Here is a 72089-nt window from a genome sequence, read left to right as displayed (position 1 = left end):
TCCACCATCTCAGATCCCTGTGTACTTTCTGGAGGCAATTGCTGGTGAATGTCTCCACGGAGGAATTGATTATAATTCATTTTGATGATCATCATCTTCTCCACATTTTCTGGAAGTAACCTCGTACGCCGATTGCTGACAAGGTGAGCGGCTGCACTAAACACTCTTTTGGAGTACACACTGGAGGGAGGGCAACTTAGGTAGAATAAAGCCAGTTTGTGCAAGGGCCTCCAAATTGCCTCTTTTTCCTGCCAGTATACATACGGACTGTCTGACGTGCCTACCTGGATGCGGTCACTCATATAATCCTCCACCATTCTTTCAAAGGTGACAGAATCATATGCAGTGACAGTAGACGACATGTCAGTAATCGTTGCCAGGTCCTTCAGTCCGGACCAGATGTCAGCACTCACTCCAGACTGCCCTGCATCACCGCCAGCGGGTGGGCTCGGAATTCTTAGCCTTTTCCTCGCACCCCCAGATGCAGGAGAATGTGAAGGAGGAGCTGTTGACGGGTCACGTTCCGCTTGACTTGACAATTTTCTCACCAGCAGGTCTTTGAACCTCTGCAGACTTGTGTCTGCTGGAAAGAGAGATACAATGTAGGTTTTAAATCTAGGATCGAGCACGGTGGCCAAAATTTATTGCTCTGATTTCAACAGATTGAATCCTGGTTAAGCGAATTAAGGGCTCCATCCACAAGTCCCACATGCCTAGCGGAATCGCTCTGTTTTAGCTCCTCCTTCAATGTCTCCAGCTTCTTCTGCAAAAGCCTGATGAGGGGAATGACCTGACTCAGGCTGGCTAGGAAGGATGTAACGTTAAAACATTACACCGTATATGGCGAAATTATATTTCTTGGTGTGAGGCCAGGAATGCTCCTACGGAAGAATTCCATCTGGGCCGTTTCCTTCACTTCCTACAAACTGGAGTGAATTTGGGCCTAAAATTAGGCTCTATTAAGGTCCAGATTTCGGCCTTATCCATTTTCTTTCAAAAAGAATTGGCTTCTCTTCCAGAAGTTCAGACTTTTGTAAAAGGAGTGCTGCATATTCAGCCTCCTTTTGTGCCTCCGGTGGCACCTTGGGACCTTAACGTGGTGTTAAGTTTTCTAAAATTACACTGGTTTGAACCACTTAAAACAGTGGAGTTAAAATATCTCACATGGAAGGTGGTCATGTTATTAGCCTTGGCTTCGGCTAGGCGAGTGTCGGAATTAGCGGCTTTGTCACATAAAAGCCCATATTTGGTATTCCATGTGGATAGAGCGGAATTGCAGACCCGTCCTCAATTCCTACCAAAAGTGGTCTCATCTTTTCATATGAACCAACCTATTGTGGTGCCTGTGGCTACGCGTGACTTGGAGGATTCCGAGTTACTTGATGTGGTTAGGGCTTTGAAAATTTACGTGGCCAGGACGGCTAGAGTCAGGAAAACTGAAGCGCTGTTTGTCCTGTATGCAACCAACAAGATTGGTGCCCCTGCTTCAAAGCAGGCTATTGCTCGCCGGATTTGTAACACGATTCAGCAAGCGCATTCTATGGCTGGATTGCAGTTACTGAAATCAGTCAAGGCCCATTCCACGAGGAAAGTGGGCTCTTCTTGGGCGGCTGCCCGAGGGGTCTCGGCACTACAGCTGTGTCAAGCTGCTACTTGGTCGGGTTCACACACCTTTGCAAAATACTATAAGTTTGATACCCTGGCTGAGGAGGAACTCATGTTTGCTCAATCGGTGCTGCAGAGTCATCCGCACTCTCCCGCCCGTTTTGGAGCATTGGTATAATCCCCATGGTCCTTACGGAGTCCCCAGCATCCTCTAGGACGTTAGAGAAAATAAGATTTTAAACCTACTGGTAAATCTTTTTCTCGTAGTCCGTAGAGGATGCTGGGCGCCCGTCCCAAGTGCGGACTACTTCTGCAATACTTGTATATAGTTATTGCTTCAATAAGGGTTATGTTATAGTTGCATCGGTCCTGCACTGATGCTATGTTGTTTTTTCATACTGATAACTGGGTAGTTTATCACAAGTTATACGGTGTGATTGGTGTGGCTGGTATGAATCTTGCCCTGGATTAACAAAATCCTTTCCTCATACTGTCCGTCTCCTCTGGGCACAGTTTCTCTAACTGTGGCATAGAGGGAGGAGCCAGTGCACACCCAGAACTAAAGTCTTTCTTAAAGTGCCCATGTCTCCTGTGGAGCCCGTCTATCCCCATGGTCCTTACGGAGTCCCCAGCATCCTCTACGGACTACGAGAAAAAGATTTACCGGTAGGTTTAAAATCTTATTTTCTACTTTATTCTTTTCTATCCTAGTTTATTACGACCAACTCTCATCCAAGGAGTTTGATATTCTACTACCTGCATGCAATTTAAATTGCTTAAATTGTTTATATGGTTGATTTGTCCTTCACAATCCATAATCTGCAACTTGGATGTACTTGTGTCATTGAAAATCTTATAATAAAAATGTATATACAGATACTCAACCTGTATATTGAAAAAAAAAAAAGTTATAAGACATATGCATTCAATATTTGAAGAAGCAAAATAAAATAAAGCTATCTATTGGGTTTCACTAACAAGCACATTGGAAGACTTGACTACTGTTAAAAGACATGCATTACATGGTATAGAGCCACAAACCACAATGTAGTAAAATAAAAACAAACTTACATGTGTATCAAACCTATGTGAGGCTTACATTGATAGTGCAAGATCAACACTCTATCAACTGTGCAAACTAGACTGCACATAAATGCCATAAAATTTATCTGAGATTTTAGTAAATAAGGCCCGTTGCTGTCCGGGTCACGCAACCGTCACGGCCCGCCCCCATACGGTCCGGTCATGTCTGCGTTGTCCTGACTGTGCCCCCAAAATGGCGGCACAACGCCGCTGGCCCGACTCCTCCTGCCCAGTGACCGCCTCTGCCTGTCAATCAGGCAGAGGCGCTCATTGGGCAGAGATGCTGATCGCATCTCTGGCATGTGCCGGTGCACTGCGGCACCAGCACACATGCACTTCAGACCTGATCTCCTGTTGTGTGAATATGCACAGCAGGGATCAGGTCTGAATTAGGCCCTATATACAGCTGTCAGTAAGGCAGGGATGTGCTGCTGCCAGTGAGGCAGGGATGTGCTGCTGGTAGTGAAGCAGTGATGTGCTGCTGTCAGCGAAGCAGTGCTGTGCTGCTGTCAGCGAGACAGGGATGTGCTGCTGTCAGCGAGGCAGGGATGTGCTGCTGTCAGCGAAGCAGGGATGTGCTGCTGTCAGCGAAGCAGGGATGTGCTGCTGTCAGCGAGGCAGGGATGTGCTGCTGTCAGCGAGGCAGGGATGTGCTGCTGTCAGCGAGGCAGGGATGTGCTGCTATAAGTGAGGTAGGGATGTGCTGCTGTCATTGAAGCAGGAATGTGCTGCTGCAGTGAGGCAGAGATATGCAGCCCACTATCTCCCTATCACCCCTGCCTGAGTCACACACTTTCCCTGTCACCCCTGCCTCAGTTACCCACTATCTCCCAGTCACCGCTGCCTCAGTCAACCACTATATCTGCGATCCCTGCCTCAGTCACCCACTATACCAGTCACCCCTGCTTTAGTCACCCACTGTCACCCTATCACCCCTGCTTCAGTCACCCACTATCCCTGTCAACCCTGCCTCAGTCACCCACTATCTCCCAGTCACCCCTGCCTCAGTCAGCCACTATCCCTGTCACCCCTGCCTCAGTCTCTTACTGTCCCTGTCACCCCTGCCACAGTCATCCACTATCTCCCTATCACCCCTGCCTTAGTCATTTATTATACCTGTCACCCACTTTCTTCCCATACTTACCCAACCCCTTCCTATCACCCCTCCCTCAGTAACCCACTATCTCCCTGTCACCCACTATCTCCCAGTCACCCCGGCCTCAGTCACCCACTATCTCCCACTCATACATGCTTCAGTCATCCACTATCTCCCAGTCATCCCTGCCTCAGTCACCTACTGACACCAGTGCTGACATTTCTGCTGCGGCCTCTCCACTCTCCAGCGTGAACGTCCTGACGACTGAGGAAATCCGCTTCCTAGTTGAGGACTCCGGGAATGAACACTGCCGATATTGCTGTCAGATGACTTTCTACCCAACGGAGGATTTTTGATACTTCCAGCTTTGCCATGCAGTTTCGAGTGCCGCCTTGATGATTTGTGTACACTACCGTGGTGGCGTTGTCAGATTGTACTTGAACAGGCCTGTTCTGTACTAGAGGCAGGGCCAGTGTCAATTAATTGAACACTGCCTGCAATTCCAGAATGTATATCAGGAGGAGAGATTCCTCCCTGGTCCACCGACCCTGGAGAAAGTGTTGCTCCAACACCATGGCCCAGCCCAAAAGACTGGCATCCATTGTCAGGAGGACACAGTTGGAGATCCAGAAGGGATGGCCCCTGCTCAACTGTTGGTCCTGTAGCCACCAGCTCAGTGTCAGACGAACCTCCGGAGTCAAGGAGATCATTTGAGACATCATCCGATGAGGCAGGCCGTCCCACTTGGAGAGGATTAACCTCTGCAGAGGGCGGTAATGAAATTGAGCGTACTCTACCATATCGAAAGCCGACACCATGAGGTCTAGTACTTCGCTGTGTGTATCAACACTCTTGGGCGAGAGAGGACGATACTGTCCTGAATTTTCAGGACTTTCTCTGGAGACAGAAACAATTGTTGGCTGTGTGTGTCCAGCAGTGCCCCTAGGTGCACAATGTTCCGAGCAGGGACCAGCGAGGACTTTTTTCAGTTGATGAGCCACCCGTGGACTTTTAGGAATTGGACTGCCAGTTCCAGATAACTGTGGAGAACCTCTTGGGAGTTCACCAGGATCAGCAAGTCGTCCAGATTTGGCAGGATCCTGATTCTCTGATGGTGAAGGGTCGTCATCACGGCCATGACCTTGGTGAATATCCGAGGTGCCGTGGCCAAACCAGAAGGCAGGACTTGAAATCCAAAAACAAACCAGGCACAACACTGCTTAGCTTCCATCATCAGATGAGATTGGACCAGTGGCGTAACTACTGCCTCCGCAGTCCTCGCGGTGGCTTGGGGGCGAGGGGCTGCGGGTGCGCCACTGATTTACAACAGACTGACATGCGGACGAGCGTCCGCATGTCAGTCTGCAGTCTCCTTCCCTCCGCCGCTTTTTGGAGGGACACGGAGGGCACACAGCGCGCCTCCCTGTGTCCCTCCTGCTGCATCATCTCCGGCGGCCGCGGGTCTAATAGGGGGAAGTGCCGTCCGTGAGCTCTAATTGGCTCACGAACCGGCACTTCCCCCTATTAGACCCGCGGCCGCCGGAGATGATGCAGCAGGAGGGACACAGGAGAGACGAGCTGTGCCCTCCGTGTCCCTCCAAAAAGCGACGGCGGGGGGGGGCGGTAAATATCTGTCACTGGGGGCATATATGGCACGGGGGGGAGGGAGGAATATCTGGCACTGGGGCATTTCTGGCACTGGGGGGAATATCTGGCACTGGGGGCATATCTGGCACTGGGGGGGATATCTGGCACTGGGGCATATATGGCACTGGGGGGGAATATCTGGCACTGGGGGCATATATGGCACTGGGGGGGGTATCTGGCACTGGGGGCATATATGGCATGGGGGGCATATATGGCACTGGGGGGAATATCTGGCACTGGGGGCATATATGGCACTGGGGGGGAATATCTGGCACTGGGGGCATATGTGTACCTGGCACATGGGGGGGGGGGACTATATTTGGCACTAAGGCATGTAAGTACCTGGCACCGTGGGGGAATATCTGGCACTGGGGACATATGTGGCACTGGGAGCACAGCCCTAGCAACAAGGACTACCTCCTAGCAACGAGCATGACACCCAGTGCATGAAACATCTGGCAACGAGCATGACACCCAGTGCATGAAACACCTGGCAACGAGCATGACACCCAGTGCATGAAATCCCTGGCAACGAGCATGACACCCTGAGCATGAAAACCCCTGGCACCGTGCATGGAACCAAGAGCATGAAACCCCTGGCAACGAGCATGACACCCAGTGCATGAAACCCCTGACAACGAGCAGGTAATTGAAAAGTAATTAGAAGCCTTACTGTAGGACTTAATGTGTAATGGGCATTACGGTGTGTGGCATAATGTATCACGGACATTGCGGTGTGTGTCATAATGTGTCGCAGGCATTACGGTGTATGGTATACTATATCGCGGGCATTGTGATATGTGGTATAATGTCTCAGGGTCATTGCAGTGTGTGGCATAATGTATCACGGACATTGCGGTGTGTGTCATAATGTGTCAGGCATTACGGTGTGTGGTATACTATATCACGGGCATTGTGGTATGTGGTATAATGTCTCAGGGTCATTGCAGTGTGGCATAATACATAACGGGCATTGCGATGTGTGGCATAGGGTATAACGGGCAGGGCATTGCGGTATGTGTCACAGGCATTACGGTGTATGGTATACTATATCACGGGCATTGTGGTATAATGTCTCAAGGTCATTGCAGTGTGTGGCATAATGTGTCACAGGCATTGTATGTGCTATAATGTATCGGGCATTGCAGTGTGTGGCATAATGTATCACGGACATTGCGGTGTGTGTCATAATGTGTCACAGACATTGTATGTGCTATAATGTATCAGGGGCATTGCAGTGTGTAGCATAATGTATAACGGGCATTGCGATTCCTGTCATAATGTGTCACAGGCATTACGGTGTGTGGCATAATGTGTCACAGACATTACGGTGTGTGGCATAATGTGTCGGGGGCATTACAGTGTGTGCATATTGTGTCGTGCATTATTGTGTGCGGCATAATGTCTAAGGGCCATTGCAGTATGTGGCATAATGTATACTGGGCATTACTATAAGGAGGAAAAATGACAAATAATGTAAGGGGCATGAATCAGGATTATTTTTCTTTCCTGTGGTGGCCAACGTATGGGCGTGCAGGTTGCAAAACTGGGGTATAAGGTAGTCTTTTCCTGCAATGCCACGCCCCTTTATGCGAAACCACGCCCACTCCAACAAAACCACGCCCCTTTTTTGACGCGCGCGCCTTGGGCGCGCGCATATTTATCCCTTTCTTGCTCCCAATTATGGAGCATGAAGGGGGGGGGGGGCGCCGAAGAATTTTTTGGCTTGGGGGAGAAAAATTTCTAGTTACGCCACTGGATTGGACATATCCAGTGTGATGCGGCTGTAGATGATTTTTGCTGTTTCTAACTTCTACATCAATGAATAAGTTTCAAAATAGAATGCATCAAGAGAACGGTGTTGGTAGTATAAAACTACCTACAGCACCTGGTATTCCCAGGTGGTCTCACATCCAAGAACAAACCAGGCCTAAGATCAGGTGATATTGGGCATATACAGTGTGGTGTGGCTGTAGATGAGTTTAGTGGTTTCTGTTAGAGTTCTTCTACTTCTAACTACTCGTACATAAATGAATAAGCGGACGATTTATTAAACCTGGTGAAATGATAATTTGCATGGTGATAAAGTACCAGCCAATCAGCTCCTAATTGCCATGTCACAGGCTGGGTTTGAAAAATGACAGTTAGGAGCTGACTGGCTGGTACTTTATCACCTTGCACTTTATCAGTTCACCAGGCTTAATAGATCTGCCCCAATGTTTCAAAATGGAATGCATCAAGAGAACGGTGTTGGTATTGTAAAAATACACACAGCTCCTGGTATTTCCTGGTGGTCTCCCATCCAAGTACTAAAACCAGGACCAACACTGCTCAGCTTCCATGATCAGGAGAGATTGGGCAAATCCAGTGTGCTGTGGCTGTAGATGAGCTCGTGGTTTCTGTTAGAGCTCTTCTACTTCTAACTTCTGGTACATAAAAGAATATGTGTAAAAATTAAATGTACAGTACCATGAAAAGGGTGTTGGTAGTTTAAAAACACCTAAAGAATCTGATAATACATGGATGGGAGACTGCTTGGTAGTAACAAAGTCCAATACTGCTTTGCTTCAAAGATCAAATGAGATTGGGCATATCCAGTGTGGTGTGGCTTTAGATAAGCTTTGTGGTTTCTGTTAGAGCTCTTCTACTTCTAACTACTGGTACATTAATGAATATGTATAAGGTTGTAGTTTATCCAATATCCCTTTACTACCTTACCTCCCCCCCCCCCTCCCCTCCCCTCCCCTCCTTATAGCTTCCTTTGTTCTCTCCTCCTCGTGTGTGCGTTATTTGTTTTCTCATACGTCCTAGAGGATGCTGGGATCACATTAAGAACCATGGGGTATAGACGGGATCCGCAGGAGACATGGGCACTTTAAGACTTTCAAAGGGTGTGAACTGTCTCCTCCCTCTATGCCCCTCCTCCAGACTCCAGTTTTAGAATTGTGCCCAGTGAGACTGGATGCACTACAGGGGAGCTCTACTGAGTTTCTCTGAAAAGACTTATGTTAGTTTTTCTTATTTTCAGGGAGGCTGCTGGCAACAGTCTCCCTGCTTCGTGGAACTTAGGGGAGAGAAGTATGACCAACTTCTAGTGAGTTCAATGGCTCTGCTTCTGGCTGACAGGACACCATTAGCTCCTGAGGGTGCTGATCGCTGGGTACGCCTAGATGCCCACTCCCGTAGCCTGCCATCACCCCCTTACAGAGCCAGAAGTCAGAAGACAGGCGAGTAGCAGAAGAACAGAAGACTTCTTCTCCAGTGACGGCATTCTGAGGTACCACGCAGCGAGCGGAATGCTGTGCGCCATGCTTCCACACAAACACAGGCACTGCAGGGTGCACTGCAGGCGACGTCAGATGCCAATTTGGGTCGACATAGGAATCAGTATCCGAGTCAGTATCAGTGTGTAGTAACATTTTTGCGGGCCTGAGGGAAAAGAAGCATAGCCATGAACATCACATCTATTCTCTACGTCTGTGTCTGGGACACAGATTTATCCAACCTCACTCTGATATTATTGAAACTTTCACCCAGTCAGTTATTGGTGGTGCCAACAGGGCCACCATCATATGTCTGCATTCCTAATATAGTTTCCTCTTGGGAAAAACATTCAGCCACCGACATGTTGACACACATGTACCAAGTACCCACAGACACATCGGCTTATGGGGGATAGACCTACAGTAAATCTGTCAGAGGGACAGAGAGGATTTTTCAGCTCACAACCCAGCGCCAAAAGTACACAGTCTGGGAAATAATAAACTCTATAGTGATAGACTTGTAACGCTCTATAGATGTGCTGGTGAGGTGAGGAAGAAGCCCCGCCGCTGTAATGGCACGCTTCTGTCCCGCTCAGAAACAAATAATTAATTACGCTGGCGGGGTAAGGACAGTGCCCAGGCACTAATGTCCACTTTTGCCAGCCTTTTGTGAGGAATTTATGCTGCCCAGGGTGCCCCCCCCCCCCACCCACCCACATGCCCTGCACCCTGCAGTGCCTGTGTTTGTGTGGAAGCATGGCGCACAGCATTCCGCTCGCTGCGTGGTACCTCAGAATGCCGTCACTGGAGAAGAAGTCTTCTGTTCTTCTGCTACTCGCCTGTCTTCTGACTTCTGGCTCTGTAAGGGGGTGATGGCAGGCTACGGGAGTGGGCATCTAGGCGTACCCAGCGATCAGCACCCTCAGGAGCTAATGGTGTCCTGTCAGCCAGAAGCAGAGCCATTGAACTCACTAGAAGTTGGTCATACTTCTCTCCCCTAAGTTCCACGAAGCAGGGAGACTGTTGCCAGCAGCCTCCCTGAAAATAAGAAAAACTAACATAAGTCTTTTCAGAGAAACTCAGTAGAGCTCCCCTGTAGTGCATCCAGTCTCACTGGGCACAATTCTAAAACTGGAGTCTGGAGGAGGGGCATAGAGGGAGGAGACAGTTCACACCCTTTGAAAGTCTTAAAGTGCCCATGTCTCCTGCGGATCCCGTCTATACCCCATGGTTCTTAATGTGATCCCAGCATCCTCTAGGACGTATGAGAAAACAAATAACGCACACACGAGGAGGAGAGAACAAAGGAAGCTATAAGGAGGGGAGGGGAGGGGAGGGGGGGGGAGGTAAGGTAGTAAAGGGATATTGGATAAACTACAACCTTATACATATTCATTAATGTACCAGTAGTTAGAAGTAGAAGAGCTCTAACAGAAACCACAAAGCTTATCTAAAGCCACACCACACTGGATATGCCCAATCTCATTTGATCTTTGAAGCAAAGCAGTATTGGACTTTGTTACTACCAAGCAGTCTCTCATCCATGTATTATCAGATTCTTTAGGTGTTTTTAAACTACCAACACCCTTTTCTTGGTACTGTACATTTCATTTTTACACATATTCTTTTATGTACCAGAAGTTAGAAGTAGAAGAGCTCTAACAGAAACCACGAGCTCATCTACAGCCACAGCACACTGGATTTGCCCAATCTCTCCTGATCATGGAAGCTGAGCAGTGTTGGTCCTGGTTTTAGTACTTGGATGGGAGACCACCAGGAAATACCAGGAGCTGTGTGTATTTTTACAATACCAACACCGTTCTCTTGATGCATTCCATTTTGAAACATTGGGGCAGATCTATTAAGCCTGGTGAACTGATAAAGTGCAAGGTGATAAAGTACCAGCCAGTCAGCTCCTAACTGTCATTTTTCAAACCCAGCCTGTGACATGGCAATTAGGAGCTGATTGGCTGGTACTTTATCACCATGCAAATTATCATTTCACCAGGTTTAATAAATCGTCCGCTTATTCATTTATGTACGAGTAGTTAGAAGTAGAAGAACTCTAACAGAAACCACTAAACTCATCTACAGCCACACCACACTGTATATGCCCAATATCACCTGATCTTAGGCCTGGTTTGTTCTTGGATGTGAGACCACCTGGGAATACCCGGTGCTGTAGGTAGTTTTATACTACCAACACCGTTCTCTTGATGCATTCTATTTTGAAACTTATTCATTGATGTAGAAGTTAGAAACAGCAAAAATCATCTACAGCCGCATCACACTGGATATGTCCAATCCAGTGGCGTAACTAGAAATTTTTCTCCCCCAAGCCAAAAAATTCTTCGGCGCCCCCCCCCCCCCCCTTCATGCTCCATAATTGGGAGCAAGAAAGGGATAAATATGCGCGCGCCCAAGGCGCGCGCGTCAAAAAAGGGGCGTGGTTTTGTTGGAGTGGGCGTGGTTTCACATAAAGGGGCGTGGCATTGCAGGAAAAGACTACCTTATACCCCAGTTTTGCAACCTGCACGCCCATACGTTGGCCACCACAGGAAAGAAAAATAATCCTGATTCATGCCCCTTATTTGTCATTTTTCCTCCTTATAGTAATGCCCAGTATACATTATGCCACATACTGCAATGGCCCTTAGACATTATGCCGCACACAATAATGCACGACACAATATGCACACACTGTAATGCCCCCGACACATTATGCCACACACCGTAATGTCTGTGACACATTATGCCACACACCGTAATGCCTGTGACACATTATGACAGGAATCGCAATGCCCGTTATACATTATGCTACACACTGCAATGCCCCTGATACATTATAGCACATACAATGCCTGTGACACATTATGACACACACCGCAATGTCCGTGATACATTATGCCACACACTGCAATGCCCGATACATTATAGCACATACAATGCCTGTGACACATTATGCCACACACTGCAATGACCTTGAGACATTATACCACAATGCCTGTGATATAGTATACCATACACCGTAATGCCTGTGACACATACCGCAATGCCCTGCCCGTTATACCCTATGCCACACATCGCAATGCCCGTTATGTATTATGCCACACTGCAATGACCCTGAGACATTATACCACATACCACAATGCCCGTGATATAGTATACCACACACCGTAATGCCTGACACATTATGACACACACCGCAATGTCCGTGATACATTATGCCACACACTGCAATGACCCTGAGACATTATACCACATATCACAATGCCCGCAATATAGTATACCATTCACCGTAATGCCTGCGACACATTATGACACACACCGCAATGTCCGTGATACATTATGCCACACACCGTAATGCCCATTACACATTAAGTCCTACAGTAAGGCTTCTAATTACTTTTCAATTACCTGCTCGTTGTCAGGGGTTTCATGCACTGGGTGTCATGCTCGTTGCCAGGGGTTTCATGCTCTTGGTTCCATGCACGGTGCCAGGGGTTTTCATGCTCAGGGTGTCATGCTCGTTGCCAGGGGTTTCATGCACTGGGTGTCATGCTCGTTGCCAGGTGTTTCATGCACTGGGTGTCATGCTCGTTGCCAGATGTTTCATGCACTGGGTGTCATGCTCGTTGCTAGGAGGTAGTCCTTGTTGCTAGGGCTGTGCTCCCAGTGCCACATATGTCCCCAGTGCCAGATATTCCCCCACGGTGCCAGGTACTTACATGCCTTAGTGCCAAATATAGTCGTCCCCCCCATGTGCCAGGTACACATATGCCCCCAGTGCCAGATATTCCCCCCCAGTGCCATATATGCCCCCAGTGCCAGATATTCCCCCCAGTGCCATATATGCCCCCCGTGCCATATATGCCCCCAGTGCCAGATACCCCCCCCAGTGCCATATATGCCCCCAGTGCCAGATATTCCCCCCCAGTGCCATATATGCCCCAGTGCCAGATATCCCCCCCAGTGCCAGATATGCCCCCAGTGCCAGATATTCCCCCCAGTGCCAGAAATGCCCCAGTGCCAGATATTCCTCCCTCCTCCCCCGTGCCATATATGCCCCCAGTGACAGATATTTACCCCCCCCCCCCCGCCGTCGCTTTTTGGAGGGACACGGAGGGCACAGCTCGTCTCTCCTGTGTCCCTCCTGCTGCATCATCTCCGGCGGCCGCGGGTCTAATAGGGGGAAGTGCCGGTTCATGAGCCAATTAGAGCTCACGGACGGCACTTCCCCCTATAAGACCCGCGGCCGCCGGAGATGATGCAGCAGGAGGGACACAGGGAGGCGCGCTGTGTGCCCTCCGTGTCCCTCCAAAAAGCGGCGGAGGGAAGGAGACTGCAGACTGACATGCGGACGCTCGTCCGCATGTCAGTCTGTTGTAAATCAGTGGCGCACCCGCAGCCCCTCGCCCCCAAGCCACCGCGAGGACTGCGGGGGCAGTAGTTACGCCACTGGTCCAATCTCATCTGATGATGGAAGCTAAGCAGTGTTGTGCCTGGTTTGTTTTTGGATTTCAAGTCCTGCCTTCTGGTTTGGCCACGGCACCTCGGATATTCACCAAGGTCATGGCCGTGATGACGACCCTTCACCATCAGAGAATCAGGATCCTGCCAAATCTGGACGACTTGCTGATCCTGGTGAACTCCCAAGAGGTTCTCCACAGTTATCTGGAACTGGCAGTCCAATTCCTAAAAGTCCACGGGTGGCTCATCAACTGAAAAAAGTCCTCGCTGGTCCCTGCTCGGAACATTGTGCACCTAGGGGCACTGCTGGACACACACAGCCAACAATTGTTTCTGTCTCCAGAGAAAGTCCTGAAAATTCAGGACAGTATCGTCCTCTCTCGCCCAAGAGTGTTGATACACACAGCGATGCAAGTACTAGACCTCATGGTGTCGGCTTTCGATATGGTAGAGTACGCTCAATTTCATTACCGCCCTCTGCAGAGGTTAATCCTCTCCAAGTGGGACGGCCTGCCTCATCGGATGATGTCTCAAATGATCTCCTTGACTCCGGAGGTTCGTCTGACACTGAGCTGGTGGCTACAGGACCAACAGTTGAGCAGGGGCCATCCCTTCTGGATCTCCAACTGTGTCCTCCTGACAATGGATGCCAGTCTTTTGGGCTGGGCCATGGTGTTGGAGCAACACTTTCTCCAGGGTCGGTGGACCAGGGAGGAATCTCTCCTCCTGATATACATTCTGGAATTGCAGGCAGTGTTCAATTAATTGACACTGGCCCTGCCTCTAGTACAGAACAGGCCTGTTCAAGTACAATCTGACAACGCCACCACGGTAGTGTACACAAATCATCAAGGCGGCACTCGAAACTGCATGGCAAAGCTGGAAGTATCAAAAATCCTCCGTTGGGTAGAAAGTCATCTGACAGCAATATCGGCAGTGTTCATTCCCGGAGTCCTCAACTAGGAAGCGGATTTCCTCAGTCGTCAGGACGTTCACGCTGGAGAGTGGAGAGGCCGCAGCAGAAATGTCAGCACTGGTGTCAGTAGGTGACTGAGGCAGGGATGACTGGGAGATAGTGGGTGACTGAAGCATGTATGAGTGGGAGATAGTGGGTGACTGAGGCCGGGGTGACTGGGAGATAGTGGGTGACAGGGAGATAGTGGGTTACTGAGGGAGGGGTGATAGGAAGGGGTTGGGTAAGTATGGGAAGAAAGTGGGTGACAGGTATAATAAATGACTAAGGCAGGGGTGATAGGGAGATAGTGGATGACTGTGGCAGGGGTGACAGGGACAGTAAGAGACTGAGGCAGGGGTGACAGGGATAGTGGCTGACTGAGGCAGGGGTGACTGGGAGATAGTGGGTGACTGAGGCAGGGTTGACAGGGATAGTGGGTGACTGAAGCAGGGGTGATAGGGTGACAGTGGGTGACTAAAGCAGGGGTGACTGGTATAGTGGGTGACTGAGGCAGGGATCGCAGATATAGTGGTTGACTGAGGCAGCGGTGACTGGGAGATAGTGGGTAACTGAGGCAGGGGTGACAGGGAAAGTGTGTGACTCAGGCAGGGGTGATAGGGAGATAGTGGGCTGCATATCTCTGCCTCACTGCAGCAGCACATTCCTGCTTCAATGACAGCAGCACATCCCTACCTCACTTATAGCAGCACATCCCTGCCTCGCTGACAGCAGCACATCCCTGCCTCGCTGACAGCAGCACATCCCTGCCTCGCTGACAGCAGCACATCCCTGCTTCGCTGACAGCAGCACATCCCTGCTTCGCTGACAGCAGCACATCCCTGCCTCGCTGACAGCAGCACATCCCTGTCTCGCTGACAGCAGCACAGCACTGCTTCGCTGACAGCAGCACATCACTGCTTCACTACCAGCAGCACATCCCTGCCTCACTGGCAGCAGCACATCCCTGCCTTACTGACAGCTGTATATAGGGCCTAATTCAGACCTGATCCCTGCTGTGCATATTCACACAACAGGAGATCAGGTCTGAAGTGCATGTGTGCTGGTGCCGCAGTGCACCGGCACATGCCAGAGATGCGATCAGCATCTCTGCCCAATGAGCGCCTCTGCCTGATTGACAGGCAGAGGCGGTCACTGGGCAGGAGGAGTCGGGCCAGCTGCGTTGTGCCGCCATTTTGGGGGCACAGTCAGGACAACGCAGACATGACCGGACCGTATGGGGGCGGGCCGTGACGGCTGCGTGACCCGGACAGCAACGGGCCTTATTTACTAAAATCTCAGATAAATTTTATGGCATTTATGTGCAGTCTAGTTTGCACAGTTGATAGAGTGTTGATCTTGCACTATCAATGTAAGCCTCACATAGGTTTGATACACATGTAAGTTTGTTTTTATTTTACTACATTGTGGTTTGTGGCTCTATACCATGTAATGCATGTCTTTTAACAGTAGTCAAGTCTTCCAATGTGCTTGTTAGTGAAACCCAATAGATAGCTTTATTTTATTTTGTTTCTTCAAATATTGAATGCATATGTCTTATAACTTTTTTTTTTTTCAATATACAGGTTGAGTATCTGTATATACATTTTTATTATAAGATTTTCAATGACACAAGTACATCCAAGTTGCAGATTATGGATTGTGAAGGACAAATCAACCATATAAACAATTTAATCAATTTAAATTGCATGCAGGTAGTAGAATATCAAACTCCTTGGATGAGAGTTGGTCGTAATAAACTAGGATAGAAAAGAATAAAGTAGAAAATAAGATTTTAAACCTACCGGTAAATCTTTTTCTCGTAGTCCGTAGAGGATGCTGGGGACTCCGTAAGGACCATGGGGATTATACCAATGCTCCAAAACGGGCGGGAGAGTGCGGATGACTCTGCAGCACCGATTGAGCAAACATGAGTTCCTCCTCAGCCAGGGTATCAAACTTATAGTATTTTGCAAAGGTGTGTGAACCCGACCAAGTAGCAGCTTGACACAGCTGTAGTGCCGAGACCCCTCGGGCAGCCGCCCAAGAAGAGCCCACTTTCCTCGTGGAATGGGCCTTGACTGATTTCAGTAACTGCAATCCAGCCATAGAATGCGCTTGCTGAATCGTGTTACAAATCCGGCGAGCAATAGCCTGCTTTGAAGCAGGGGCACCAATCTTGTTGGTTGCATACAGGACAAACAGCGCTTCAGTTTTCCTGACTCTAGCCGTCCTGGCCACGTAAATTTTCAAAGCCCTAACCACATCAAGTAACTCGGAATCCTCCAAGTCACGCGTAGCCACAGGCACCACAATAGGTTGGTTCATATGAAAAGATGAGACCACTTTTGGTAGGAATTGAGGACGGGTCTGCAATTCCGCTCTATCCACATGGAATACCAAATATGGGCTTTTATGTGACAAAGCCGCTAATTCCGACACTCGCCTAGCCGAAGCCAAGGCTAATAACATGACCACCTTCCATGTGAGATATTTTAACTCCACTGTTTTAAGTGGTTCAAACCAGTGTAATTTTAGAAAACTTAACACCACGTTAAGGTCCCAAGGTGCCACCGGAGGCACAAAAGGAGGCTGAATATGCAGCACTCCTTTTACAAAAGTCTGAACTTCTGGAAGAGAAGCCAATTCTTTTTGAAAGAAAATGGATAAGGCCGAAATCTGGACCTTAATAGAGCCTAATTTTAGGCCCAAATTCACTCCAGTTTGTAGGAAGTGAAGGAAACGGCCCAGATGGAATTCTTCCGTAGGAGCATTCCTGGCCTCACACCAAGAAACATAATTTCGCCATATACGGTGTAATGTTTTAACGTTACATCCTTCCTAGCCAGCCTGAGTCAGGTCATTCCCCTCATCAGGCTTTTGCAGAAGAAGCTGGAGACATTGAAGGAGGAGCTAAAACAGAGCGATTCCGCTAGGCATGTGGGACTTGTGGATGGAGCCCTTAATTCGCTTAACCAGGATTCAATCTGTTGAAATCAGAGCAATAAATTTTGGCCACCGTGCTCGATCCTAGATTTAAAACCTACATTGTATCTCTCTTTCCAGCAGACACAAGTCTGCAGAGGTTCAAAGACCTGCTGGTGAGAAAATTGTCAAGTCAAGCGGAACGTGACCCGTCAACAGCTCCTCCTTCACATTCTCCTGCATCTGGGGGTGCGAGGAAAAGGCTAAGAATTCCGAGCCCACCCGCTGGCGGTGATGCAGGGCAGTCTGGAGTGAGTGCTGACATCTGGTCCGGACTGAAGGACCTGGCAACGATTACTGACATGTCGTCTACTGTCACTGCATATGATTCTGTCACCTTTGAAAGAATGGTGGAGGATTATATGAGTGACCGCATCCAGGTAGGCACGTCAGACAGTCCGTATGTATACTGGCAGGAAAAAGAGGCAATTTGGAGGCCCTTGCACAAACTGGCTTTATTCTACCTAAGTTGCCCTCCCTCCAGTGTGTACTCCAAAAGAGTGTTTAGTGCAGCCGCTCACCTTGTCAGCAATCGGCGTACGAGGTTACTTCCAGAAAATGTGGAGAAGATGATGATCATCAAAATGAATTATAATCAATTCCTCCGTGGAGACATTCACCAGCAATTGCCTCCAGAAAGTACACAGGGATCTGAGATGGTGGATTCCAGTGGGGACGAATTAATAATCTGTGAGGAGGGTGATGTACACAGTGAAAGGGGTGAGGAATCGGAGGATGATGAGGTGGACATCTTGCCTCTGTAGAGCCAGTTTGTGCAAGGAGAGATTGATTGCTTCTTTTTTGGTGGGGGTCCAAACCAACCAGTCATTTCAGTCAGCCGTGTGGCAGACCCTGTTGCTGAAATGATGGGTTCGTCAATGTTTTTCTTTTCAATCTAAGCCCCTGCAGTTTTCTGTAAGAATCTGCTTCGCTATGATGATCAACAAGTCACAAGGGCAAACACTCAGGGCTGGAGGCGTAGATCTTAGGACCAGCTGCTACAAGCATGGCAAAGGTGTCACTATCATTGGTGACACCCAGAGAGGCAGCGAGGGAGATTGTAATGCAGTGCGCGCAGATAAGCAGCGCAATGGTAAAATGGAGGCATGGTCTCATAGGTAGGGGTGTGGCCTGTTGGCCTGAATCTCCATTTTGTTGCTCCGGGTATCCCGGGGGTTGAGTGCTGCACCCGGGGACTAGTGTGTGAGTGGTGCTGGCTCCTGCACAGTGACAGAAACTGGGTGTTGCACGTAATGTCACAGTGAAACACCCATATTCTGTCACTGAAGAGGAGCCGGCACTTTGGTGTCACCCCCCTTGGCGGGTGACACTCGGGTGTGGGCCGCAACCCCGTTGTGATGCCACTGACCCATGGGAAGCTTTACGTGGCTTACCCATGTGTTAGTAGCCCCAAGCATCTTTTGTGTTAGTCCCTGAAGAAAAACTTCAAATATTTACAAATAAATTTTGTAATCAATGGGCCTAATTCAGTAAGGATTGCAAATTCTGCTAAGTAACAGAATTTGCAATCCTTTGGTTCGCATGCTGGGGCCACCCAGCATGCCGCCTCCCTTCTTGACCACGCTGAAATTGCAGTCGCAGTGCAGTTCAGCGTGATCATAAAAAATGGGTTAGCCTCCTGTTGGTGCAGACTGTATGTGTGCGCAGGAAGCCGCCACCATTTTTGTGATCGCAGCTGCTGCATGTGATGTCATGCAACCGCTCTGACCACGCCTCCTGTTTCTCCGTTGCCGACCCCATTTTGAAGCCCTGCCCACGCACCGCTCCATCTCCGACTTGGAAATGGAGTGTTGCTGACCCCCCCCCCCCCCAGCACCGATTGACAGTCAGAGGCGATCGCATTAACTGCGGGGTGCCGCAGAAAATGCAGGCGCATGCGTATGCTCTTAGCAATTTTTGCAGTTGGACTGCTTATTGCGATTGCAATCCAACCTGAATCAGGCTCTATTACCTATCACAATGCACTGCGGGTAGTACAAAATGGGGTTAATATAAGAGAAAACCCCCCAGAGCTGTGCTCCTTAACTGTCCCTGGTGGCTAGTGGAGCAGCTGCCCAGTAATCAGTGTCCACGCCAGTGCGCACATGGCCCGCCCCCTACAGCCACGCTGGATCACGGTATAGTGTGGGCACAGAAGTCCCTTACCTCCCTTTCATCAGCGGCCTCGTGATCCCGGAGGGCGGTGTGTGTGTGACTTACCTTAGGAAGAAACCGGAGCCTCCGCTGCAGTGACCCAGCAACCAGGGCGCGGGAGTATACTGCGCCGCTGGGAGTGATGGAGCTGCAGTAAAGATGTCTATTAGACCTAGCCTGCTGCAGCCCTTGTAGATTCTTATAAAAAAAAGTTCTTCTTTTCTTGTCAAAATTAATAGCTAAGAATAGGCTGCCTGAGGCAGCCCCCTCTTAAGTGGCCTGCTACTGAAGGCACCAACTACAAACTGAGCTCCCTGTTCATGGAAGCGAGGTTATAGAGGAGGGGGCGCTGAGCATCTTGGGAACAGTCAAAAGCTTTGAGCCTGTTGGTGCCTCAGATCAAGATCCTACTCTACACCCCAATCTGAATCCTTGTGGAGTCCAGTGTACCCCACAGAAGAAATGAATGTGTCACACCCATTGGCAGCAACATTAGAATAGCTGCTGATGGGCACAATTGAGAAAGGAAGGGGGGAAAACATTTGAATCCAGCACATATATGTAATTTGAATATGTAATTTGTACCTTCCTACTTTAAAATGTAATGGATGAACCTCACCCTGTGAGAACTATCTTCATGATCAAGAGATCTCATACGCAAGAAAAGCATGTGCTGGGATAGGGCTGTGGAGGGCGGCTGCTCGGGCACACACCCGTCAAGTTAAGGAGATTCAACTGAGGAAGCACAAGGGAACTGCAGGGAGACCACATATTTTCAGGTGAACATGAGAGGGCGGAAGGCTGCCTAATACTGAAGCACCCTCAAACATCAAACCATATGCAACAACTAGTACAAGCATTCCTGGGGAAAGGTCTGCAGCAGACGGATTTGCATACGGTGATGTCATCCAAGCAATGGGCATAGTTGGCTGCAACCCTCGTCTGCATATGAAAAGAGAAAATGGTCACGCAGGGCATGGCGGCCTTTGTGGGGTTGCGCTTGGATGACCCCTAGATCGCTTTATACACCCCCATCAGTGTGGGGCTCATGTCGGCCATGCCCAAGCCCCTGAAGCATTCAAGCTGATTTCTTGCAGCAGCTGCACCCAGTAACAGCTCCAGAGTTGCTCTACAAGACAAGTAAAAGGGTGTGAGCCCTGCAGCACCACCTGTAGTTTGCATACACACATATATAGGACAGCATCTCTTATATGCCCCAGGGGCAATAAAATAGTAGCCTTATCTAGGGTATCCGTCCATGCCGCTACAGCACTACACACCCAGGCCGACGCAATTGCCTGTCTGAGTAAGGTACCTGAATGTGTATAAATGGACTTCAGGGTAATCTCCTGTTTGCGGTCAGCAGACTCTTTGAGGGTAGCCGTATCCTGGGACGGGAGGGCTACCTTCTTGGATAAGCGTGTTAATGCTTTGTCCACCCAAGGGGAGGATTCCCATCGTAACCTATCCGTTGATGGGAAAGGGGAATCCTTTTGGAAATCTGCAGGAGATTCCCAAGCTTTTTCACATAACTCGTTCAGCTCGTGTGAGGGGGGAAAGGTTACCTCAGGCTTCTTTCCCTTGTACATATGTACCCTCTTGTCAGGGATAGGGGGCTCCTCTGTGATGTGCAAAACATCTTTTATTGCCATAATCATATATCAAATGTATTTTGCCAATTTTGGCTGTAACTTTGCATCATCGTAATCGACACTGGAGTCAGAATCCGTGTCGGTATCTGTGTCAACATCTGGATAGTGGGCGCTTATGAGACCCTGACAGTCCCTGCGACATAGGATTAGGCATTGGTTGAGACCCTGACTGTCCCAAAGCTTCTGCCTTGTCTAATCTTTTGTGCAATGAGTTTACACTAGCATTTAAAACATTCCACATATCCATCCAATCAGGTGTCGGCGGAGACACCACGTTCATTTGCTCCCGCTCCTCTCTAATATAGCCTTCTTCCTCAGACATGTCGACACACGCGTACCGACACACCACACACACAGGGAATACTTTTACTGAAGACATTTCCCCCACAAGGCCCTTTGGAGAGACAGAGAGAGAGTATGCCAGCACATACCCCAGCGCTATATAACCCAGGAACAGCACAGTAACTTAATGTTTGAACAATCGGTGAGGGGGAACATCTTGAAACCCCAGTTTGTACCCTTGGGACACTATTTGTAAAACACACGAGTCCATGTCCGAATGAATCCAGAACTGACTGAAGAGTTTTAGACGTGCCCCCACTGGTGCGGGCTCCTGCAAGAGAGCCCCAGCGTCATGCAGTGGATTTGGCAGAAGCAGAGGATGATCTCTGCTCCTGCGATCTTGAAGAGGATGCAGACCTCTTCTCTCTTCTCCTTCCTCTACCTGCAAAGAAAGGGGAATCTTAACTTCTTGCATATCTATTGGGCCGAAATGACTGCATCAGATAATGATGCGTCTTCATCCGTTGGGAGGGAACATAGGGCAAGAAGGTTGACTTACCTGCGGGAGCTGCCGAGATCAAATTAACTAGGCAGTCACCAAACAAGGCTTCACCTTCATAGGGAAGAGACTCCCTTTCTTCTTGGAGTCAGCATCAGCATTCTCTTGGTGAATCCACAATGCCCTCCTATCCGACACTGCCATGAAATTGGCCCGTGAACTCAAGAGTCCTATATCCCTTGCAGTCTCACGTAAGTATGCTGCAGTGTCCTTGATATGATACAACGTAAGGAGTATCCCATCTCTCCAGGGTATCTATATCGGATGACAAGGTATTCGACCAATTCTTGAATATTACTACTCACCCATGCACATGTAATGGCAGGTCTAAGTAATGTACCCGTGGTTACATAACTAGAAATAATGTAGCTTCCTGCATACGATCCGCTGGATTTGTGACAGGGCCCCGTGCAGAACAGGGGGTGACTCCCACTTTATTCTGTCCGCGGCGGGAAATGAATAAACAACCAGAATCCTTTTGGGGATTTGAAACCATCTTGTCGAGCTGGCCCAGACTTTCTCAAACAGAGATGGAGGAACGTTACATCAGCTTTCATTATATATCTATATATACATACATATAGACCCCTTTGTCAGGAACAGCAGGGTCTTCAGTGATTTTAATATGTCCTTAATATCCACAATCATGTACTGAATGCTCCTTGCCAATATTGGATCTAATCAGGAAACATTATGGTCGACATAAGTATCAGTATCCGTGTCAGTATCAGTGTGTAGTAACTGGGCAAAATAACATTTTTGCGACCCAGCGGGGCCTGAGGGAAAAGAAACATAGCCATGAATATCACATCTATTCTCTACGTCTGTGTCTGGGACACAGATTTATCCAACCTTACTCTGATATTACTGAAACATTTACCCAGTCAGTTATTGGTGGTGCCAACAGGGCCACCATCATATGTCTGCATTCCTAATATAGTTTCCTCTTGGGAAAAACATTCAGCCACCGACATGTTGACACACATATACCAAGTACCCACAGACACACCGGCTTATGGGGGACAGACCGTCAGTAAATCTGTCAGAGGGACACAGAGGATTTTTCAGCTCACAATCCAGCGCCAAAAGTACACAGTCTGGGAAATAATAAACTCTATAGTGATAGACTTGTAATGCTCTAAAGATGTTCTGGTGAGGTGAGGAAGAAGCCCCGCCGCTGTAATGGCGCGTATCTGTCCCGCTCAGAAATAATTAATTACGCTAGCGGGGTAAGGACAGTGCCCAGGCACTAATGTCCACTTTTTCCAGCCTTTTGTGAGGAATTTATGCTGCCCAGGGTGCCCCCCCCCGTGCCCTGCACCCTGCAGTGCCTGTGTTTGTGTGGGAGCATGGCGCGCAGCGTTCCGCTCGCTGCTCGGTACCTCAGAATGCCGTCACTGAAGAAGAAGTCTTCTGTTCTTCTGCTACTCACCTGTCTTCTGGCTCTGTAAGGGGGTGACGGCAGGCTGCGGGAGTGTGCATCTAGGCGTACCCAGCGATCAGCACCCTCAGGAGCTAATGGTGTCCTGTCAGCCTGAAGCAGAGCCATTGAACTCACTAGAAGTTGGTCATACTTCTCTCCCCTAAGTCCCACGAAGCAGGGAGACTGTTGCCAGCAGCCTCCCTGAAAATAAAAAAAACTAACAAGTCTTTTCAGAGAAACTCAGTAGAGCTCCCCTGTAGTGCATCCAGTATCACTGCGCACAATACTAAAACTGGAGTCTGGAGGAGGGGCATAGAGGGAGGAGACAGTTCACACCCTTTGAAAGTCTTAAAGTGCCCATGTCTCCTGCGGATCCCGTCTATACCCCATGGTTCTTAATGTGACCCCAGCATCCTCTAGGACGTATGAGAAAACAAATAACGCACACACGAGGAGGAGAGAACTAAGGAAGCTATAAGGAGAAGAGGGGAGGGAGGGGGGGTTGAAAGGTAAGGTAGTAAAGGCATATTGGATAAACTACAACCTTATACATATTCATTAATGTACCAGTAGTTAGAAGTAGAAGAGCTCTAACAGAAACCACAAAGCTTAGCTAAAGCCACACCACACTGGATATGCCCAATCTCATTTGATTTTTGTAGCAAAGCAGTATTGGACTTTGTTAATACATGGATGGGAGACTGCTTGGTAGTATCAGATTCTTTAGGTGTTTTTAAACTACCAACACCATTTTCTTGGTACATTTAATTTTTACATGTATTCTTTTATGTACCAGAAGTTAGAAGTAGAAGAGCTGTAACAGAAACCACCAGCTCATCTACAGCCACAGCACACTGGATTTGCCCAATCTCTCCTGATCATGGAAGCTGAGCAGTGTTGGTCCTGGTTTTAGTACTTGGATGGGAGACCACAAGGAAATACCAGGAGCTGTGTGTATTTTTACAATACTAACACCGTTCTCTTGATGCATTCCATTTTGAAACATTGGGGCAGATCTATTAAGCCTGGTGAACTGATAAAGTGCAAGGTGATAAAGTACCAGCCAGTCAGCTCCTAACTGTCATTTTTCAAACCCAGCCTGTGACATGGCAATTAGGAGCTGATTGGCTGGTACTTTATCACCATGCAAATTATCATTTCACCAGGTTTAATAAATCGGCTGCTTACTCATTTATGTACGAGTAGTTAGAAGTAGAAGAACTCTAACAGAAACCACTAAGCTCATCTACAGCCACACCACACTGTATATGCCCAATATCACCTGATTTTAGGCCTGGTTTGTTCTTGGATGTGAGACCACCTGGGAATACCAGGTGCTGTAGGTAGTTTTATACTACCAACACCGTTCTCTTGATGCATTCCATTTTGAAACATTGGGGCAGATCTATTAAGCCTGGTGAACTGATAAAGTGCAAGGTGATAAAGTACCAGCCAGTCAGCTCCTAACTGTCATTTTTCAAACCCAGCCTGTGACATGGCAATTAGGAGCTGATTGGCTGGTACTTTATCACCATGCAAATTATCATTTCACCAGGTTTAATAAATCGGCGGCTTACTCATTTATGTACGAGTAGTTAGAAGTAGAAGAACTCTAACAGAAACCACTAAGCTCATCTACAGCCACACCACACTGTATATGCCTCTTCTTACATTCCGCTGCACTTATTGTGGGGTAGCCGCAATCCCTTCTGCTGTACGGTTCCACATTACATTGTTTCTTGTCACTTCCTGTTGATGCAGTAAGGAAACATCCAGGAATTACAGCAGCTTAGTTTTTTTTTTTTTTTAACTGGGGCAATTTAGCTAGATCACAGGGCAATTTAGCTCCTTTGGTCCTTTTTTTAGGACCAGTTAATCAGACAGTTGAGCAAACTGAAAAACAGCTAACAGGAAATTTCCACTTAAATGGTATTTTCTAATCTTATCTGACCATGACTAAGAATAAAGGATACACAAGATAAACTCTTAGAGCCATGGACCTTATCCATGTTTAAGCTCCATCAAATCTGTAATCAATAGCACTACATGCTCCCACTTTACCACTGTACTATATACTCTACCTGTGTTTTTAAGGTAAAAACACCATTTAACCCCAGTGACACTTGAATTAAAGCAGCAGCCTCTGGAATAGCATTCCTTAGCATTAATCCCAGGAAATCTGCAATCTTCACGCTCTTTGATAGCCATGCTACATTGCTGTTTACTTGGATGGAGCAGAGAGCACAACATCAGGACATAGGAAATATTACAATGCATGATAAGAAAGGTGTGAGCTCTACAGCAAGGCCTCTAACCCTTTGCCAGTGCCAAATACATAGGGCTTAACTCAGATCTGATCACAGCAGCAAATTTATTAGCTAAAACCATGTACACTGCAGGGGGGGGGGTGTATAATATGTGCAGAGAGAGTTAGATTTTGGTGCGGTGTGTTCAAACTGAAATCTAAATTGCAGTGTAAAAACAAAACAGCCAGTATTTACCCTGCACACAAACAATATAACCCACCTAAATCTCTCTGCAAATGTTATATCTGCCCCCCCCCCCATCCCTGCAGTGCACATGGTTTTGCCCACTAGCTAACAAATTTGCTGCATCTGGGAATTACAGCAGCTTAATATTTCTTTTTACAGAAGGTTCAGCAAATTAAATTATTTAGTGAAATACTGTAATCATAACAGTTACAGGGATATTGTAGGTAGATTTATTGTCAGTGGATAAATGTAAAAATTAAACCCTTAGGCATAGTTCCAAAATGCTGTCATTGCAATCCAGATTTTAAGGATATCATGCTTGAGCACAGGTGACTTAATTAGAACTTCGGTCAATGTGAATTAACCATTGGACTCAACCATGGTTATCCTTAAAACCCAGGGGTCTATTTAAGATCGATCTTAATCGATGTTGGGCTTCCAGGTTGAAAAAAACACACACATTTGTTTTCACATTAAACAGACTTCCACATGAGAAAGCAGCAAGGATGCAGTGGCGTTAATGTTTCCTGGTGTCAACTTGTATTATTTCAGTAGACATTGAAATGAGGATGCATCTTGCTGCCTTTCCAATGAAGCAAGTTTAATTTAGTAATAGGTGAAAAACCATCCTTACAAAGGTGTTAATCAGAGACTTGGCTTTGTGGACACTTTTCAGAGAACAAATTTGTTAGCATAAAAATAAAGCCAGAAAATGAAGAGCTGTTTAATCACTCGATTGGATTTTTCTGCCAGCATATTTTTTTTCTCTGCAACCCACTGCTAAATTGTGCTTCCTAGCTGTTTTTTATAAAATCACTGAATCAAATCTAACTCTGATTACATCAGAGAAGGCCATGTACCCTACACCATAAGAGGAGGTTTGAAATTTTGACTTGTCTACTTAAATATCACCAAAATCTGATCACAAGGTTAATTACGTCCCTGGGTGGGATTGAACCACCAACCTTTTGGTTAATAGCCAAACACACTAACCGATTGCGCCACAGAGACACTTTGCAAAAGTCCATACTGACAAAGGCTAATAAGCATTCATCTAAAACGTTTCCTAGAAAAACTTTAAAAAGTCAATAATCTGGAGAGTTTTTGTAAGATGTTTCTTCCATCAACCAACGAAGAAACACATTGGTACTTTCCCATGATGAGTGAGTGCTTCAGGATCTCTTGCACTTACATGTGCAGCAGAGTACTGCAATGGAAGCATGCTGGGCCCATAACCCAGAGGTAGGCAGATTGAAACTATCCTCTGCTATATGCATTTTTTTTGTTAATTAAAGTAATCCAAAACTGGGATTGATATTTTGTCTCTTTTATTTTTACTTAAAGTACAATAACTTTTACCATTTTAATTTGTTTTAATAGTATATTGACAGTATTATTTTCTTTCTAAAATCCACTTCATTTTCTTTACCCTATTATTAAAATGGTAATTGAAGAAGAGGAATTGTTGCTTTGACTGCAGCATTCCCGGGGTTAACTGGTGTTTCTTCAAGTCACAAGGTATGGAGCTGCTGTATAGTTACTCGCAAGTCAGTAGTTGTATGATGCTCACACCTGTTAAGCTGGATACACACAGAATGCCCTACACAGGGGGTGAAATGAGCGCCCCCCCCCCACCCCCCGTACGCTCAGCACACATCACGCTGTGCTGAGCGGGGGGAGAGATGTGTGCTGAGCAGTTCGCTCAGCACACATCTCTCCCCAAAATCGGGCCGTGAATACGGACCTTTAAACTGGATCCACACTTAGATTATCTGTCCAATTTTTTTTTCTAGTTGAAACAAAATTATGCTAATATGTGGCAGCAAATTACAATTGACCATTTGTTCACAAACACTGGAAAACATCCAAAAATGGTCATTTAGATAAATTGGTTAAATCCATTTCATTTAGCTAATTTATCCAAACTACCTTTATTGTATCTTTGTGGGTGAATGATGTGTGGGTCAGTGTTGAGGGTGGTGGAGGAGATGGGTAATAGGCACAGCAGGGTGTGGACAGTCAAATAGTGTGCTTAGAGGTTCAGAGTCATTGTATGAGACTCTGGCAACAGTGACTTGATGAGTCTGGTGTCCATAGGGTGGGACGCATTAACCTTTTTATGCTATTGAAATAGTTCTCCTCCTGACCGACGCAGTTCCTTGCTCCGAGGTTGGTGTATTGTCCTGTTGCAGCGCCTCTCCACTGTGGTCATAGTGAGCTGTGTGGTGTTGCTGGCGCATGCCAATCTCCCCCCAACCTCCCTCTTGCATTTCAGACCTACGTACGCATGATGGGATCTTGTATGATATGCGCGTGTGCTGTAGAGATGAAAGTGGGGGTGAGGAGGCAGATCGTGAGATGGGGAAACTTTGTGGACTGTTAGCGAAGGGGAGCACTGGGCAATCTGAGTTGCAAAGAGGGCAGCAGAAGAGGTTATTGCATGTGCACTGGTGACAGGTCCATCCTTGGTGGCCAGCCTCAGTGGTAAAGGGGTACATGAGCTAGTGTCCCTTGGCCAGCCATGTACCATGGCCACCTCCCTACCTCCTATATATTCTCCCTGATCTGTCACTTTGTTACGGTCTGCTGCTGGCACTGGTGTATCGTCCTGCAGTTGCCGTCTCCGCCCATTGCTGTGACTTCCCCCAGAGTTAGCCACACAGAGTGACAGATCTGGGAAAATATATAGGAGATCATTACTTTCACTTGCAGCCTACCTTATTTTTTGCAGCCTAGCATGCTCCTGACCCCTTCTCTCACTAATACTTATACAACATTCATGAACTCATCTTAAGGTTTCTTTATTATTCAGTCACACTGTCTTGGATCCAAACCATTTCCTGTGGCATTGCAGTCAAACAATTGAGCTATTTACCCTTGCATAGAAAGGTATAATCTAAGCTAGAGAATTCTATTTGGAGCTCACCTTGTACTTTGTGAAGAAATAATCAGCTTTGTGGCTGAGCAGATATATGGAGTGTGTGGCTGCACACTGCATTGATCTGCTGAGTTGCAATGCTAATAATTTTTTTTTTTGCAAAGTACCAATAGCTTCATTGTGAAGGTGGAAAGAAGGGTGTTACGGCATGGAATGTACAAACTGCGAGACCCTGCTGGTAGCGCCTTTGTCTATTTAGTAGGAAGGGCACGTAACAGCCGGGGGGCAATGGAGGAAGCCCCTTTAGGGCTGGAGCCCGGCGGCAACTGACTCCGTTGTCTCTGGCAGTTCCGCCCCTGGACTAGAGGAATGGTCAAGAACATGGCAACATTTAATGCCAAAAAATGCAAAATCATACACGTCTCAAAAATGCAAAGGCTAACTATAATATTAAGGGCATTATAATGGCAAGAGGAAAGCTATCTAAGTATTACTATTTCAGGTAAGCAATGTAACAAAGCAATAGGAAAGGCAAGTCAGATGCTTGTTTGCATAGGTTAAAGAACCAGTAGCAGAAAAAAGTAATACAGGTTGAGTATCCCATATCCAAATATTCCGAAATACGGAATATTCCGAAATACGGACTTTTTTGAGTGAGACTGAGATAGTGAAACCTTTGTGTTTTGATGGCTCAGTGTACACAAACTTTGTTTAATACTCAAAGTTATTAAAAATATTGTATTAAATGAACTTCAGACTGTGTGTATAAGGTGTATATGAAACATAAATGAATTCTGTGAATGTACACACACTTTGTTTAATGCACAAAGTTATAAAAAATATTGGCTAAAATGACCTTCAGGCTTTGTGTATAAGGTGTATATGAAACATAAATGCCTTCTGTGCTTAGATTTAGGTCCCATCACCATAATATCTCGTTATGGTATGCAATTATTCCAAAATACAGAAAAATCCGATATCCAAAATTCCTCTGGTCCCAAGCATTTTGGATAAGGGATACTCAACCTGTAATGCCACTGTATAGGTCCTTGGTACAGCCACATTTAGAATCCTGTGTTCAGTTCCAGAAGCCATATCTCCAGAAGGCTGTAAATACATTAGGGCAACTAAAATTGTGCATGGCCTACATCACAAAACTTACCTGGAAATACTAAAAAATGTTGATGTGTATAGTTTGGAGAAGGGAAGAGGGAACATACAGTAATAGAAACATTTAAATATATAGAGAGGAATGTAATAGGGTGTGAGAATCAGAAAGTGAGAGATTTTGTGTTTTTTCCTGTTGTTTTTTTTGTTTTTGTTTGATTGTTTGTTTTTAAAGTGGCAATCCTTTACATGGCAAAACCAGGTTGATATTTGCCATGTAAAGGATTGCCACCGTGGGCATGTGTAGAAGGGGCACTGCTACTGTTGGCATTATGTGTGTAAGCTGCACTGATATGGTGGTTATGTGTATAAAGGGCACTGCGACTGTGGGTATTATTATTATTATTATTACATGCGGTGTAATGACAATAAGATAGTGCTACTGTGTGGCGTATTTTGATTTGGGGTGCTATTGTGTGGCCATGCCCCTTCCTTGTGATACCACACCTTCTTTTTTTAAGGAGCGCACTGTCCCTTTATTAAGTATTGGAGAGAGGGCCCAAATTAATAGTTTGCAGGGAGGCGCCAAACACCCTAGCACTGGCCCTTTGGTAGGGGACAGGATTTGCTTCTGCTTGTGCACATATGTTATGATTGCCAGCCAACAGCACTGGTTTTGCCTATAACACTAACTATAAATATTTTGAATTGGTCCTGGACCACCAATCCAAGGCACCCCTGCAAGTGTCCTGAGGCACCCCAGGGTGCAGTTTGAGAACCACTGGTCTAGTGAGTACCCAGGATAATTATTGTAGCTGGTCTGCGGGTAACAGCTCTCAGATCCACTTCTAGAAAAAAATGCAGCAATGTAATTTGAGTGACAAACTGCAGAGATGAACCCTTTCTGTGACTGCTGCACAGGGATCACACAAACTCTATTCATAGGGCTGACTTCACTTAGGGGAGATGTTCTCACCCCGCAAAGAAGTGCGAGTATATACCGCACTTACGGTACCATTGGATTTACAGATATTTTCTTGCAATACACTATGGGGGTCATTCTGAGTTGATTGCTCGCTAGCAGTTTTTAGCAGCCATGCAAACGCATTGTCGCTGCCCACTGGAGAGTGTATATTCACTTTGGAGAAGTGCGAACACTTGAGCAGCAGAGCGCCTGCAAAATCGTTTCAAAATAAGACCAGCACTGTAGTTACACTTCGTGTGCGTTGATTCTAACAACCGAGGGACGGCTTTTGATGTCACACACCCATCCAGCGAATGCCCAGCCACGTCTGCATTTCTTCTGCCACGCCTGCATTTTTCCAAGCACTCCCTGAAAACGGTCAGTTGCCACCCAGAAACGCCCTCTTTCTGTCAATCTCCTTGTGGCCTGTTCTGTGATTGGAATAATCGCTAGAACTAGTGCAAAACCACAATGGACTTTGTACCCGTACGATGCGCATGCACATTACGGAGCATGCGCATGCACAGATTAGCCATTTTTTTCAACTGATTGCTACGCAGCGAACAACGGCAGCATGCGATCAACTCGGAATGACCCCCTATATACATAGAAACATGGATTTTTACTGCAGGAATTATGGTTAGTTTAGGTGTATCGGTTAGGGTCAACAGAGGTGTAGCTAGGGGTCCAAGCGCCCCTGGCAAAGTAAGGGACTGGCGCCCCCCCTTTCGATAAAGCATTGCAGTCCATTGGCGGTTACCATGTTGGAGCCACAGCAACTGACCCCCTCCCCCACACGCTGCCCTACATCATCGGCTGGGATTCACTGTTGGTGTGAAGCCACTGGGAACAGTCTGGTAGCATTAGCAGCAGTCTGTGTCATAGATAGGGAAGGCAGAAGGTTAACTAGCTAATAGCAGTCTGCTGGCAGCAGAGGCTGGGCGGGGGGCTGAGAATGAGCCAACGCTGATCAATGTCCAGTCTGCTTAGACAAAAATATTTTGTGATCAGGGCTGGTTCTAGACCAAAGGAGCCAATGGCAAAAATTTCCTTTGGCACCCCCCCCCCCCCACACACATACACACACACCAAAAAAGAACATATCCCAGTTTAACATAACGCTATGTGGTGCAAGGTGTGGAGCTGGTTACTTGTATCAGACCTCTGACATTTGCCTTTTCACCCATATTGCATACTTTTTCTTGCAGGTTGTGTCTTAATTCAAGAAGTGTTCTAAGTACTTCAGCTTAGTATCTTTACTGACCCCTCTTTACCCCACACTACATAACTGACCCCTCTATACCCTACACTACATCACTGACCTTTCTATAACCATCACTGCATTACTGACCCCTCTATACAGTACACTGACCTCTATATACCTGCTAGTACATCCCTGATGCCTATATTCCCTAAGCTAAATCCCTGATGCCTCTATTCCCTACGCTACATCCCTGACGCCTCTATTCCCTATGCTACATCCCTGACGCCTCTATACCCTACGCTACATCCCTGATGCCTCTATTCCCTACGCTACATTCCTGATGCCTCTATAACCTACGCTACATCCCTGACGCCTCTATACCCTACGCTACATCCCTGACACCTCTATACAGTACAATGCATTACTGATCCCTCTAGACCACAGGTTCTCAAACTCGGTCCTCAGGACCCCACACAGTGCATGTTTTGCAGGTCTCCTCACAGAATCACAAGTAAAATAATTAGCTCCACCTGTGGACCTTTTAAAATGTGTCAGTGAGTAATTAATACACCTGTGCACTTGCTGGGTTACCTGCAAAACATGCACTGTGTGGGGTCCTGAGGACCGAGTTTGAGAACCACTGCTCTAGACCATACATCCTCATTACATCAGAGAGATAGTGAAACACTGGAAAAAATAAGGATAAAGTGGACTACAGAAACTGATGCTCTAAACAAAGGAGAGAGAGAGAAAAGCACAAGGGAAAGTGGGCAATCGGAACACCATAGAGAGAGGAGAGATAGAAATGCCTGAAAAAGTAAAGGGGGTTGGGTATGGCATCCGGCGCTCGGGATTCCAGCAGTCACATGATACCTAATCCTAACCCTCTGGGGGGGGTGGCGGATAGGGCTAACCCTCAGGGGGTGGCTGCTAGGACTAACCCCCCCCCCTCCTAGTGCCTTCCCTAACACCCGCTCCCCCGGTCCTAACCCTCCCTCCAATACTCGCCTTCGGGATGTTGGCTGTCTGTGTGCCGGCACCAGTCTCCCAAGTGGTGTCAGGATTCCAACATCGGTCAAATGACCGCCGGTATACCGTCTGCCGGGATGGTAAATGTATCCTGAGGACAGGTAGTGAGTGTGGAGGGATAGGTGGTTCAGTAAAATGTAACAGCTCAAACTGCGATCATTCACTGATAAATTGATTTATAGCTCTCCCTTTTTAACCATTGCAGTCATAAAAGCAATGTTTTTTAAACTTTTAAATAAAGCTTGTTAGCATCCCCAGCACACTGTATATGCTGGGAGATGTAGTTCTCAATATGAAAACATTTAATTACTGTATGAACTCTAATTCCCCAACTGAAACCTCTTACAAACACACACTCCTAAATCTAGTACACACACACACACACACACACACATTTCCCCAGTACTGACAACTCTCATCACTTCCACACACTGACAACTCCCTCCTGCTCCTCTCCCCACTGACACTGACAGCTCCCTCACAGTCACACACATCCTCCACCCCCCCCCACACACACACACTGATAGCACACATGCACAAATCCCCCCCTCCTCGACACTAACTGTCACGGACTGCTTGGGCAGCAGGGGGCAGGCTCTGACTTGAAGTGCTGAAATTCAACAGCTCTCTCGAACTTGCAAGGCATGGCTGTGCAGCTGTCTCCAGCCATCTCCTTGCCCACTGTGTAATTTGTGGCGTTCTCTGATGTTCCCCGCTCTGCCTCTACAACCGGCACATAATGTACAGCAGTGGTGACTCCTGAGTATGGGCCTGGAGAACTCCGCCTACCGGGGGGTAGGGATTAATAATTTCAAAGGAGCAGAGCTAGGAGTGAAGCAGTGGACAGCAGTTGAGGGGCGTTTCAAACTGTAACAGGGTTGGGACAATTTCAGTATCCTTCCCTCACCGTCTAATTGGTCAGTCCCACGCTGATTGCCATAGCGCCCTTTCGAGACTGCAGAACTCTATCCCTTAGCCACGGTTGGCACAGCTGGATGGTGCCCCTGGCAAGTGCCATCCTGGCCAAGGGGTAGATACGCCCCTGAGGGTCAGGGCCAGCAACAGAAATCTCGGGGCCCAGTGCACTGATATCTCTGGGGCCCCCTCAACCCCCCTTAACTTGGCAGAGGGATCTTTAAAAAAAATGGAGCCTTTGACTCGGACCGTCAGTGAGGCCAGCAGGTGGTTTTCATACTGGGCTATCCAGCTCTTCGGTGGCGGTGGCAGGGACATTCAGAAAAGGGCCAGCACAGCAACATGCATAATAATGGCAATACAGTATGGACCACAGGGACTGGACAAAGTGATGGGGTAAAAGGAGGGGGGAGGGTTTAGTTGGCCTGTTAATTGTTTTCCTGCTTAAATTGAGCAGTTGGTGGATACACTTTAAAAAGCAATATTGGCACTGTGGCCCCATTATTTCTGTTCTTAATACTTGGAGCCCTGAACAAGTGTCCCCTTTGTCCCCCCTGTCACCGGGCCTGTTCAGGCGTTACCTATGGAGAAGCTGCGACATGACATCCTAGGACACGATACTGCACCATGCATCACCATTATATTTCAGTGTGCCTTGTCAATATTTAAATCTTGTTCTGTGTGACGTGAGTTGTAAATGGTTGAAAATCTCTGTGCTACAGTATCGTCACCATGTAGTTATAACAACACCGCAAAACCACCAAAAGACGTGTTTTGGTAGAGGGACTGCTGGAGGGGCCCATTGGGGCCCCCAGTTTGCTACCCCACCCCAGTATACCTGTGCTGTAGCCAGTGGAAGAGGCACTATCTTCCCGGTGATCTCTTCGGGAAGATGGTGCCGCACATAGAAAGCAAAGACTCTGGCTGCACTCTCCTGCCCTCGCTCTAAGCAAGGTGATCGGGCCACAAAAGGACCCCTGCCGGACCCCGGCCTGTGGGCCACAAAAGGATGCATTGGGGGCAGCATGCGGCCCATGGGTTTGACACCCCTGCCCTAGAGTATCAAAATTTGTTTCACGGCACCCCTAGGCCAAAGTTTTTTTTATTGAGAAATTCAGAAAAAAATATAAAATTAAGTAAATTGTGTTTATAGCATGTCATCCTCAGGTTCAGTTATGTTGTGAGGGAATGGTTTTGCCAATTTAATAAAGTATAAATAATTTTAATTGGTCCTGGACCACCAAACTATGCTACCAGTGCAAGAACCCCAGTTTGGAAACTACTGCCATAAAATAAACCTTTTTTGTTTTTTTTAAACTACATGTAATACACCTTAGATCTCAGTTCCTAAAAGGTTTTAAACCCTTGCATACAGTAAACTACACATATTTAAAAATCCTACACCGGGCACAAGTGCTCACGGGCCAATTTCATGGCAGTCTCGGATAGGAGGGCATTGTGGATTCACCAAGGGAATGCTGATGCTGACTCCAAGAAGAAAGGGAGTCTCTTCCCTATGAAGGTGAAGCCTTGTTTGGCGACGGCCTAGTTAATTTGATCTCGGCAGCTCCCGCAGGTAAGTCATCCTTCTTGCCCTATGTTCCCTCTCAACGGATGAAGACGCATCATTATCTGACGCAGTCATTTCGGCCCAATAGATATGCAAGAAGTTAAGATTCCCCTTTCTTTGCAGGTAGAGGAAGGAAAAGAGGGAAGAGGTCTGTAGCCTCTTCAAGATCGCAGGAGCAGAGATCGTCCTCTGCTTCTGCCAAATCCACTGCATGACGCTGGGGCTCTCTTGCAGGAGCCCGCACCAGTGGGGGGCACGTCTAAAACTCTTCAGTCAGTTCTAGATTCATTCGGACCTGGACTCGTGGGTTTTACAAATAGTGTCCCAAGGGTACAAACTGGGGTTTCAAGACGTTCCCCCTCACCGATTGTTCAAATCAGCCTTAGTCAGCAGGGAGAAGGTTTTTATTCAAGCCTCTTCGTGGTCCAGAAGCCGGACGGCTCAGTCAGACCAATCTTAAATCTGAAATCCCTTAATTTCTACCTAAAGAAATTCAATTTCAAGATGGAATCTCTCAGGGTAGTGATCTCCAGTCCGGGGGATAAAGGAGATTTCATGGTTTTGGTAGACATAAAGGATGCCTACTTATATGTTCCTATTTAGCCACTGCATCAAGCTACCTGAGGTTTGCAATTCAGGATTGTCATTACCAATTTCAGACGTTGCCGTTTGGTCTGTCCACGGCTCCGAGGATTTTCACCAGGGTGATGGCGGAAATGATGGTCCTCCTTCGCAAGCAAGGAGTCACAATTATCCCGTACTTGGATGATCTCCTGATAAAGGCGAGATCCAGGGACCAGTTGGTGCAAAACATCTACTCTCCCTGACAGTTCTTCAACAACATGGTTGGCTCCTAAACTTGCCAAAATCGCAGTAGGTCCCAATGACGCGGTTGTTGTTTTTGGGAGTGATACTGGACACAGAAGAGGTTTTCTTCTAGTGGAAAGGCTCTGGAGATCCAGAGTCTGGTCAAACAAATTCTGGAACCAGCAAGAGTGTTAATCCATCAATGCATTCAGTTGCTGGGGAAGATGGTTGCGGCCTACGAGGCCATTCAGTTTGGCAGGTTCCATGCCAGAGTGTTCCAGTGGGACCTGTTGGACAAGTGGTCCGGATCCCACCTACACATGCACCGGAGGATAATCCTGTCTTCCAAGACCAGAATCTCACTCCATTGGTGGCTGCACAGTTCTCACCACCTAGAGGGGCGATGGTTCGGGATCCAGGACGGGATCCTAGGGACCACGGATGCAACCCTCCGAGGCTGGAGAGCAGTCACACAGAGGGAAAACATCCAAGGAAGATGGTCAAGTCTTCCTTGGATGTTTTCATCTCCACATAAATGTTCTGGAGTTAAGGGCCATTTAATAACTGCAGACACAGTACGCACTGGGACGGGTGCCCAGCATCCTCTACGGACTAAGAGAAAAGGATTTACCGGTAGGTATTAAAATCCTATTTTCTCTAACGTCCTAGAGGATGCTGGGGACTCCGTAAGGACCATGGGGATAGACGGGCTCCGCAGGAGACATGGGCACTTTAAGAAAGACTTTAGTTCTGGGTGTGCACTGGCTCCTCCCTCTATGCCCCTCCTCCAGACCTCAGTTTGATACTGTACCCAGTGGAGACTGGGTGCTTTTCAGGAGCTCTCCTGAGCTTTCTGACAGAAAGTATTTTGTTAGGTTTTTAATTTTCAGGGAGCACTGCTGGCAACAGACTCCCTCATCGAGGGACTGAGGGGAGAGAAGCAGTCCTACTATCTGAGTTGCAAGGTCCTGCTTCTTAGGCTACTGGACACCATTAGCTCCAGTGGGATTGGTACGTAGGATCTCACCCTCGCCGTCCGTCCCAGAGCCGCGCCGCCGTCCCCCTCGCAGAGCCGGAAGATAGAAGCCGGGTGAGTATGAGAAGAAAAGAAGACTTCAGAGGCGGCAGAAGACTTCATGATCTTCACTGAGGTAACGCACAGCACTGCAGCTGTGCGCCTTTGCTCCCATACACCTCACATACTCCGGTCACTGTAAGGGTGCAGGGCGCAGGGGGGGGCGCCCTGGGCAGCAATATAAACCTCTTTCGCAAAAATATAACATATATACAGCTGGGCACTTTATATATGTATAAGCCCCCACCAATTTTACAGTTTAAGCGGGACAGAAGCCCGCCTCCGAGGGGGCGGGGCTTCTCCCTCAGCACTCACCAGCGCCATTTTTTCTCCACAGCACCGCTGAGAGGAAGCTCCCCGGACTCTACCCTGCTTATACCACGTTAGACAAGAGGGTTGAAAAGAGGGGGGGGGGGCACATAATTCGCAAATTACATACAGCAGCACTACTGGGCAAACATTAAGTTACTGTTTTATTCCTGGGTTATATAGCGCTGGGGGGTGTGCTGACATACTCTCTCTCTGTCTCTCCAAAGGGCCTTGTGGGGAAACTGTCTTCAGAAAAAGCATTCCCTGTGTGTGTAGTGTGTCGGTACACGTGTGTCGACATGTCTGAGGAAGAAGGCTATATTAGAGAGGAGCGGGAGCAAATGAATGTGGTGTCTCCGCCGACAGCTGATTGGATGGATATGTGGAATGTTTTAAATGCTAGTGTAAACTCATTGCACAAAAGATTAGACAAGGCTGAAGCTTTGGGACAGTCAGGATTTAAACCCATGCCTGATCCTATGTTGCAGGGACTGTCAGGGTCTCATAAGCGCCCACTATCCCAGATTGTTGACACAGATACCGACACGGATTCTGACTCCAGTGTCGATTACGATGATGCAAAGTTACAGCCAAAATTGGCAAAATCCATTCGATTTATGATTATGGCAATAAAAGATGTTTTGCACATCACAGAGGAACCCCCTGTCGCTGACAAGAGGGTACATATGTACAAGGGAAAGAAGCCTGAGGTAACCTTTCCCCCCTCACACGAGCTGAACGAGTTATGTGAAAAAGCTTGGGAATCTCCAGATAAAAGACTGCAGATTTCCAAAAGGATTCTTATGGCGTATCCTTTCCCATCAACGGATAGGTTACGATGGGAATCCTCCCCTAGGGTGGACAAAGCATTAACACGCTTATCCAAGAAGGTAGCCCTCCCGTCCCAGGATACGGCTACCCTCAAAGAGTGTGCTGACCGCAAACAGGAGATTACCCTGAAGTCCATTTATACACATTCAGGTACCTTACTCAGACCGGCAATTGCGTCGGCCTGGGTGTGTAGTGCTGTAGCGGCATGGACAAATACCTTATCTGAGGGGATGGATAGCCTAGACAAGGATACTATTTTATTGACCCTGGGGCATATAAGAGATGCTGTCCTATATATGTGTGTATGCAAACTACAGGTGGTGCTGCAGGGCCCACACCCTTTTACTTGTCTTGTAGAGCAGCTCTGAAGCTGTTACAGTGCCCAGCTGCTGCAAGAAATCAGCTTGAATGCTTCAGGGGCTTGGGCATGGCCAACATGAGCCCCACACCGAAGGAGGGTGGGGGTGTTTAATGCAAACTTGGGGTTATCCAAGCGCCGCAAAAGGCCGCCATGCCCTGCATGCCCCTTTTCTCTTTTCATATACAGATGAGGGTTCCAGCCAACTTTGGCCCACTGCTTGGATGACATCACCGTATGCAAATCCGTCTGCTGCAGAACTTCCCCCAGGAATGCGTGCAATAGTTGTTGCATATGGTTTAATGTCTGAGGGTGCTTCAGTATTAGGCAGCCTTCTGCCCTCCCATGTTCATCTGAAAAGATGTGGTCTCCCTGCAGTTGTTGTCCCCAGACGAGAGTTCCCTTGTGCTTCCTCAGTTAAATCTCCTTAACTTGACGGGGGTGTGCCCGAGCAGCCGCCCTCCCCAGCCCTATCCCAACACATACTTATCTTGCATATGAGATCTCTTGATCATGAAGATAGTTCTCACAGGTTGAGGTTCATCCTGGCCCCGCTCCCCGCTGGAGATCGCTGATGGGGACAGCAGCGGGGCTTCAGCAGAAGGGTGAGTATGTGTGGCCAGAGACCTCCCTTCCCATGTGCAGGCCTGCAGAGTCTGCCGCGCAGGATGGGGCATGTGGCACTCTCCCTCCCAGGGGCTCTTCCAGATGTAGCTCCTCAGCAGTATTTTTCCCGGGCTGCGCGGCGCTCTCCCCGACTGGCATCCGCCCTGGAACACTGCCTTCCTCAACGCAACATCAGCAGGGGGCCCTGGCCTCATCACCATCCCAGGTCTTTCTCATGTATGTATCATGTATGTGTGTGTGATATATGTATGAATCATATATGTTTGTGATAGATATATATATATATATATATATTCCATAGACAAAAAACCTTACGGTTTCACATGTCCCATTAAGGCTTCTTAGACATGATCGAAATTTCAGAAACCTGTTGTAACTCTTCCACTCAAACTCCAAAAAGCAATGAAATTCCGATCATTAAGGCTGACGCCTTAATGGACGTGTTCCTTGCGCAATACAGATATGGTATGCCATCACAGCCTGTGGGTAAGTGCAGATTCAGCACTCTCACAGAGTGAGATTGCTGTCACTCACACAATGGTGGAGCTGCTAATTCACAGATTTGTGTGCTCATTGGAATACACACATGCAGTCTATGCAACTGAAGGTCTGAGCAGTTTTGTGGTGCTCCCATCCCACACAGTGCCCACAACCATCCCATTCAGTCAACACAACAAAGCCACCTTGTTACAACATCCTTCTAACTCCATACATCCATCTCACTTAGTATACACATTTAGCTCCCTCAAACATCTTGGTTAATTGCTAAACTATAATACCCCATCTACGGTCTATGCATCTACACTTACTTCCCCTATACACCCCCATGCTGCCCGGTCTTCCCCAATCCCTACTGCTGTGTTCTCCCATCTGTGCTAGTCTGTACTAACTTATCTGTACCATCTGTCTTTCCCCACCTGTGCATTGTCTGTACCACCGTTTCCTTCTCTCTGTGCTGCTCAGTGTTTCCTTCTTCTTCAACGTCACTCTGCCTCCTCCAGTACATGGCACACTGTCTTCTCTCCCATCTGCACCAGTTTTCTACCCATCCATGCCAGTGTTTTCAACCCATCTGCACCATTTCCCCCATCTGCACCGCTCTGTCTCCCTTCCCATACTTGCTGCTTAATCTACCCCCTATCCACACCACTCTTACCCTATTCATGTAGCTGACATCCTGAAGGTAAATTTAGTGGATCCTGCGCTCTTGGCAGGGGGATAACCGCCACAGCCCACCCCCCAGTGGTCCGGAAACGCCTCCGTTGTGCAGACCATGCCCTGCCAATGGCATTCTAACGCTGTTTGCACGCCCCCCTCCTTCCCCGCAACCACCTCTGCCTATCAATCAGGCAGGGTGATAGCATCTCACTGGGCTCCTGGGGTACGCACGCGCAGTGCGGCCATTGCACGTGCGCACCTCACAAACTAATTCAGACTGCAATCGCTGCTGCTGCTGCGGTCTGAATTACCCCGTGTTTCTCTGTCCCCCCCATTAGTGCTGCTTAGTGTTCCCTCTATCCACACACTTCTGTTCCCCCATCCACACCGCTCTCCTCCCTCCAATCAACAACACTCTTACCTCATCTGAGCAGCGTTGTCTTCCGCTCAGACCTTCAGTTGCATAGACTGCATGTGTGTATTCCAATGAGCACACAAATCTGTGAATTAGCAGCTCCACCATTGTGTGAGTGACAGCAATCTCACTCTGTGAGAGTGCTGAATCTGCACTTACCCACAGGCTGTGATGGCATACCATATCTGTATTGCGCAAGGAACACGTCCATTAAGGCGTCAGCCTTAATGATCGGAATTTCATTGCTTTTTGGAGTTTGAGTGGAAGAGTTACAACAGGCTTCTGAAATTTGGATCATGTCTAAGAAGCCTTAATGGGACATGTGAAACCGTAAGGTTTTTTGTCTATGGAATTTCATCGCTTTTTTTACATTTATTTTTTTTATTCACTCAAACTCCAAAAAGCAATGAAATTCCGATCATTAAGGCTGACGCCTTAATGGACGTGTTCCTTGCGCAATACAGATATGGTATGCCATCACAGCCTGTGGGTAAGTGCAGATTCAGCACTCTCACAGAGTGAGATTGCTGTCACTCACACAATGGTGGAGCTGCTAATTCACAGATTTGTGTGCTCATTGGAATACACACATGCAGTCTATGCAACTGAAGGTCTGAGCAGTTTTGTGGTGCTCCCATCCCACACAGTGCCCACAACCATCCCATTCAGTCAACACAACAAAGCCACCTTGTTACAACATCCTTCTAACTCCATACATCCATCTCACTTAGTATACACATTTAGCTCCCTCAAACATCTTGGTTAATTGCTAAACTATAATACCCCATCTACGGTCTATGCATCTACACTTACTTCCCCTATACACCCCCATGCTGCCCGGTCTTCCCCAATCCCTACTGCTGTGTTCTCCCATCTGTGCTAGTCTGTACTAACTTATCTGTACCATCTGTCTTTCCCCACCTGTGCATTGTCTGTACCACCGTTTCCTTCTCTCTGTGCTGCTCAGTGTTTCCTTCTTCAACGTCACTCTGCCTCCTCCAGTACATGGCACACTGTCTTCTCTCCCATCTGCACCAGTTTTCTACCCATCCATGCCAGTGTTTTCAACCCATCTGCACCATTTCCCCCATCTGCACCGCTCTGTCTCCCTTCCCATACTTGCTGCTTAATCTACCCCCTATCCACACCACTCTTACCCTATTCATGTAGCTGACATCCTGAAGGTAAATTTAGTGGATCCTGCGCTCTTGGCAGGGGGATAACCGCCACAGCCCACCCCCCAGTGGTCCGGAAACGCCTCCGTTGTGCAGACCATGCCCTGCCAATGGCATTCTAACGCTGTTTGCACGCCCCCCTCCTTCCCCGCAACCACCTCTGCCTATCAATCAGGCAGGGTGATAGCATCTCACTGGGCTCCTGGGGTACGCACGCGCAGTGCGGCCATTGCACGTGCGCACCTCACAAACTAATTCAGACTGCAATCGCTGCTGCTGCTGCGGTCTGAATTACCCCGTGTTTCTCTGTCCCCCCCATTAGTGCTGCTTAGTGTTCCCTCTATCCACACACTTCTGTTCCCCCATCCACACCGCTCTCCTCCCTCCAATCAACAACACTCTTACCTCATCTGAGCAGCGTTGTCTTCCGCTCAGACCTTCAGTTGCATAGACTGCATGTGTGTATTCCAATGAGCACACAAATCTGTGAATTAGCAGCTCCACCATTGTGTGAGTGACAGCAATCTCACTCTGTGAGAGTGCTGAATCTGCACTTACCCACAGGCTGTGATGGCATACCATATCTGTATTGCGCAAGGAACACGTCCATTAAGGCGTCAGCCTTAATGATCGGAATTTCATTGCTTTTTGGAGTTTGAGTGGAAGAGTTACAACAGGCTTCTGAAATTTGGATCATGTCTAAGAAGCCTTAATGGGACATGTGAAACCGTAAGGTTTTTTGTCTATGGAATTTCATCGCTTTTTTTAAATTTATTTTTTTTATTCAGAAATGTAAAATTTCACTGTAAGAATAAACATTTGATTTTTTAAATGTTTAATGAAAATGTTCGTATAACATCACTGTTCTGTGCAAAATTATTTTATTAACCAAACCAAATTGTTTAAGGTCCGTACACACTTAACGATTTAATGAGCGACGTCGCTCATTTTATCGTTAAGTGTGTATGCAGCCAGCGACAAACGATGCGCGGCCCCGCGGGTCGGCAACAATCTTCGCTGTCGGTAGGGCATGCAGGAAGGATGTGGACTGTCGTCCACGACCTTCATGCAGGGCTGGCGGGGGCGTGACGTCACTGAGCGATATGAGCGGTCATATCGCTCAGTGTGTACAGTCGGCCGCCGGCCGGCCCGGGAGGGGAAACATTAGACGATGTAGCTCACAGAGCGACATCGTTTAATGTGTACGGGCCTTTAGACTTTGGTCAAAATATTTTGCTGCCTTTGCAGCTGATGCAGGGAGGGGGGTAGGCGGCAGCAGCCTGTAACTGAGGCTGGAGGTAGGCGTGAAATGCATTGCTTGTACGTGTGAGTGCGTGGTGTCAGGTGCTGCGCGTGTATATGTGTGTGTGTGTCAGGTGCTGCCTGTGTATGTGTGTGTCAGCTCCTGTGTGTATGTGTGTGTCAGGTGCTGCGTGTATATATGAGTGTGTCTGATGGTGCGTATGTATGCGTCAGCTGCCGCACGTGTGTGTGTGTGTGTCAGGTGTGGCGGGTGTATATGTGTGTGAGTATCAGGTGCTCCGCGTGTGTACAAGTGTATGTCTGGTGCTGTGCATGAATACGTATGTCTGTGTCAGGTGATGCGCGTGTACATGAGTGTGCGTCAGGTGCTGCGCGTGTACATGAGTGTGCATTAAGTGCTGCGCGTGTACATGAGTGTGCGTCAGGTGCTGCGTGTGTACATGAGTGTGCGTCAGGTGCTGCGCGTGTACATGTGTGTGCGTCAGGTGCTGCGCGTGTACATGTGTGTGTGAGTAAGGCACTGCGTGTGTATGTGTGTGTCTGATGGTGTGCGTGTATATGTATGTGTCAGGTGCTGCGTGTATATGCATGTGTCAAGTGCTGCGTGTATATGCATGTGTCAGGTGCTGCGTGTATATGCATGTGTCAGGTGCTGCGTGTATATGCATGTGTCAGGTGCTGCGTGTATATGCATGTGTCAGGTGCTGCGTGTATATGCATGTGTCAGGTGCTGCGTGTATATGCATGTGTCAGGTGCTGCATGTTTATTTTATTGTGTCTGATGGTACGTGTGTGTGTCAGGTGCCGCACTTGTATATGTGTGTGTGTCAGGTTTTGCGCGTGTATGTGTGGGTCAGGTGCTGCATGTTTATTTTATTGTGTCTGATGCTACGTGTGTGTGTGTGTGTGTCAGGTGCCGCACGTGTATGTGTGTGTGTCAGGTGTTGCGCGTGTATGTGTGGGTCAGGTGCTGCATGTTTATTTTATTGTGTCTGATGCTACGTGTGTGTGTGTGTCAGGTGCCGCACGTGTATGTGTGTGTGTCAGGTGTTGCGCGTGTATGTGTGTGTCAGGTGCCGCGCGTGTATGTGTGTGTCAGGTGCCGTTCCCCTTCTTCCCATCCCAGCTCTCTCTGTAGAATACAGCTCTGCACCCAGAGAGAGGGAAAGACTAGGGGGCTGATCACTGCACTGCTCACTTTTTGGTCATGAGTTCGGCCTCCTGTTTCTTCCAGTGCTGTGTTCCTGCAGCCTAGCCCTCCCTGTTGTGCCAGAGAATCAGCCCTTCCTTCCCCTGACAGAGAGAGAGAGCCCGAGGCAGAGACACTCTTCCCGTAGCTGGCCTACCCCCAGTACTTCAGCACTGGCCATGCGGCAGTCAACAAAGGAGACCAGCAGGGGGTTCTGGCAGCATCAGCTGTGGCCGCAGCTGGATCGGGGAGGCCTGCAGTGTCTGAGGTGGGCAACACTTCCTCCGCCGCTGTCACCTTCCCCTGCCGGAGAGAAAGCCAGAGACATACCCTTCCCGCAGCTGGGATACCCCTAGTACCTCAGCGCTGGACAGGCAGAAGTCTATGGAGGGGACCGGCAGGGGTTTCGGGCCGCAGCAGTAGCAGCGGCCGCAGTCAGATCAGGGAGGCCTGCAGGGTCAGAACTGGGCAGCACTTCCACCAACACTGTCACCTCTGTGCTGGGCATGTACACCAGTCCGTACGGACGGAGGTGTCCACAACAGGCAGCAGTATAATGAGTCAGACAAACTCATTACACGCTGCCCACTACTGCGCCGCATGCCCTCGATGGAGGAAGCCTAGATGCGGTCCCCAGCGGCAGCGAGGGAGAAGGGTGATCACATCACCCTTCAACCCGGCACCTCACAATCAGCTGGGGATCTGCAGTAGCTTCATCTCTCTCTTCCTCTCCCTCTCTGACAGCACAGCAGCCCCTCTGGGTCCCATGTAGCTCTGCCCCCCTGCTCACAGTTCACTCGGCCTCTCCTGATTAAAAAGAAAATAAGAGCCTGACCTGCTGCTCAGATGCGAGGAGGGGACGGGCGGTAGGTCACTACACAGTCAAAATTAACTCTGACTCCTCACAACAGTGTGGACTGCAGGCGACGTCAAATGCCAATTTGGGTGTGCTTGCCGCACTACCTGCCCATCAAGCCCAACGTGGCATTTTGTATTAGGAACCCTATAACAGCATTCCGACATCCCTCCCTATGACGCTGCCATCCATACACTGCCGCTCTCATACATCCGTACACCGCCACTCTCATACATCCGCACACTGCCGCTCTCACACAACTGTACACTGTTGCTCTCATACATCCATACACTGCCGCTCTCATACATCCGTACAACCCCGCTCTCATACATCCGTACAACCCCGCTCTCATACATCCGTACAACCCCGCACTCTTACAGCCGTACTCTTACAGCCGTACTCTTACAGCCGTACTCTTACAGCCGTACTCTTACAGCCGCACACTACCGCACTCTTACAGCCGCACACCGCCGCACGCATACAGCCGCACACCATCGCACTCATACAGCCGCACACCGACGCAGTTATACAGCCGTACATTGCCGCTCTCATACATCCGCACACTGCCGCTCTCATACATCCGCACACTGCCGCTCACATCTATACATACATAGCCTCCATACATCTACACATCCAATCCCCGCGCAAGGGAACACTGAAATCACTATCACTTTTCCCCGGGGTGTGACCACAGCCAGCCACTACTCCGGCCACCTTCTTGTGACACCAAAATGCATCTTACCTATCATCAGGGTGGTGCTGCTGCTGGGGGCAGGTTGCTGCCTCACTCTCCTAGTTGGTGCTGCGATTGGAGGGGGTACTGCTTCCCTGTGCTGCCACTGTCTCCCGGATCATCGTGCCGCTGGCTGAATTGCAGCTTGACGCTACTGCTGCCGGGAGTAACAGCTTCCTGACTGTTGTTGCTGGTGGCTGCCTACTGCTCATTGCCGCCGGAACACTGACCGGCTCGGCAGTGATGCTGGCGGAGGAGTAGTGGCGGTGGGGTGGTGCCTGCTCCCTTCCCTCGAGCATGCCGCAGTGTAAAAAAATAAATAATAGAGAGCATACCAGGGTGAGTCTGTATGGATCACAGTGATTACACGGGGCACAGCATAAGGACACCTTGCTGTGAGGGGCTCTGCCCACACAGATTGCTGCACCCTCTCTGATGTCAGCCGCTGCCCTCTCGTTCTCTGGGCGGCCAGTTCCAGTGTGAGGTAGGAGAGGAAGAGAACACACAGGTGTTAGGCGCCGTGGTCCGCGATGTCCTCGCGGCCCGGCGCCTAGCAACTAGGGACGCCGAGCGTGCTAGCCGCCGGCTCCCTAGCAACGCTAGGACGCCGGGCGCGCTGAGCCGCCTGGACCCTAGCAACGGGGACGCCACGGACGGACTGCGCTCCCCTTGCAGGGTCAATCAAGTGAACTACACACACACACTTGTCTTCTGGTCGTGCAGCAAGGCAGCTGCACGGCATTGTGCTAATCAGGCTCTGAACTTCTGATTGAAGGACTCCCTGCTAAATACCTTCTCAGTGCTTCACACAGACGCCGGTAATAGCTTCCTGCATGCTGCTTTGGTTTGCTGACGTCTGTTCCAGTTCTGCTGTGTCCGGTCATTCCTGTCCTCAGAGTTCCTGAATCTTAGTGTTGTCATCTCTTCCCAAGGAGTCTTCCAGTCCTCATTTACCCGCAACAGTCGCTAGAGGATCTCGTGTGGTTTTCGTGAGTGGCGGCTCTGCCGCGTGCTGCGGCCTAGGCCGCTTTATTTTGTATTCTGTGTTGGTGCATTTGCGGAGGTTTACGCTCCCACACTCCTCTCCGGAACTCGCCGGTGCCGGGTAGAAGAGTGGACAAGTGGGTATTTTGGTTGTCCTTTTCCCTGGCGGTTTTCCGCACATACTCTAGTTTAAAGTTAGTTTTGAGCCCCTGGCTTTGTTGTTTAGTAGAGGGCCCCTTGTTATCACCCTGTCTCGGATTTCTCTTTGTCTCCCATTAAGACCTGAGGGGGCATCGGAGTTGGGCAGACGTAATCCGCCCTTCAAACGCGGCTGCCATGGGCCCAAGCAACCATAGTCTCGCAAGAGATTTCTGACAGCACGGACGAGACAACGGAGATAGGGCGCCAGGGGATATTCCCGTTCCCACTCCGTTTCCAAGCATTACGTTCCAGTACTCAGGTCCTTGCTATAAGATATCCCCAGACCAGAGTATTGGAATCATAACAGGAGAGCAGCCCTGATATATAACAGAGGTGGAAGTTCTATAGGCAGCAGAGACGGAGACCAGCCAGCCAGTCTCCCAGTGCCCTGATCACTACACGCCGCCAGCACAGCATTACAGGAGGGTCCTATAGTGCTGCCCTGAGCTAACAGGTGTGTGCACCAGTGTGCTGCGCCCTGGTGTCTCTGAGAGGGGTGAGGTCACCGTGCCGCTTTAGTATATGGCTTTTCCTTAGTACTGTAAGTTACAGCCCTGCACTAGTAGTGGCAACTCTGCCCTATGTGAACCTGTGAGGTTATTTTCCTATTTACAGAATAACCGGGGAGAAGGCGGCCATATTGCGGCTCTCAAGAGAAGGCACTCTAGTACACCCCCTGCTGGCGGCCACTGCGCAGGCGCAACAAATTGAAATGCCCGATCTCTATAATGGGGCATATTTCTCTTAATTAAAAAAAACCTGTAACTTTCTGAAAAACCACAACCCCAAAAGGCACTTCACAGGGACATGCTCTATCTAATAAAACAAACCCCAAGTCATATATATATATATATATATATATAATAAGATTTTACTCACCGGTAAATCTATTTCTCGTAGTCCGTAGTGGATGCTGGGACTCCGTAAGGACCATGGGGAATAGCGGCTCCGCAGGAGACTTGGCACAACTAAAGAGAGCTTTAGGACTACCTGGTGTGCCCTGGCTCCTCCCCCTATGACCCTCCTCCAGACCTCAGTTAGGATACTGTGCCCGGAAGAGCTGACACTAAGGAAGGATTTTGAATCCCGGGTAAGACTCATACCAGCCACACCAATCACACCGTACAACTCGTGATATTATACCCAGTTAACAGTATGACAACAACGGAGCCTCTGCACAGATGGCTCTCAACAATAACCCTTTTGTTAACAATAACTATGTACAAGTACTTGGGATGGGCGCCCAGCATCCACTACGGACTACGAGAAATAGATTTACCGGTGAGTAAAATCTTATTTTCTCTGACGTCCTAAGTGGATGCTGGGACTCCGTAAGGACCATGGGGATTATATCAAAGCTCCCAAACGGGAGGGAGAGTGCGGATGACTCTGCAGCACCGAATGAGCGAACTCTAGGTCCTCCTCAGCCAGGGTGTCAAACTTGTAAAATCTTGCAAATGTGTTTGACCCCGACCAAGTAGCAGCTCGGCAAAGTTGTAAAGCAGAGACCCCTCGGGCAGCCGCCCAAGAAGAGCCCACCTTCCTCGTGGAATGGGCTTTTACTGATCTAGAATGCGGCAGTCCCGCCGCAGAATGACAGTCCTGTACCACAAATCTGAGGTACTCCTGGTGAGGAGAGTAAATGGGGACATGCAGGTAAGCATCCTTGATGTCCAGTGATACCATGTAATCCCCTTCCTCCAGGCTTGAGATAACCGCCCTGAGCGATTCCATCTTGAACTTGAACCGTTTTATATACGTGTTCAAAGATTTAAAATTTAAAATGGGTCTGTCACGATCCGGGTATCTGGACGCCATTACTTACCCTTCAGATGCCTCCTAAGGCTGGCTCAGCATTCCAGGACCGGATCCCGCTGTTTCTGAGTTTCCACATGCAGAATGTCAGAGTGGTGATTTCATCAGCCGCGGCCTCCGCTGTGCCCGCGTGGTTAAATGTGCGCTTGTCAGTCTGGTGTCTCCTGTCTCCTGTGGCCGGCGTCGCCATTACTGTTTCAATTCTCACATGGATTACAAACCAAACTTCCCTCCAAGTGTCTGCATGGGCGCAGCCATCTTGGTTTTTGTCATCTGATCATTTCCACCAATCTGCTGTCTGTATTGTTGATTTGCATAATTGCCTAGCCAACCCCTTCCTTGCTGCAGGTATAAGTAAGCTGTGCCTGAACAAGGAAGGCGTCAGTGCTTTGGTTGTCTAACCTAGTTCCAGTTTGTCTCTCTCCTGTGGTTGTCTTCCAGGTTCCAGCTCCTGTCTCCAGACTTCTGCTATAGAGACCCGCACCAGCATTCCATCTGCGGTGTAGCCTGACTCTCCGATCCATTCTGGACTCACCTGTTTCCAGCTACAGCAATCACCTGCTTCCAGCCGAGCTTCCAGCAGTGTACAACTTCTCTTAAAGGGCCGGTGTCCTTTCTGCAGTTTACCACTCTCCACCGGTATTATTATTTCATCGCTCTCAAGTCAATCACCTGCTTCCAGCCCAGCTTCCAGCAGTGTACAGCTTCCCTTAAAGGGCCGGTGTCCTTTCTGCAGTTTACCACTCTCCACCGGTATTATTATTTCATCGCTCTCAAGTTCGTTTATTATTTAACTGGTTCCAGCCAGTATCCACTCCGTACCAACAACAGTCTGGTTCCAGCCAGTATCCACAGCAGCCGTTTTACCTTCAGCAGCCCAGCCTTTCCTGGAACACCAGCTGGTACGATCCTGGGTTCTCTCCATTGCTACAGTCAGGCCTGGTAAGGACTTTCCAACTAGAAGATTATTAGAACTGTCTCACACTACCAGTGCCTGTGGCCCTTGCCACCCTGTAGTACCCAGGAACTGTATTATTGCCCTGCTGACTTTTATGTTTTCTTATTTTCTGCTGTGTTACGGAGTTTGTCATAATAAACATCATTGACTTTTATCCTGGTTGTCGTGGTCACGCCTTCGGGCAGTTATTCTACATGTTACTTACATGTCTAGGGGTCTGATACAACCTCCCAGGTTCCGTTACATCTCAGCCCCTACAACTGAGGTTGGCTCCCGTCAACTCAGGCCCTCAGTTGTGACAGGGTCTCACCGAACCGTCCGGTTTCGGTACCACAAACATTGTGGAATAGTAACCCCTTCCTTGTTGAAGGAGGGGTACCTTGACTATCACCTGCTGCAAATACAGCTTGTAAATTTGCCTCTATCACAGCCTCCCTGTCCAAGGGAGATGTTGGCAAGGCAGATTTTAGGAAACGGCGAGGGGGAGACGTCTCGAATTCCAGCTTGAATCCCTGAGACACTACTTGTAGAATCCAGGGATCCACCTGTGAGCAAGCCCACTGATTGCTGAAGCACTTGAGACGGGCCCCCACCGCACCTGGCTCCACCAGTGGAGCCCCAGCGTCATGCTGTGGACTTAGCGGAAGCGGGGGAGGACTTTTGTTCCTGGGAACTGGCTGTATATATATATATATATATATATATATATGCACACACACTCATGTATATACATGTATACACAAATACACGTATGTACATGTTTATGTATGTATAATACACTGAGTACATTCAATTTATGAATTAATTGCTTCCCGATTCTGCAGCAGCATCATCAGCACCATCAGTGTTACTCACAGTCACTTCACACTGACTGCTGCACAACACATCACTTAATTTCCGGGCCGCCCGCCACCTGGTGAAGAGACATGGGAGATGAAGGACCAGCAGTGCCACGTTGAGCGGAAGTATTGTGAATTAGTTACCCACACACTCCTTGTGACTCCTGCTCCCCGTCTGCCCTCCCACCCGCCGCCTGCCATCCGGAACCCGCACTGACAAGTAAGTCTCAGCAGAATGTGTCTGCCGGCGGCTCCCAGTCCCCCCTAGAGGAACACTGCTAGTGGTGTGGCAGCCGCGGCACACTAGGACTGAGAGACCGCAGCGGGAGGAAAGCACGGGTGGGCGGGAGGAGAGCATAGGCGGACATCACCACGTCACATTGCAAGGTGACACCAGTCCCCCCAGTGAGGCCGCCGACGAATGCACTCAGCATAGTATTAGCAGCAGGCAGAGGGGGGGCGGGCGCAGCGGTGGTGGGAGGTACGGAAATGAGCTACAGGCTAGGCTCCACCGATCACACACTCAGCGATCACTGTGCCACAGCAAGCGTGGCGTGCAGCGGTGCTGGACATTAGGGAGTGCCTGTGCGCACCAGGCACCCCCTGTACGCACGCCTATGCGCTACCACCCCCCATATGCCACACTACATCACTATGCTATAGCCCTCCCATATGCTGCACTTCATAGTTACACTATACCCCCCATACAACATACTACATCACCACACTACACTACTCACAATAAAATTAAAACATCCCAGTTCCTCATTCTTAATGAGCTCACGTGAGTTCTCTCCCCAACGGAGCTCCAGACCAAGTAACAATGAAGACACCAGCAGCGTGTAGGGGGCAGGCCTGGTCCACTTGTCAGGAGAGAGCAGTCACTGGAGGGTAAGAAGGGGGCGGGGCCTAGTCCTACAGACGGGAGAGAGCACAGACAGGAGAGAGCAAGGTACAGGGGTAGAAGGGGACGGCTGATGTGAAGAAGGGGGCGGGGCCTATTCTTGCATCCTTTCAAAATTCGACTTTTTAAAATTCGACATTTGACAAATTCGACTTTTCTGCAATGGTACAAATGCGGCAATTCAACAAAAGTATATTCAATTGAAGTTTGTAAATTCGACAACAGTGCTTTTAAACAGTAAATTCGTCATTTTCAATCCGCCACACTTTGCAGGCGGAATCTAATAAAAAATAATATTTTTTTGGGGTAATAGCATATCTATTTATATTAGAAGGGATTAGGTACTTGGTTTGTCTTTTTTGGAGGCACAAGTATTATTTATATATTTTTTAAAAGATTATTATTATTATTATTATTATTTTTTAAATGGAATGTGAAAAACCCGGAAAAGAAAAATTGCGTGGGGTCCCCCCTCCAAAGCATAACCAGCCTCGGGCTCTTCGAGCCGGTCCTGGTTCTAAAAATCCGGGGGAAAAACGGACAGGGGATCCCCCGTATTTTTAAAACCAGCTCCGGGCTCTGCGCCTGGTGCTGGTGCAAAAAATACGGGGGACAAAAAGAGTAGGGTCCCCCATTATTTTTACACCAGCATCGGGCTCCACTAGCTGGACAGATAATGCCACAGCCGGGGGTCACTTTTATACAGTGCCCTGCGGCCGTGGCATTAAATATCCAACTAGTCACCCCTGGCCGGGGTACCCTGGGGGAGTGGGGACCCCTTCAATCAAGGCCCCCCCCCCCCAGCCACCCAAGGGCCAGGGGTGAAGCCCGAGGCTGTCCCCCCATCCAAGGGCTGCGGATGGGAGGCTGATAGCCTTGAGAAAATTGAAAGAATATTGTTTTTTCCAGTAGTACTACAAGTCCCAGCAAGCCTCCCCCGCAATCTGGTACTTTGAGAACCACAAGTACCAGCATGCGGGAGAAAAACGGGCCCGCTGGTACCTGTAGTTCTACTGGGGAAAAAATACCCAAATAAAAACAGGACACAGACACCGTGAAAGTATAACTTTATTTCACACCTGCCGACACACACATACTTACCTATGTTGACACGAAGCAGTCGGTCCTCTTCTCCAAGTAGAATCCACGGGTACCTGAAAATAAAAGATAATTATACTCACCTGATCCAGGTTCCAGATTAACTCCACGTACTTGGCAAAACAACAAACCGAACACCCGGACCAGACGGACTGAAAGGGGTCCCATGTTTACACATGGGACCCCTTTCCACGAATGCAGACATCCGAATCTCGCGGGAATCCGACAGCGGGATGATGACGTTCGGGCGCGCTCGGGTTAGCCGAGCAAGGCGGGAAGGTTCGAACCTGCCTCGGACCCATGTAAAATGGGTGAAGTTCGGGGGGTCCGGATTCCGACGAACCGAACCCACTCATCACTAGTATGTACGTGTGTGTCAGGTGCCGTGCGCGTACGTACGTGTGTGTCAGGTGTCGTGCATGTACGTGTGTGTGTGTGTGTCAGGTGGCGCATACCTACATGTGTGTATGTCAGGTGCTGTGCATGTGTGTACGTACACGCGTGTATGTGTCAGGTGCCGCGCGTGTACGTGTGTGTGTGTGTGTGTGTGTGTGTGTGCCAGTGAGCCACGCGTGTACATGCGTGAGGGTGTCAGGAGCCGCGCGTATACGTACATACGTGTAGGTTTCAGGTGCCGCGCGTATACATACGTGTGTGTGTCAGGAGCCGAGCGCGTACGTACATGTGTGTGTGTCAGGAGCAACGCGCGTGTGTGTCAGGAGCCACACGTGTGCATACGTGTGTGTGTCAAGTGCCACACATGTACGTACGTACGTACGTACGTACGTACGTGTGTGTGTGTGTCAGGTGCCGTGCGTGTACGTGTGTGTGTCAAGTGCCATGTGTGTACGTACGTATGTGTGTGCCTGGAGCCGCGCGTGTACATACATGTGTGTGTGTGTGTGTCTCAGGTGCTGTACGTGTATGTGTGTGTCTCAGGTGCTGCACGTGTATATGTGTGTATTTCAGGTGCTGCATTTGTATGCGTCAGCTGCCACGTGGGTGTCAGGTGTTGAGCGTGTATGTGTTTGTGTCAGCTGTCGCATCTGTATGTGTGTGACTGTCAGGTGCTGCGCGTGTATGTGTGTGTCAGGTGCTGTTCATGTATGTGGGAGTGGCAGGTGCTGCATGTGTATATATGTGTGAGTGGCAGGTGCTGCGTGTGTATACGAGTGTGTGTGAGGTGCTGCGAGTGTATGTGTGTGTTAGGTGCTCTGAGTGTATATGATTGTGTGTCAGGTGCTGTGCGTGTGTGCGTTAAATGCCACATGTATATATGTGTGTCAGGTGCTGCGTGTGTGTGTGTGTGTGTGTGTGTGTGTCAGGTGCTGCATGTTTGTATGTGTGTGTGTGTGTCAGGTGCTGCATGTCTGTATGTGTGTGTGTCAGGCGCTGCATGTCTGTGTGTGTGTGTCAGGTGCTGCATGTCTGTATATGTGTGTGGGTGTGTCAGGTGATGCATGTCTGTGTGTGTGGGTGTGTCAGGTGATGCATGTGTGTGTGTGTGGGTGTGTCAGGTGCTGCATGTCTGTGTGTGTGTGTGGGTGTGTGTGGGTGTGTGTGTGTCTGTCAGGTGCTGCATGTGTGTGTCAGGTGCTGCATGTCTGCGTGTGTGTGTGTGTGTGTCAGGCGCTGTATGTCTGCGTGTGTGTGTCAGGCGCTGCATATCTGTGTCAGGTGCTGTGTGTGTGTGTGTGTGTGTGTGCGTGTGTGTCAGGCGCTGCGTGTCTGCATGTGTGTCAGGCGCTGCGTGTCTGCGTGTGTCAGGCGCTGCGTGTCTGCGTGTGTGTCAGGCGCTGCGTGTCTGCGTGTGTGTCAGGCGCTGCGTGTCTGCGTGTGTGTCAGGCGCTGCGTGTGTGTCAGGCGCTGCGTGTGTGTCAGGCGCTGCGTGCCTGCGTGTGTGTCAGGCGCTGCGTGTGTGTCAGGCGCTGCGTGTGTGTCAGGCGCTGCGTGTGTGTCAGGCGCTGCGTGTGTGTCAGGCGCTGCGTGTCTGCGTGTGTGTCAGGCGCTGCGTGTCTGCGTGTGTGTCAGGCGCTGCGTGTCTGCGTGTGTGTCAGGCGCTGCGTGTCTGCGTGTGTGTCAGGCGCTGCGTGTCTGCGTGTTTGTGTGTCAGGTGCTGCGTGTGTGTGTCAGGTGCTGCGTGTGTGTGTGTCAGATGCTGCGTGTCTGTGTGTGTGTCAGGTGCTGCGTGTGAGTATGTCAGGTGCTGCGTGTGTCAGGAGCATGTGAGTGTCAGGTGCGTGTGTGTGTCAGGCGCTGCGTGTGTCAGGCGCTGCGTGTGTCAGGCGCTGCGTGTGCGTGTGTGTCAGGCGCTGCCTGTGCGTCAGGCGCTGCGTGTCTGTGTGTGTCAGGCGCTGCGTGTCTGTGTGTGTCAGGCGCTGCGTGTCTGTGTGTGTCAGGCGCTGCTTGTGTGCCAGGCGCTGCCTGTGCGTGTGTGCCAGGCGCTGCCTGTGCGTGTGTGCCAGGCGCTGCCTGTGCGTGTGTGTCAGGCGCCGCGTGTGCGTCAGGCGCCGCGTGTGCGTCAGGCGCCGCGTGTGCGCCAGGCGCCGCGTGTCTATGTGCATCAGGCGCCGCGTGTGAGTGTGTGCGTGTGTGTCAGGTCCGTGTGAGTGTCAGGTGCTGCGTCTGTGTGTGCGTGTGTCAGGTGCTGCGTGTGTGTCAGGTGCTGCGTGTGAGTGTATGCGCGTGTGTCAGGTCCGTGTTAGTGTCAGGTGCTGTGTGTGTGTGTCAGGTGCTGTGTGTGTGCGTGTGTGTCAGGTGCTGTGTGTGTGTGTGTGTGTGTGTGTCAGGTGCTGTGTGTGTGCGTGTGTGTCAGGCGCTGCATATGCGTATGCGTGTCAGGAATTGCATGTCTGTGTGTGTCAGGCGCTGCGTGTCTGGGGGGGATGGCCGGACACACAGCAGAGAGGGGGGGGGTGGCTGGACACACAGCAGAGAGGGGAGGGTGACCGGACACACGGCAGGGAGGGGAGGGGGTAGGGGGTGGCCGAACACAGCAGGAAGAGGGGGGAGTTGCCGAACACACAGAGGGAGGGGAGGGGATGGTGGCCAGACAAACAGCAGGGGAGGGGAGGGGGGGAGGGTAGGCCGGACACACAGCAGGTGAGGGGGGGGGGCTGGACACACAGCAGGGAGGGGGGGTAGGCAGGACACACAGCAGGGGAGGGGAGGGTGGCCGGACAAACAGCGGGGGGGGGTAGGCCGGACACACAGCAGGGGAGGGGGGGTGGCTGGACACACAGCAGGTGAGTTGGGGGGGGCTGGACACACAGCAGGTGAGGGGGGGGGGCTGGACACAGCAGGTGAGGGGGGGGGGCTGGACACACAGCAGGTGAGGGGGGGCTGGACACACAGCAGGTGAGGGGGCGGGGCTGGACACACAGCAGGTGAGGGGGGGGCTGGACACGCAGCAGGTGAGGGGGGGGCTGGACACGCAGCAGGTGAGGGGGGGGCTGGACACGCAGCAGGTGAGGGGGGGGGCTGGACACGCAGCAGGTGAGGGGGGGGGGGGTAGGCCGGACACACAGCAGGGGAGGGGAGGGTGGCCGGACACACAGCAGGGGAGGGGAGGGTGGCCGGACACACAGCAGGGGAGGGGAGGGTGGCCGGACACACAGCAGGGGAGGGGAGGGTGGCCGGACACACAGCAGGGGAGGGGAGGGTGGCCGGACAAACAGCAGGGAGGGGGGGGGGTAGGCCGGACACACAGCAGGGGAGGAGGGGGGGCTGGACACACAGCAGGTGAGGGGGGGGCTGGACACACAGCAGGTGAGGGGGGGGTAGGCCGGACACACAGCAGGGGGGGGGGTAGGCCGCCGGACACACAGCAGGGGAGGGGAGGGTGGCCGGACAAACAGCAGGGAGGGGGGGTAGGCCGGACACACAGCAGGTGAGGGGGGGGTGGCTGGAAACACAGCAGGTGAGGGGGGGGGGTCTGGACACACAGCAGGGAGGGGGGGGTAGGCCGGACAAACAGCAGGGAGGGGGGGGTAGGCCAGACGCACAGCAGGTGAGGGGGGGGGGGGTGGACACACAGCAGGGAGGGGGGGGTAGGCCAGACGCACAGCAGGTGAGGGGGGGGGTGGCTGGACACACAGCAGGGAGGGGGGGAGGTAGGCCAGACGCACAGCAGGTGAGGGGGGGGTGGCTGGACACACAGCAGGGAGGGGGGGGTAGGCCGGACACACAGCAGGTGAGGGGGGGGGCTGGACACACAGCAGGTGAGGGGGGGGGGCTGGACACACAGCAGGTGAGGGGGGGGGTAGGCCGGACACACAGCAGGTGAGGGGGGGGGGGGTGGCTGGACACACAGCAGGGAGGGAAGGGGGTAGGGGGGTGGCCTTATTATAATAACCGTGTGGGGGAGGAGTCTGCGGCGGTGGGTGAATGAGATGTGGGGGCAGGCTGCTAAGGGTGCAGGGGAGGAGGGGAAGGGAGCCGGATGGATCTGAATGTGAGCCGCACGTAAGGGACCATACTGATCCTCCCCACCTCAGCCCGCTGGTGCTGCTGCCTGACTTCTTCCGTGCAGCACAGCTGTCTTCTCCGGCTGCCGCTGCCGCTCCCGCACCCGCTTCAGGTGTGGGGGTACCACACCGCTCAGTAGGCAAGCGCTGTCAGTCAGGAGTCAGCGCTGCACCGGATGTCTCTTCTGGATGTCCTCTGACTTTCTCCTGCGGCGCAACTCCAGCTATTCCTCCCGCTGCGGCTCCCACTTCGGGTAAGGGGACCATATTGCTCAGTAGTGAGCACTTTCGGTAAGCCTGCGGCTGCTATGCCGCTACCCCTCTCCTCCACAGTCCTAATGGGTCGCTGCAGTCTGTAAGGGACCGCAGGTGCACACACCCAGGAACCGCTGGCTCTCCTCCTGCCGCCAGCAGCTACTTTTATAACCTCAGCCTGCATGAGACCCCTTCCCTCACTCACTCTCGCTCTCCTGGCGGCCACTGCGCAGCCGCAACAAATTGAAAAGCCCTATCTCTATAATGGGGCATATTTCTCTTAATTAAAAAAACCCTATAACTTTCTGAAAAACCACAACCCCAAAAGGCACTACACTGGGGCATACTCTATCTAGTAAAACAAACCCCAAGTCTTAATTCGTCCTCTATCCGGAGTTATGCCTTCCCAAAAAATATCTAATTCACTCTATAGGAAAACGGTGTCAAAAAGCCACAAAGGAAGTCACAGAAAAAAACTGACAGTTGGAACTTTAGGTTACTCCCAATTCCTCATTTTTTATTATTTTGCCCTGAAATTTGGCATGCAGCACCGGGTGACGATTCTACACGCCCAGGCCAAATTTCAGCTCAGTACGTCCAATCAGTTTTGAGGTGTAGCCCCTCAAACACCATGCCCCCATCTCAGAAGTTCCCTATGGGAGAATTCCGTTTGTTCGATTCAGCCTTAATATAAGGGCACGACCGTGCCCTTATAATATGTATCTATCTATCTATCTATCTATCTATCGTATGTGTGTGTATATATACATCTATACATACATGCGCTAACACCTGGACATACACTGATGTACCCACACCTAATATCCATACATACACGCCCTGACACCTGGACATACACCAACATTCCCACACCTGCATCTATACATACACATGCTGACACCTGGACATACACCAACATACAAGCACCTGCATCTATATATACACGCGCTGACAAATGGACATACACCGACGTACCCACACTTGCATCTATACATACATGCACTGACATCCGGACATACAAGCACCTGCATCTATACATACACGCGCTGACACCTGAACCTACACTGACCTTCCCACACCTGCATCTATACATACACATTCTGACACCTGGACATACACAGACGTACCCACACCTGCATCTATACATACACGCGTTGACACCTGGACGTACACTGACGTACACACACCTACATCTATATATGCATGGATGCAAATGTGGGTACGTCTGTATACGTCCAGGTGTTAGCATGTGTATGTATAGATGTTAGGTGTGGGTACATCAGTGTATGTCCAGGTGTCAGCACATGTATGTATAGATTCACATGTGGGTAAGCCGGTGTACGTCCACGTGTCAGCATGTGTAGGTATAGATGCAGGTGTGGGTACGTTGGTGTACGTTTAGGGGTCAGCGTGTTAATGTATAGATGTTGGTGTGTGTATGTCAGTGTACGTACAGATATAGGTGTGTGTGTGTGTGTGTGTGTGTGTGTGTGTGTGTGTGTGTGTGTATGTATGTATGTATATGTATAGAGGAAGGTGTGATACATACATATAACACATACATGATAGATACATACATATATCACACACACGATAGATAGGATAGATAGATAGAACACATACATACAAGATAGATACATACATACATTATAGATACATATATATACACACACACACATACGATAGATAGATAGATAGATAGATAGATAGATAGATACATATATATATATATATATATCACAAACATATATGATTCATACATATATCACACACACATACATGATACATACATGAGAAAGACCTGGGATGGTGATGAGGCCAGGGCCCCCTGCTGATGTTGCGTTGAGGAAGGCAGTGTTCCAGGGCGGATGCCAGTCGGGGAGAGCGCCGCGCAGCCCGGGAAAAATACTGCTGAGGAGCTACATCTGGAAGAGCCCCTGGGAGGGAGAGTGCCACATGCCCCATCCTGCGCGGCAGACTCTGCAGGCCTGCACATGGGAAGGGAGGTCTCTGGCCACACGTACTCACCCTTCTGCTGAAGCCCCGCTGCTGTCCCCATCAGCGCTCTCCAGCGGGGAGCGGGGCCAGGATGAACATCAACCTGTGAGAACTATCTTCATGATCAAGAGATCTCATATGCAAGATAAGTATGTGTTGGGATAGGGCTGGGGAGGGTGGCTGCTCGGGCACACCCCCGTCAAGTTAAGGAGATTTAACTGAGGAAGCACAAGGGAACTCTCGTCTGGGGACAACAACTGCAGGGAGACCACATCTTTTCAGATGAACATGGGAGGGCGGAAGGCTGCCTAATACTGAAGCACCCTCAGACATTAAACCATATGCAACAACTATTGCAAGCATTCCTGGGGGAAGGTCTGCAGCAGACGGATTTGCATACGGTGATGTCATCCAAGCAATGGGCCAAAGTTGGCTGGAACCCTCATCTGTATATGAAAAGAGAAAAGGGGCATGCAGGGCATGGCGGCCTTTTGCGGCGCTTGGATAACCCCAAGTTTGCATTAAACACCCCCACCCTCCTTCGGTGTGGGGCTCATGTTGGCCATGCCCAAGCCCCTGAAGCATTCAAGCTGATTTCTTGCAGCAGCTGGGCACTGTAACAGCTTCAGAGCTGCTCTACAAGACAAGTAAAAGGGTGTGGGCCCTGCAGCACCACCTGTAGTTTGCATACACACATATATAGGACAGCATCTCTTATATGCCCCAGGGTCAATAAAATAGTATCCTTGTCTAGGCTATCCATCCCCTCAGATAAGGTATTTGTCCATGCCGCTACAGCACTACACACCCAGGCCGACGCAATTGCCGGTCTGAGTAAGGTACCTGAATGTGTATAAATGGACTTCAGGGTAATCTCCTGTTTGCGGTCAGCACACTCTTTGAGGGTAGCTGTATCCTGGGACGGGAGGGCTACCTTCTTGGATAAGCGTGTTAATGCTTTGTCCACCCTAGGGGAGGATTCCCATCGTAACCTATCCGTTGATGGGAAAGGATACGCCATAAGAATTATTTTGGAAATCTGCAGTCTTTTATCTGGAGATTCCCAAGCTTTTTCACATAACTCGTTCAGCTCGTGTGAGGGGGGAAAGGTTACCTCAGGCTTCTTTCCCTTGTACATATGTACCCTCTTGTCAGCGACGGGGTTCCTCTGTGATGTGCAAAACATCTTTTATTGCCATAATCATAAATCGAATGGATTTTGCCAATTTTGGCTGTAACTTTGCATCATCGTAATCGACACTGGAGTCAGAATCCGTGTCGGTATCTGTGTCAACAATCTGGGATAGTGGGCGCTTATGAGACCCTGACAGTCCCTGCAACATAGGATCAGGCATGGGTTGAAACCCTGACTGTCCCAAAGCTTCTGCCTTGTCTAATCTTTTGTGCAATGAGTTTACACTAGCATTTAAAACATTCCACATATCCATCCAATCAGCTGTCGGCGGAGACACCACATTCATTTGCTCCCGCTCCTCTCTAATATAGCCTTCTTCCTCAGACATGTCGACACACGTGTACCGACACACTTCACACACAGGGAATGCTTTTTCTGAAGACAGTTTCCCCACAAGGCCCTTTGGAGAGACAGAGAGAGAGTATGCCAGCACACCCCCCAGCGCTATATAACCCAGGAATAAAACAGTAACTTAATGTTTGCCCAGTAGTGCTGCTGTATGTAATTTGCGAATTATGTGGCCCCCCCCCCTCTTTTCAACCCTCTTGTCTAACGTGGTATAAGCAGGGTAGAGTCCGGGGAGCTTCCTCTCAGCGGTGCTGTGGAGAAAAAATGGCGCTGGTGAGTGCTGAGGGAGAAGCCCCGCCCCCTCGGAGGCGGGCTTCTGTCCCGCTTAAACTGTAAAATTGGTGGGGGCTTATACATATATAAAGTGCCCAGCTGTATATATGTTATATTTTTGCGAAAGAGGTTTATATTGCTGCCCAGGGCGCCCCCCCTGCGCCCTGCACCCTTACAGTGACCGGAGTATGTGAGGTGTATGGGAGCAAAGGCGCACAGCTGCAGTGCTGTGCGTTACCTCAGTGAAGATCATGAAGTCTTCTGCCGCCTCTGAAGTCTTCTTTTCTTCTCATACTCACCCGGCTTCTATCTTCCGGCTCTGCGAGGGGGACGGCGGCGCGGCTCTGGGACGGACGGCGAGGGTGAGATCCTGCGTACCAATCCCACTGGAGCTAATGGTGTCCAGTAGCCTAAGAAGCAGGACCTTGCAACTCAGAGAGTAGGGCTGCTTCTCTCCCCTCAGTCCCTCGATGAGGGAGTCTGTTGCCAGCAGTGCTCCCTGAAAATTAAAAACCTAACAAAATACTTTCTGTCAGAAAGCTCAGGAGAGCTCCTGAAAAGCACCCAGTCTCCACTGGGTACAGTATTGTTTTCTTTCAAAAATCCACTTCATTTTCTTTACCCTATTATTAAAATGGTAATTAACAAAAACAAACTACATTGTCACCAGAAGAGCAATACAAAATGTACAAGTGATATATTAAAATCATCTTTCCAGCTTGAATTTCAATGATGCATTGGGTCAACAATTTTGTGAGAAACATCTTCACCCTTAAATAAAGATTTTCTTAATTCCTTACCTGTGTGCTAATTAGATATCACCTTGTTTTCACATTAAACAGACTTCCACATGAGAAAGCAGCAAGGATGCAGTGGCGTTAATGTTTCCTGGTGTCAACCTGTATTATTTCAGTAGACATTGAAATGAGGATACATCTTGCTGCCTTTCCAATGAAGCAAGTTTAATTTAGTAATAGGTGAAAAACCATCCCTACAAAGGTGTTAATCAGAGACTTGGCTTTGTGGACACTTTTCAGAGAACAAATTTGTTAGCATAAAAATAAAGCCAGAAAATGAAGAGCTGTTTAATCACGCAATTTGATTTTTTTGCCAGCATATTTCTATTTCTCTGCAACCCACTGCTAAATTGTGCTTCCTAGATGTTTTTATAAAATCACTGAATCAAATCTAACTCTGATTACATCAGAGAAGGCCAGGTACCCTACACCATAACAGGGGGTATGAAATTTGACTTGTCTACTTAAAGATCACCAAAATCTGATAACAAGGTCAATTACGTCCCTGGGTGGGATTGAACCACCAACCTTTTGGTTAATAGTCGTACACACTAACTGATTGCGCCACAGAGACACTTTGCAAAACAACATACTGACAAATGCTAATAAGCATTCATCTAAAACGTTTCCTAGAAAAACTTAAAAAAGTCAATAATCTGGAGAGTTTTTGTAAGATGTTTCTTCTATCAACCAACGAAGAAACACATTGGTACTTTCCCATGATGAGTGAGTGCTTCAGGATCTCTTGCACTTACATGTGCAGCAGAGTACAGCAATGGAAGCATGCTGGGCCCATAACCCAGAGGTAGGCAGCTTGAAACTATCCTCTGCTATATGCATTTTTTTGTTTGTTATTTCAAGTAATCCAAAACTGGGATTGATATTTTGGCTCTTTTATTTTTACTTAAAGTACAATAACTTTTACCATTTTAATTTGTTTTAATAGTATATTGACAGTATTGTTTTCTTTCAAAAATCCACTTAATTTTCTTTACCCTATTATTAAAATGGTAATTGACAAAAACAAACTACATTGTCACCAGAAGAGCAATACAAAATGTACAAGTGATATATTAAAATCATCTTTCCAGCTTGAATTTCAATGATGCATTGGGGCAACGATTTTGTGAGAAACATCTTCACCCTTAAATAAAGATTTTCTTAATTCCTTACCTGTGTGCTAATTAGATATCACCTTGTTTTCATATTAAACAGACTTCCACATGAGAAAGCAGCAAGGATGCAGTGGCGTTAATATTTCCTGGTGTCAACTTGTATTATTTCAGTAGACATTGAAATGAGGATGCATCTTGCTGCCTTTCCAATGAAGCAAGTTTAATTTAGTAATAGGTGAAAAACCATCCTTACAAAGGTGTTAATCAGAGACTTGGCTTTGTGGACACTTTTCAGAGAACAAATTTGTTAGCATAAAAATAAAGCCAGAAAATGAAGAGCTGTTTAATCACTCAATTGGATTTTTCTGCCAGCATATTTTTTTTCTCTGCAACCCACTGCTAAATTGTGCTTCCTAGCTGTTTTTATAAAATCACTGAATCAAATCTAACTCTGATTACATCAGAGAAGGCCAGGTACCCTACACCGTAACAGGGGGTTTGAAATTTTGACTTGTCTACTTAAAGATCACCAAAATCTGATAACAAGGGAAATTAGGTCCCTGGTTGGGATTGAACCACCAACCTTATGGTTAATAGCCGTACATACTAACTGATTGCGCCACAGAGACACTTTGCAAAAGTCCGTACTGACAAAGGCTAATAAGCATTCATCTAAAACGTTTCCTAGAAAAACTTTAAAAAGTCAATAATCTGGAGAGTTTTTGTAAGATGTTTCTTCCATCAACCAACGAAGAAACACATTGGTACTTTCCCATGATGAGTGAGTGCTTCAGGATCTCTTGCACTTACATGTGCAGCAGAGTACTGCAATGGAAGCATGCTGGGCTCATAACCCAGAGGTAGGCAGATTGAAACTATCCTCTGCTATATGCATTTTTTTTTGTTAATTAAAGTAATCCAAAACTGGGATTGATATTTTGTCTCTTTTATTTTTACTTAAAGTACAATAACTTTTACCATTTTAATTTGTTTTAATAGTATATTGACAGTATTGTTTTCGTTCAAAAATCCACTTCATTTTCTTTACCCTATTATTAAAATGGTAATTGACAAAAACAAACTACATTGTCACCAGAAGAGCAATACAAAATGTACAAGTGATATATTAAAATCATCTTTCCAGCTTGAATTTCAATGATGCATTGGGTCAACAATTTTGTGAGAAACATCTTCACCCTTAAATAAAGATTTTCTTAATTCCTTACCTGTGTGCTAATTAGATATCACCTTGTTTTCACATTAAACAGACTTCCACATGAGAAAGCAGCAAGGATGCAGTGGCGTTAATGTTTCCTGGTGTCAACCTGTATTATTTCAGTAGACATTGAAATGAGGATACATCTTGCTGCCTTTCCAATGAAGCAAGTTTAATTTAGTAATAGGTGAAAAACCATCCCTACAAAGGTGTTAATCAGAGACTTGGCTTTGTGGACACTTTTCAGAGAACAAATTTGTTAGCATAAAAATAAAGCCAGAAAATGAAGAGCTGTTTAATCACGCAATTTGTTTTTTTTGCCAGCATATTTCTTTTTCTCTGCAACCCACTGCTAAATTGTGCTTCCTAGATGTTTTTATAAAATCACTGAATCAAATCTAACTCTGATTGCATCAGAGAAGGCCAGGTACCCTACACCATAACAGGGGGTATGAAATTTGACTTGTCTACTTAAAGATCACCAAAATCTAATAACAAAGTCAATTACGTCCCTGGGTGGGATTGAACCACCAACCTTTTGGTTAATAGCCGTACACACTAACTGATTGCGCCACAGAGACACTTTGCAAAAGTACATACTGACAAATGCTAATAAGCATTCATCTAAAACGTTTCCTAGAAAAACTTAAAAAAGTCAATAATCTGGAGCGTTTTTGTAAGATGTTTCTTCTATCAACCAACGAAGAAACACATTGGTACTTTCCCATGATGAGTGAGTGCTTCAGGATCTCTTGCACTTACATGTGCAGCAGAGTACAGCAATGGAAGCATGCTGGGCCCATAACCCAGAGGTAGGCAGATTGAAACTATCCTCTGCTATATGCATTTTTTTGTTTGTTAAAGTAATCCAAAACTGGTATTGATATTTTGGCTCTTTTATTTTTACTTAAAGTACAATAACTTTTACCATTTTAATTTGTTTTAATAGTATATTGACAGTATTGTTTTCTTTCAAAAATCCACTTAATTTTCTTTACCCTATTATTAAAATGGTAATTGACAAAAACAAACTACATTGTCACCAGAAGAGCAATACAAAATGTACAAGTGATATATTAAAATCATCTTTCCAGCTTGAATTTCAATGATGCATTGGGGCAACGATTTTGTGAGAAACATCTTCACCCTTAAATAAAGATTTTCTTAATTCCTTACCTGTGTGCTAATTAGATATCACCTTGTTTTCACATTAAACAGACTTCCACATGAGAAAGCAGCAAGGATGCAGTGGCGTTAATGTTTCCTGGTGTCAACTTGTATTATTTCAGTAGACATTGAAATGAGGATGCATCTTGCTGCCTTTCCAATGAAGCAAGTTTAATTTAGTAATAGGTGAAAAACCATCCCTACAAAGGTGTTAATCAGAGACTTGGCTTTGTGGACACTTTTCAGAGAACAAATTTGTTAGCATAAAAATAAAGCCAGAAAATGAAGAGCTGTTTAATCACTCAATTGGATTTTTTTGCCAGCATATTTCTTTTTCTCTGCAACCCACTAATAAATTGTGCTTCCTAGCTGTTTTTATAAAATCACTGAATCAAATCTAACTCTGATTACATCAGAGAAGGCCAGGTACCCTACACTATAACAGGGGGTTTGAAATTTTGACTTGTCTATGTAAAGATCACCAAAATCTGATAACAAGGTCAATTAGGTCCCTGGGTGGGATTGAACCACCAACCTTTTGGTTAATAGCCGTACATACTAACTGATTGTGCCACAGAGACACTTTGCAAAAGTCTATACTGACAAAGGCTAATAAGCATTCATCTAAAACGTTTCCTAGAAAAACTTTAAAAAGTCAATAATCTGGAGAGTTTTTGTAAGATTTTTCTTCCATCAACCAACGAAGAAACACATTGGTACTTTCCCATGATGAGTAAGTGCTTCAGGATCTCTTGCACTTACATGTGCAGCAGAGTACTGCAATGGAAGCATGCTGGACCCATAAACCAGAAGTAGGCAGATTGAAACTATCCTTTGCTATATGCATTTTTTTTGTTAATTTAAGTAATCAAAACTGGGATTGATATTTTTGCTCTTTTATTTTTACTTAAAGTACAATAACTTTTACCATTTTAATTTGTTTTAATAGTATATTGACAGTATAGTTTTCTTTCAAAAATCCACTTAATTTTCTTTACCCTTTTATTAAAATGGTAATTGACAAAAACAAACTACATTGTCACCAGAAGAGCAATACAAAATGTACAAGTGATATATTAAAATCATCTTTCCAGCTTGAATTTCAATGATGCATTGGGGCAACGATTTTGTGAGAAACATCTTCACCCTTAAATAAAGATTTTCTTAATTCCTTACCTGTGTGCTAATTAGATATCACCTTGTTTTCACATTAAACAGACTTCCACATGAGAAAGCAGCAAGGATGCAGTGGCGTTAATGTTTCCTGGTGTCAACCTGTATTATTTCAGTAGACATTGAAATGAGGATGCATCTTGCTGCCTTTCCAATGAAGCAAGTTTAATTTAGTAATAGGTGAAAAACCATCCTTACAAAGGTGTTAATCAGAGACTTGGCTTTGTGGACACTTTTCAGAGAACAAATTTGTTAGCATAAAAATAAAGCAAGAAAATAAAGAGCTGTTTAATCACTCAATTGGATTTTTCTGCCAGCATATTTTTTTTCTCTGCAACCCACTGCTAAATTGTGCTTCCTAGCTGTTTTTATAAAATCACTGAATCAAATCTAACTCTGATTACATCAGAGAAGGCCAGGTACCCTACACCATAACAGGGGGTTTGAAATTTTGACTTGTCTACTTAAAGATCACCAAAATCTGATAACAAGGTCAATTAGGTCCCTGGGTGGGATTGAATCACCAACCTTTTGGTTAATAGCCGTACATACTAACTGATTGCGCCACAGAGACACTTTGCAAAATTCCATACTGACAAAGGCTAATAAGCATTCATCTAAAACGTTTCCTAGAAAAACTTAAAAAAGTCAATAATCTGGAGAGTTTTTGTAAGATGTTTCTTCTATCAACCAACGAAGAAACACATTGGTACTTTCCCATGATGAGTGAGTGCTTTAGGATCTCTTGCACTAACATGTGCAGCAGAGTACAGCAATGGAAGCATGCTGGGCCCATAACCCAGAGGTAGGCAGATTGAAACTATCCTCTGCTATATGCATTTTTTTTTGTTAATTAAAGTAATCCAAAACTGGGATTGATATTTTGGCTCTTTTATTTTTACTTAAAGTACAATAACTTTTACCATTTTAATTTGTTTTAATAGTATATTGACAGTATTGTTTTCTTTCAAAAATCCACTTCATTTTCTTTACCCTATTATTAAAATGGTAATTGACAAAAACAAACTACATTGTCACCAGAAGAGCAATACAAAATGTACAAGTGATATATTAAAATCATCTTTCCAGCTTGAATTTCAATGATGCATTGGGGCAACGATTTTGTGAGAAACATCTTCACCCTTAAATAAAGATTTTCTTAATTCCTTACCTGTGTGCTAATTAGATATCACCTTGTTTTCACATTAAACAGACTTCCACATGAGAAAGCAGCAAGGATGCAGTGGCGTTAATGTTTCCTGGTGTCAACCTGTATTATTTCAGTAGACATTGAAATGAGGATGCATCTTGCTGCCTTTCCAATGAAGCAAGTTTAATTTAGTAATAGGTGAAAAACCATCCCTACAAAGGTGTTAATCAGAGACTTTGCTTTGTGGACACTTTTCAGAGAACAAATTTGTTAGCATAAAAATAAAGCCAGAAAATGAAGAGCTGTTTAATCACTCAATTGGATTTTTCTGCCAGCATATTTCTTTTTCTCTGCAACCCACTGCTAAATTGTGCTTCCTAGCTGTTTTTATAAAATCACTGAATCAAATCTAACTCTGATTACATCAGAGAAGGCCAGGTACCCTACACCATAACAGGGGGTTTGAAATTTTGACTTGTCTACTTAAAGATCACCAAAATCTGATAACAAGGTCAATTAGGTCCCTGGGTGGGATTGAACCACCAACCTTTTGGTTAATAGCCGTACATACTAACTGATTGCGCCACAGAGACACTTTGCAAAATTCCATACTGACAAAGGCTAATAAGCATTCATCTAAAACGTTTCCTAGAAAAACTTAAAAAAGTCAATAATCTGGAGAGTTTTTGTAAGATGTTTCTTCTATCAACCAACGAAGAAACACATTGGTACTTTCCCATGATGAGTGAGTGCTTCAGGATCTCTTGCACTAACATGTGCAGCAGAGTACAGCAATGGAAGCATGCTGGGCCCATAACCCAGAGGTAGGCAGATTGAAACTATCCTCTGCTATATGCATTTTTTTTTTGTTAATTAAAGTAATCCAAAACTGGGATTGATATTTTGGCTCTTTTATTTTTACTTAAAGTACAATAACTTTTACCATTTTTTTTTTTTTAATAGTATATTGACAGTATTGTTTTCTTTCAAAAATCCACTTCATTTTCTTTACCCTATTATTAAAATGGTAATTGACAAAAACAAACTACATTGTCACCAGAAGAGCAATACAAAATGTACAAGTTATATCTTAAAATCATCTTTCCAGCTTGAATTTCAATGATGCATTGGGGCAACGATTTTGTGAGAAACATCTTCACCCTTAAATAAAGATTTTCTTAATTCCTTACCTGTGTGATAATTAGATATCACCTTGTTTTCGCATTAAACAGACTTCCACATGAGAAAGCAGCAAGGATGCAGTGGCATTAATGTTTCCTGGTGTCAACTTGTATTATTTCAGTAGACATTGAAATGAGGATGCATCTTGCTGCCTTTCCAATGAAGCAAGTTTAATTTAGTAATAGGTGAAAAACCATCCTTACAAAGGTGTTAATCAGAGACTTGGCTTTGTGGACACTTTTCAGAGAACAAATTTGTTAGCATAAAAATAAAGCAAGAAAATGAAGAGCTGTTTAATCACTCAATTGGATTTTTCTGCCAGCATATTTTTTTTCTCTGCAAACCACTGCTAAATTGTGCTTCCTAGCTGTTTTTATAAAATCAATGAATCAAATCTAACTCTGATTACATCAGAGAAGGCCAGGTACCCTACACCATAAGAGGGGGTTTGAAATTTTGACTTGTCTACTTAAAGATCACCAAAATCTGATAACAACATCAATTACATCCCTGGGTGGGATTGAACCACCAACCTTTTAGTTAAAAGCCATACACACTAACTGATTGCGCCACAAAGACACTTTGCGAAAGGGCATACTGACAAAGGCTAATAAGCATTCATCTAAAACGTTTCCTAGAAAAACTTTAAAAAGTCAATAATCTGGAGAGTTTTTGTAAGATGTTTCTTCCATCAACCAACGAAGAAACACATTGGTACTTTCCCATGATGAGTGAGTGCTTCAGGATCTCTTGCACTTACATGTGCAGCAGAGTACAGCAATGGAAGCATGCTGGGCCCATAACCCAGAGGTAGGCAGATTGAAACTATCCTTTGCTATATGCTTTTTTTTTGTTAATTAAAGTAATCCAAAACTGGGATTGATATTTTGGCTCTTTTATTTTTACTTAAAGTACAATAACTTTTACCATTTTAATTTGTTTTAATAGTATATTGACAGTATTGTTTTCTTTCAAAAATCCACTTAATTTTCTTTACCCTATTATTAAAATGGTAATTGACAAAAACAAACTACATTGTCACCAGAAGAGCAATACAAAATGTACAAGTGATATATTAAAATCATCTTTCCAGCTTGAATTTCAATGATGCATTGGGGCAACGATTTTGTGAGAAACATCTTCACCCTTAAATAAAGATTTTCTTAATTCCTTACCTGTGTGATAATTAGATATCACCTTGTTTTCGCATTAAACAGACTTCCACATGAGAAAGCAGCAAGGATGCAGTGGCGTTAATGTTTCCTGGTGTCAACTTGTATTATTTCAGTAGACATTGAAATGAGGATGCATCTTGCTGCCTTTCCAATGAAGCAAGTTTAATTTAGTAATAGGTGAAAAACCATCCCTACAAAGGTGTTAATCAGAGACTTGGCTTTGTGGACACTTTTCAGAGAACAAATTTGTTAGCATAAAAATAAAGCCAGAAAATGAAGAGCTGTTTAATCACTCAATTGGATTTTTTTTGCCAGCATATTTTTTTTCTCTGCAACCCACTGCTAAATTGTGCTTCCTAGCTGTTTTTTATAAAATCACTGAATCAAATCTAACTCTGATTACATCAGAGAAGGCCAGGTACCCTACACAATAAGAGGGGGTTTGAAATTTTGACTTGTCTACTTAAATATCACCAAAATCTGATCACAAGGTCAATTACGTCCCTGGGTGGGATTGAACCACCAACCTTTTGGTTAATAGTCGAACACACTAACCGATCGCGCCACAGAGACACTTTGCAAAAAGTACATACTGACAAAGGCTAATAAGCATACATCTAGAACGTTTCCTAGAAAAACATTAAAAAATAAATAATCTGGAGAGTTTTTGTAAGATGTTTCTTCCATCAACCAACGAATAAACACATTGGTACTTTCCCATGATGAGTGAGTGCTTCAGGATCTCTTGCACTTACATGTGCAGCAGAGTAAAGCAATGGAAGCATGCTGGGCCCATAACCCAGAGGTAGGCAGATTGAAACTATCCTCTGCTATATGCATTTTTTTTTTGTTAATTAAAGTAATCCAAAACTGGGATTGATATTTTGGCTCTTTTATTTTTACTTAAAGTACAATAACTTTTACCATTTTAATTTGTTTTAATAGTATATTGACAGTATTGTTTTCTTTCAAAAATCCACTTCATTTTCTTTACCCTATTATTAAAATGGTAATTGACAAAAATAAACTACATTGTCACCAGAAGAGCAATACAAAATGTACAAGTGATATATTAAAATCATCTTTCCAGCTTGAATTTCAATGATGCATTGGGGCAACGATTTTGTGAGAAACATCTTCACCCTTAAATAAAGATTTTCTTAATTCCTTACCTGTGTGCTAATTAGATATCACCTTGTTTTCACATTAAACAGACTTCCACATGAGAAAGCAGCAAGGATGCAGTGGCGTTAATGTTTCCTGGTGTCAACCTGTATTATTTCAGTAGACATTGAAATGAGGATGCATCTTGCTGCCTTTCCAATGAAGCAAGTTTAATTTAGTAATAGGTGAAAAACCATCCCTACAAAGGTGTTAATCAGAGACTTTGCTTTGTGGACACTTTTCAGAGAACAAATTTGTTAGCATAAAAATAAAGCCAGAAAATGAAGAGCTGTTTAATCACTCAATTGGATTTTTCTGCCAGCATATTTCTTTTTCTCTGCAACCCACTGCTAAATTGTGCTTCCTAGCTGTTTTTATAAAATCACTGAATCAAATCTAACTCTGATTACATCAGAGAAGGCCAGGTACCCTACACAATAAGAGGGGGTTTGAAATTTTGACTTGTCTACTTAAATATCACCAAAATCTG

At 47.4% G+C, this 72089-nt stretch overlaps 1 non-coding gene across 1 annotated transcript; it reads right to left on the bottom strand.

Moving 5' to 3' along the window:
* Positions 1-26600: 26600 nt before the first annotated feature.
* TRNAN-AUU (transfer RNA asparagine (anticodon AUU)) lies at positions 26601-26674 on the bottom strand. The gene has a single exon. It is a non-coding gene; the product is annotated as a tRNA-Asn (tRNA).
* Positions 26675-72089: the final 45415 nt, after the last annotated feature.

This window comes from Pseudophryne corroboree, unplaced genomic scaffold (assembly GCF_028390025.1).
Source record: "Pseudophryne corroboree isolate aPseCor3 unplaced genomic scaffold, aPseCor3.hap2 scaffold_192, whole genome shotgun sequence".
NCBI lineage: Eukaryota > Metazoa > Chordata > Amphibia > Anura > Myobatrachidae > Pseudophryne > Pseudophryne corroboree.
Note: the sequence above shows the minus strand (reverse complement) of the source record. Positions and strands in the feature narration are given on the sequence as shown.